At 48.7% G+C, this 60948-nt stretch overlaps 1 protein-coding gene across 7 annotated transcripts; it reads left to right on the top strand.

The window, feature by feature from the left end:
* The first annotated feature begins 14878 nt into the window (after positions 1-14878).
* On the top strand, positions 14879-51052 carry FAM107A (family with sequence similarity 107 member A). 7 transcript variants are annotated; one of them, XM_052649867.1, is made up of 5 exons: positions 28753-28867; positions 28968-29086; positions 45567-45741; positions 47854-48010; positions 48506-51052. In XM_052649867.1, the coding sequence occupies exons 3-5, from the start codon at positions 45572-45574 to the stop codon at positions 48611-48613; spliced, it is 435 nt and encodes a 144-aa protein (XP_052505827.1). In that variant the 5' UTR covers positions 28753-28867; positions 28968-29086; positions 45567-45571; the 3' UTR covers positions 48614-51052. The 7 variants fall into 7 exon arrangements, with proteins under 7 accessions (XP_052505813.1, XP_052505804.1, XP_052505730.1 ...); XM_052649853.1 differs by lacking the exons at positions 28753-28867; positions 28968-29086 and adding an exon at positions 14879-14957; XM_052649844.1 differs by lacking the exons at positions 28753-28867; positions 28968-29086 and adding an exon at positions 27953-28112.
* The last annotated feature ends 9896 nt before the right edge of the window (positions 51053-60948 follow it).

The raw sequence follows: 60948 nt of genomic DNA, 5'->3' as shown, positions 1-60948 counted from the left end.
TGTTTTTTCTTCACTGTGTAATCTTGCCTCCTTTGTCGTAGATTAGTGAAAGTCGCTCAGTCCTGTCTGACTCTTTGTGACCCCATGGACTGTAGCCTGCCAGGCTCCTCTGTCCATGGAATTCTCCAGGCAAGAATAGTGGAGTGGGTAGCCATTCCTTTCTCCACGGGATCTTCTTGACCCGAGGATCGAAACTTAGTCTCCTGCACTGCAGGCAGATTGTCATAGATTAGGTGACCACAAGTACATGGGTTTATCTCTGGGCTTCCTATCCTGTTCCATTGGTCTATATTTCTGTGCCAGTACCATACCATCTTGATGACGGTAGCTTTGTAATATAATCTGAAGTCGGGTAGTCTGATTCCTCCAGCTTCATTTTGCTTTCTCAAGATGGCTTTGGTGATTCAGGGTGTTTTGAGTTTATATACAATTCGTAAAAATTTCAGTTCCAATTCTTTGAAAAATGCCATTGGTAATTTGATAGGAATGCACTGAATCTGTAGATTGCTTTGGATAGTATAGCCATTTTCACAATACTGATTCTTCCAATCTAAGAACATATGTAATTCTCCATCTGTTTGTGTTATCTTTGATTTCTTTCTTCAGTATTTTATAGTTTTTGGCATACAGATTTTTGCCTCCTTAGGTAGGTTTATTCCTAGGTATTTTATTCTCTTTGTTGCAGTGATCAATGGGACTGTTTCCTTAATTTCTCCTTCTGATATTCCATTGTGAGTGTAAAGTATGCAAGATATTTTTGTGTGTTGATTTTGTATCCTATAACTTTACAAAATTCATTAATTGGCACTAATGATTTTCCTGGTGGCATCATTAGGATTTTCTATGTCTAGTATCCTGTTATCTGCAAACAGTGGCTGTCTTACTTCTTTTCCAAGTTGGATTCCTTTTATTTGTCTTCTCAGACTGCTGTGGCTACTAGGACTTTCAAAACTATGCTGAATAATAGTGGCAAGAGTGGACCCCCTTATCTCATTCCTGATCTTAGAGGAAATACTTTCAGGTTTTCAGCACTGAGAATAATGTCTGCTATGGGTTTGTCATATATGGCCTTTATAATGTTGAGGTAGGCTCCCTCAGTACCCACTCTGTGGAGAGGTTTTTTTTTTATCATAAATGGGTGTTGAATTTGGTCAAAATCTTATGGTTTTTATTCTTCAAGTTGTTAATATGGTGTATCACATTGACTGATTTGCATATATTGAAGATCTTTGTCTGCCTGGGATAAATCCCACTTGATCATGGTGTATGATGCTTTTAATGTGTTTTCGGATTCAGTTTGCTAGTATTTTGCTGAGGATTTTTGCATCTGTGTTCATCAGTGTGGGCTTGTAATTTTCTTTTTCTTTTTGGCTGTGCTGGGTGTTCACTGCAGTTCCTGGGCTCTTGGCAGCCTGCGGGCTTCTCCAGTTGTGGTGTGCAGGCTTCTGCAGTTGCTGCCCACAGGCTGTAGAACGCACAGCTGCAGCACACAGGCTTCTCTAGTTGGGGCATGTGGGCTGTCTAGTTGCAGCATGTGGTCTTTAGTTGCCCTGTGGCATGTGGGATCTTAGTTCCCTGACCAGGGATCAAATCTGTCCCATGAGTTGGAATGTAAATTCTTAACTACTGGACCACCAGGGAAGTCCTGTTTTTGGTGATGTCTTTGTCTGGTTTTGGTACCACGGTGATGGTGGCCTCATAGAATGAGTTCAGGAGTTGTCCTCCCTCTGCAGTTTTTTGGGAACAGTTTCAAAAGTATAGATGTTAGCTCTTCTCTGAATGTTTCCTAGCATTCGCCTGTGAAGCCATCTGGTCCTGAACTTTTGTTTGTTGGAAGTTTTTACATCATAGTTTCAATGTCATGACTTGTGATTGGTTTGTTCATGTTTTCTGTTTCTTCCTGGTTCAGTCTTTGGAAGGTTGTACTTTTCTGAGAATTTGTTCATTTCTTCCAGGTTGTCCATTTCATTGGCATATAGTTGCTTATAGAAGTCTCTCGCGATCCTTTGTATTTCTGCAGTATCAGCTGTAACTTCTCCTTTTTCATTTCTAATTTTGCCTTGCTTCACATTGTGCTACACTTTGAAGACACATCCCTGAATGTCACAGTCTCTGTTCTCACGGTGTTTACAGTTTAATGGAGGAGTGGAGAGGGGGCACAGAAATAAAGACGCACAGAGACATCCTTCCCTCTGGATTCACCACAGGCTACAAGGACTAATAGTCTGCGGTCCTACCTGCATCTCTTCTAAGGTCTGAATTCAGACGCTTGTATATTTATCCGAGTGAAAGTGAAAGTTGCTCATGCACCTCCAACTCTTTGTGACCCCATGGACTGTAGCCTGCCAGGCTCCTCTGTCCATGGGATTTCCTGAATAAGAATACTGGAGTGGGTTGCCATTTCCTTCTGCATGGGATCTTCCTGACCTGGGATCAAACCCAGGTCTCTTGCATTGCGGGCAACCTCTTTACCATCTGAGCTACCAGGGAAGTCCCATATTTACCCAAGAGGCCATTTTTCCAGTTCTCCCTTCCTCTCCAGCACCAGCCCAAGGACAGTGCACCAGAAGGGACATCAATGTGTCAAAAAACCCTGTTGTGAAGACACCAAAAGCACAACACATGCACTGATAGAATCAGTGTAGACAGTATCTGCTGAGGCTGAGCATCCACCTGCCTTAGGACCCAGAGCTTCCACCACTGGCTATTTACCCAACAGAAAGGAGCACGGTGTCTACCCAACAGCTAACAGGAAGGTATTTTTCAGTTCAGTTCAGTTCAGTCGCTCAGTCGTGTCCAACTCTTTGCAACCCCATGAATCGCAGCACGCCAGGCCTCCCTGTCCATCACCAACTCCCCGAGTTCACTCAAACTCACGTCCATGGAGTCAGTGATGCCATCCAGCCATCTCATCCTCTGCCGTCCCCTTCTCCTCCTGCCCCCAATTCCTCCCAGCATCAAGGTCTTTTCCAATGAGTCAGCTCTTCATGTGAGGTGGCCAAAGTACTGGAGTTTCAGCTTTAGCATCATTCCTTCCAAAGAAATCCAGGGCTGATCTCCTTTAGAATGGACTGGTTGGATCTCCTTGCAGTCCAAGGGACTCTCAAGAGTCTTCTCCAACACCGCAGTTCAAAAGCATCAATACTTTGGCGCTCAGCTTTCTTCAGAGTCCAACTCTCACATCCATACATGACCACAGGGAAAACCATAGCCTTGACTAGAAGGACCTTTGGTGGCAAAGTAATGTCTCTGCTTTTGAATATGCTATCTAGGTTGGTCATAACTTTTCTTCCAAGGAGTAAGCATCTTTTAATTTCATGGCTGCAGTTACCATCTGCAGTGATTTTGGAGTCCAAAAAATAAAGTCTGACACTGTTTCCCCATCTATTTCCCATGAAGTGATGGGACCAGATGCCATGATTTTCATTTTCTGAATGTTGAGCTTTAAGCCAACTTTTCCACTCTCCACTTTTACTTTCATCAAGAGGCTTTTTAGTTCCTCTTCACGTTCTGCCATGAGGGTAGTGTCATCTGCATATCTGAGGTTATTGATATTTCTCCCGGCAATCTTGATTCCAGCTTGTGTTTCTTCCAGCCCAGCATTTCTCATGATGTACTCTGCATAAAAGATAAATAAGCAGGGTGACAATATACAGCCTTGACGGACTCCTTTTCCTATTTGGAACCAGTCTGTTGTTCCATGTCCAGTTCTAACTGTTGCTTCCTGACCTGCATATAGGTTTCTCAAGAGGCAGGTCAGGTGGTCTGGTATTCCCATCTCTTTCAGAATTTTCCACAGTTTATTGTGATCCACACAGTCAAAGGGTTTGGCATAGTCAATAAAGCAGAAAGAGATGTTTTTCTGGAACTCTCTTGCTTTTTCCATGATCCAGCAGATGTGGGCAATTTGATCTCTGGTTTCTCTGTCTTTTCTAAAACCAGCTTGAACATCTGGAAGTTCTAGGTTCATGTATTGCTGAAGCCTGGCTTGGAGAATTTTGAGTATTACTTTACTAGCGTGTGAGATGAGTGCAACTATTCGGTAGTTTGAGCATTCTTTGGCATTGCCTTTCTTTGGGATTGGAATGAAAACTGACCTTTTCTAGTCCTGTGGCCACTGCTGAGTTTTCCAAATTTGCTGGCATATTGAGTGCAGTGCTTTCACAGCATCATCTTGCAGGATTTGAAATAGCTCAGCTGGAATGCCATCACCTCCACTAGCTTTGTTCGTAGTGATGCTTTCTAAGGCCCACTTGACTTCATGTTCCAGGATGTCTGGCTCTAGGTGAGTGATCACACCATCGTGATTATCTGGGTCGTGAAGATCTTTTTTGTGCAGTTCTGTGTATTCTTGCCACCTCTTTTTAATACTTCTGCTTCAGTTAGGTCCATACCATTTCTGTCCTTTATCAACCCCATCTTTGCACGAAATGTTCGCTTGGTATCTCTAATTTTCTTGAAGAGATCTCTAGTCTTTCCCATTCTGTTGTTTTCCTCTATTTCTTTGCATTGATCGCTGAGGAAGTCTTTCTTATCTCTTCTGCTATTCTTTGGAACTCTGCATTCAGATGCTTTTATCTTTCCTTTTCTCCTTTGCTTTTCACTTCTCTTCTTTTCACAGCTATTTGTAAGGCCTCCCAGACAGCCATTTTGATTTTTTGCATTTCTTCTCCACAGGGATGGTCTTGATCTCTGTCTCCTGTACAATGTCACGAACCTCATTCCATAGTTCATCAGGCACTCTATCTATCAGATCTAGGCCCTTAAATCTATTTCTCACTTCCACTGTATAATCATAAGGGATTTGATTTAGGTCATACCTGAATGGTCTAGTGATTTTCCCTACTTTCTTCAATTTAAGTCTGAATTTGGCAATAAGGACTTCATGATCGGAGCCACAGTCAGCTCCTGGTCTTGTTTTATTTTTTGACTGTATAGAGCGTCTCCATCTTTGGCTACAAAGAATATAATCAGTCTGATTTCAGTGTTGACCATCTGGTGATGTCCATGTGTAGAGTTTTCTCTTGTGTTATTGGAAGAGGGTGTTTGCTATGACCAGCGCATTCTCTTGGCAAAACTCTATTAGTCTTTGCCCTGCTTCATTCCATATTCCAAGGCCAAATTTGCCTGTTACTCCAGGTGTTTCTTGACTTCCTACTTTTGCATTCCAGTCCCCTATAATGAAAAGGACATCTTTTTTGGGTGTCAGTTCTAAAAAGTCTTGTAGGTCTTCACAGAACCGTTCAACTTCAGTTTCTTCAGTGTTACCAGTTGGGGCATAGACTTCGATTACTGTGATATTGAATGGTTTGCCTTGGAAATGAACAGAGATCATTCTGTCGTTTTTGAGACTGCATCCAAGTACTGCATTTCGGACTCTTTTGTTGACCATGATGGCTACTCCATTTCTTCTGAGGGATTCCTGCCCGCAGTAGTAGATATAACGGTCATCTGAGTTAAATTCACCCATTCTAGTCCATTTTAGTTCGCTGAATCCTAGAATGTTGACGTTCACTCTTGCCATCTCCTGTTTGACCACTTCCATTTTGCCTTGATTCATGGACCTGACATTCCAGGTTCCTATGCAATATTGCTCTTTACAGCATCAGACCTTGCTTCTATCACCAGTCAAATCCACAATTGGGTATTGTTTTTTTTTGGCTCCATCCCTTCATTCTTTCTGGAGTTATTTCTCCACTGATCTCCAGTAGCATATTGGGCACCTACTGACCTGGGGAGTTCCTCTTTCAGTATCCTATCATTTTGCCTTTTCATACTGTTCATGGGGTTCTCAAGGCAAGAATACTGAAGTGGTTTGCCATTCCCTTCTCCAGTGGACCACATTCTGTCAGACCTCTCCACCATGACCTGTCCATCTTGGGTGGCCCCATGGGCATGGCTTGATTTCACTGAGTTAGGCAAGGCTGTGGTCCTAGTGTGATTAGATTGACTAGTTTTCTGTGAGTATGGTTTCAGTGTGTCTGCCCTCTGATGTCCTCTTGCAACACCTACTGTCTTACTTGGGTTTCTCTTACCTTGGACGTGGGGTATCTCTTCACAGCTACTCCAGCAAAGCGCAGCTGCTGCTCCTTACCTTGGATGAGGGGTATCTCCTCACCGCCGCCCCTCCTGACCTTGAACATGGGATAGCTCCTCTAGGCCCTCCTGTGCCAGCGCAGCCACCACTCCTTGGACGTGGGGTAGCTCCTCCCGGCCGCTCCCCCTGACCTTGGATGTGGGGTTACTCCTCTTGGCTGCTACCCCTCGGGCATGGGGTCCTCCCAGCTTCTGCCCCTGACCTTGGATGTGGGGTAGTTCCTCTCGGCTGCGCTAAGTGCGCCAGTCACAGCCACCTGCGCTAAGTGTATTCATAGCAGCCTTATTAGTCATGTCCTGACCTGGAAGCTGAAGAAGAGCAGATGTGCACACCAGGATGCAGCAAGGGAACACAGCAGTGAAGAGTTATCCTCTGACAGAGGCGACAACCCTGCTGAAGCTCACGCAGGCTTCCCAGTGACAGAAACCAGACCCCAAACCGTGACTGTGACGATTCCATCTGTATGAAGCTCTAGAACAAGATAAACGAGCCTATGGTGATAGGGGTCAGAATAGGGTTTACTCTGGGAAAGGGTGGGCGCTGACTTGAACAGAAGGGCCACAGGGGAGCCCTCCGGGGTGCAGGGGATGTTCCATAGCTTGAACGTGGAGGTGGTTGTAAGGGTGAACACACATGCAAGCCTTCACTGGGCTGCTGAAGGTGAGTGCACTTCATGGCTGTGTGCTTGCTTGCTAAAATGCTTATAGACAAACAAAGCAAGATCCCAGAGGTGTTTGTATGGATTTACTTACTAAGTGTTTGGCTGCACTGGGTCTCCATTGTTGTGTGCAGGCTTTCTCTAGCTGTGACTAGAAAGGGCTACCCTCCGATCACAGTGTGCAGGCTTCTCCTTGCAGTGGCTTCTCTTACTGCAGAGCACGAGCTCTAGAGCACGGACTCAGGAGTTAGGGGCACAGATTTAGGTGTCCTGTGGGATCTTTCAGACCAGGGATCAAACCTGTGTCTCCTGCACTGGCATGGGGATTCTTGACCACCAGGGAAGTCCCCCAGAAGTGTTACTTGGCGCACTTGTCATCCTGTGGGGAAGGCTGGAATGGGTGAGTGATGGGGTTGAGGTCTTCTTGACACTTACCAGATAGAGGCATCAGCCTCCGGGGGAAGCACTGGAGCAAATGAAGAAAAGGAGACGGGATATAGGCTCGCCCAAGGTCCCCAAGGACCCACCCCAAGAGACTGCTCAGCAACCGAGGACATGAAAGGAAGCAGGCGGTGGCCACAGGAAGGACAGGGGACATGCAGATGTCTTTGCACTGAGTTGCGTTCAGTCCTAGTTGGGTATATTGTACAATATATAATGGTGTTTCCTCTGGAAATTGTATGTGCTAACTTTCACTAACCTTAGAACTAGGCCAGCATCTTCCAATCCCTCAGTGGTGTGAGCAAATGAGAATTGGCTGTATTTATCAGCACAGTCCTTGGAAAAGACTATCAGTTACCTGTCATACGTCAGCAAAGGTCCGGGCGACTTTTCAAATTGGCTTTGCCTTGGCAAGTGGCTACAGGCACGTGGAGTGTTTTCTTCATTAGCAAACTTCAGTGACTGCAGGGAGAGGACTCTTTCGTGGTCACTGAGCTTTTACTGGACACAGTTGGCCTGATTTCCAACAAATCTGTTGTGCAAGGGAGGTTGGCAGGCATGCAAGGGACACTTGTTTGAATTCCAAGTCCAGGGAGCTGCTCCTTAGGGAAGCCTGGCTCTGTAATGCTCACACCACCCTTGGGACTCAGCCTCCCTCTCCAGGTGTGTGTGGGGAGATGTGAGGAGAAGCTCCGATTGGCCTCCCAAGCCTCTGGAGAAGGTCATTTTTCTGTCCTGGGACTTCCTTCTAGAGGTGAAGTTGCCGGTCCTCTTGCTGTCTTTGCTTAAGCCACGCCAATCTCTGGGCCGGCAGCAGTAGGCACCCCTCATTCCAGCCCTGATTCACTCACTGTGGAGTCACACACTTCCCTCATAGAGCCCAGGGCTCACCGTGTGGGTGCGTCCATTCATTCACTCAATCACTTCACTCATATTTTTTACTGGAATATAATTGCTTTACAATATTTTGTTCAACAACATGAATCAGCTGTAGGTGTACCTATATCCCCTCCCTCTTGAGCCTCCCTCCCACCCGACTCCCACCCCACCCCTCTAGGTCACCGCAGAGCTGAGTACCCTGTGCTATACAGCAGCTTCCCACTGGCAGCTGTTTTACACATGGTAGTGTATATATATCAGAGAAGGCAATGGCACCCCACTCCAATACTCTTGCCTGGAAAATCCCATGGTTGGAGGAGCCTGGTGGGCTGCAGTCCATGGGGTCGCTAAGAGTCAGACACGACTGAGCGACTTCCCTTTCACTTTTCACTTTCATGCATTGGAGAAGGACATGGCAACCCACTCCTGTGTTCTTGCCTGGAGAATCCCAGGGACGGAGGAGCCTGGTGGGCTGCCGTCTATGGGGTCGCACAGAGTCAGACATGACTGAAGCGACTTAGCAGTAGCAGCAGTGTATATATATCAGTCCCCATCTCTCAGTTCATCCCAGCCTCCTCTTCCCCTCTATGTCAACAAGGCCACTGCCTGTGTATCCATTTCTGCCCTGAAAATAGGTTCATCTGTACCATTTTTCTAGATTCCATATATATGCATTGATATAAATATTGTTTTTCTCCTTCTGACCTACTTCACTCTGTATGACAGACTCTAGGTCCATCCACTTCTCTACACTTGACCCAACTTGGCTCCTTTTTATGGCTGAGTAGTATTCCATTGTATATAGGTACCACATCCTCTTTATTCTCTGCTGATGGACATCTAGGTTGCTTCCATGTCCTGGCTATTGTAAATAGTGCTGCAGTGAACACTCGCTGGGGTACATGTGTCTTTCTGATTTGTGATTTTCTCAGGGTATACGCCCAGTTGTGGGATTGCTGGGTAACGTGGTAGTTCTATTTTATGTTTTTAAAGGAGCTTCCATCCTGTTCTCCATGGTGGCTATATCATTTTACACCCCCACCAACAGTGCAAGAAGGTTCTCTTTTCTTCACATCCTCTCCAGCATTTATTGTTTGTAGACTTTTTGATGATGGACGTTCTGACGGATGGGAGGTGATGCCGCGTCCTTCTGACTCGCGTCTCTAACACTTAGAGATGATGAGCATCTTTCCATGCGCTTGTTGGCCATCTGAATATTTGGAGAACAGTCTATTTAGATCCTCCATGCATTTTTTTATTGGATTGTTTGTGTTTCTGACATTCATTCTTTTAATAAACCATTACTGGGCACCCTGTCCAAGCCCAGCTTTGGGCCAGGCCCTGGAGAGACAGCCGTGAACAGGTCCCAGTGCCCCTTCAACGTGAGTACAGTCTGGTGGAGGAGACGGGGCTCAGACGATCATACCTGAGTGGTGAATATTTATACAGGGGAGCTCGGGGGTGCCGTGGGGTCATGTGATCAGTGGGACCTCCTCGAGGAAGTGGCATTTCAGCTGAGACTTATAAGATAAAAAGGAACAGTCAGGCAGAGTTGAGGAGTGGCTCCCTGGGTAGTGGGCAGCTTATAATGGAGGGGGAAAATGGAAGACAGCCTGGCTTTCAGGGAACGCAGGTGGCTCCTGGTGGCTGGAGTGTGCGATGGGAGGAAGGCGGCCCTGTTCCTCGCTGGCCTCCCCTTACATGACTGTCCCTGCACAACCCTCTCCTGGGCCCCTGGGCCCCCCTGCTGTTTCCTGATGTCTGGCGCACTCCAGCCTCAGGACTCTCGCCCTCACTGCTTCCTCTGTCTGCAGCCCTCTTCCCTAAGATACCTGTGTGGCTAACTCCCCCACTCCCTACATGCCCATGCTCCCCTCTCAGCTTCTTCATGAGCAGCGCCCCCGCCCCTGCCCCCAGCAGACATTTATTATCACATGTGGCCCCACTCCCCACCCCTCCCCAGCTCTGACCTTCCATCTCTCCACAGACCTATCACCTTTTAACAGACTGTCTACGTATTCATCATGCCTATTTTCTGTCTCCCTCACTATTAATAGAATGTCAGCGCCAATAGGTCAAGGACCCGTGTCTGTTTTTTTCAAAGACGCATTCCCAAGTCCTTGAACATATGAAGGAACAAATAAATGAGGTCTAAGAGGTTGGCAAGGAGGGGGTCAGATTGCAGGGGCCTTGAAGGTCAGGGGAAGGCCTGTGAGTTTGGTTTCAAGTGCAGTGGGAAGAACCAAAGGGTTTCGAGTAGGGGCAGGGTCAGAGCCTGCATCACATTTTAAAGCCTTGCTCTAGAATCTGTGGAGAATGGTTTGAAGGAGGGAAGGCTACCGCAGGCATCAGGTGTGCAGCGGGAGTGCCTGGGCTGTGCTGGGGGCAAGAAGGGGATGGGCTGAGGAGATCGTGTAGAGTTGATCGTGCTTTTGTGATCTTAGTGGTTGGAGGAAGACAGGGCAAGGCAGCCTCAGGCTCCCACCTGAGCCACAGGGCTGGAATGGAGGCCCTTGTTAATTAAGATGGGGTGACAGGGGAGAAACGGGCTGGAGTGGTCAGGAATTCCATGTGGGCCATGGTGAGTTGGGCCTCTCAGACTTTCGAGTGGAGATGCCAAGTAGCCTATTGGATGGAGGGTAAGCTCAGGATGAAAGTCTGGACTAGAAATAAACATTTAGGAATCACTGACTTAGAGTTTTTTAAAGTCATGACAGAGTAGAGGGAGAAAAAAAGACGTCTGAGAACCAGCGTGGAGGGCTGAAGCCCGATGCCTTCTGAGACTGCCATTGAGGGATAAGGAGTTTACCAGGAAGGCGGGGAGGCAGACCAGGCAGGAGAAACCGCACACAAAAGAACACGGCGCTCAGCAACCTTCAAACCCGTCCAGTCCATCCAAAAGAGTCTGCGAAACTATCACAGCCAACAGGAGCCTAAGGAGATAGGACAACCTAATGTCACATGGTATCTTGGATGAGATTCTCAGATAGAGAAAAGACTATTAGGTAAAAACTAAGAAACTCTGAAAAGGGTCTTGCTGCTGTTCAGTTGCTAAGTCGTGTCCGACTCTGACCCCATGGACTCCAGTACGCCAGGCTTCTCTGTCCTCCACTGACTCTTGGACTTCAGTTAATAATAGTGCTGTAAGCAATATCATATGATACCACTTATATGTGGAATCTAAAAAACAAAAAAGGATACAAATGAACTTATTACAAAAACAGTTACAGATGTAGAAAACTTACGGTTACCAAGGAGTAAAGGGGGAGGGATAAATTGGAAGATTGGGGTTGACATATGTACACCACTCTACACAAAGCAGATAACTAACAAGGACCTACTGCATAGAACAGGGAACTGTACTCGATACTCTGGAATGGCCTCTATGGAAAAGCATCTAAAAAGGCGTGTGTGTGTGTGTGTGTGTGTGTGTGGGCGTGCGTGTGTCTGTGTATCACTGATTCACTAACACAACACTGCAAATCAACTATGCTCCAATAAAATTTTTTTTAAAATAAGAATATGCATCTTCACAACCCAGCCAGACTCAGTAAAGTGATTTCCATCCTGAATTGGGGGGAGGTGAGAATTTTTTTTAATAATGTTATTACTTAATAGTTAACAGTCTAATAATTAGTTTGTTAATTAGAACAGATATGCCATACTATGTACATGTATATCTACATACATGTAGGATGGTAAACAAGAGAAATAATAGAGACTCTGCATGCAGGGTACAAGGAATTATCTCTATCTTAATTTTTCTCTCAATCTAAAACTGTTCTAAAACTTTTTTTTTTTTCAAAGTGAGTCTCATAAAAAAAGAAGTGAGTCCCATAAATGATGCCCAAACACACACACTCTCCAAGAATTAGAGCACTTTGTTTCTCTGCAGAGGACTTTGATCCTGGCCAGGCCCATCTATGGTCAAAAGACTCAAGGACTCTGAATATCTCTTCACCCCCCCCGCTGCCAAGGAACAGAGGGTCCTCACTGCCATTTACCTTCTCTGTGTTCACAGAAAGAATACTCACCCCAGGCCATATTTCATAATGAAAATGAGAAGCAGAGACTAAATGGCTCAGGTAAGTCAGACTCGCCTAGAATTCCTTGGGGATGCAATTAATGTTCATCTCTTTGCAATGCTCTGTAAAAGCACATTCCTTAGTCATAATCTTCCTGAACCCGCACCTTGTCTGACACCTGGCTTGGTTTTCCTCCTTCAGTAAAAGCTTTGGCACCATCTGGGTTCAAATGCCTTCGCCACTACTTGAAATATTAGAAAGAGGTAAGTTTTGTATATGCATTTTCTATAAGTCTGGAAGGAGTGTCACCAATATAACAATGCTGATCATGTCTGGTTGGAAAGTTCATGAATCACATTTACTTCCTTCTTTACTCCTTCATGTGTCATTTGAACATATTTTACAGTATAATGAGATAAAAAGTGATCTTGGGTAAGTCACTTGAACCTTATTTTCCTCATCTCTAAAATGGTATAACCATACTTCATCAAAAAGTGGGTTACATGAGATACAGTTTCCTCTGCAGAATGGATGCGAGATATCAAATGCCCAGGGTCTGGCCTCATGCCTGGCTTTCATGACGGCTGGCTGTTGATGGGAAACGTGACCAGCCCGGCCAATGACTAGGTCTCCAAAATCAAAGTGTGTCACTTGGGTCCTTAGGATCCTGTGTGGGGACAGGGGCCCCAGAGTCACAGCAGAAGCTGGGCCTGGGCAGCGGGCAGGTTGGCTGTTGGCCTACGTGGCACCGAGGCTGGGGAGGATACGGAGGCAGAGGTAGATGGTGCTGTGTGGCCGTGGTTGCAGCAGCCGGCACAAGACTCTCTGGTCTGCAGACGCAGCCATAAACAGAGGCTGTTCAGGGGCCTGGGCAGCTCTGGGCCGGGTGGAGGTGGGTGTCAGGATTCTATAGATTTCAGGGGCATTCATTTTGTGGGTGGAGAACTGAACTGGGACCTGGCTCCTCCAGCTAGCTCTGAGCATGAGCAAGCCACCTCACCTCCCTGCGTTTCAACTGCATTATCTCGAAGGTGGTATCTTGAATGGGATTCCTACATTCACGTTACCGTACCTACCTTCCAGTGTTTGCATGAAGAGCACATAAAATAACAGAGAGGCAGGAGAGTGGCCCATTTCTGAGGTCAGGCCCCGAGTTTGTATGCCAGCCCCACACGGTGTGACCTCAGATAAATTGCTTAACTCCTCTGAGCCTGTTTCCTCATTTGTAAAATTGGAAGGAAGGCTAATAGACCCTAGTTCATAGGGTTGTAAAGATGAAACAGAACAGGACATAAAGCACCTGAAGATTAGTTTTTGTTTTAGAAGAAATATAGCACAGCAGCAGTCACAGGGTAGTTAATCAAAATGGTTGTTTTCTCACATCTTCCAAACTGCCTGGTTGACTTGCCCATCCACCTTTAGACTCGGGGAAACAATGAAAACAGTGACAGACTATTTTTTTTTGGGGGGGGGGCTCCAAAATCACTGCAGATGGTGACTGCAGCCATGAAATTAAAAGACGCTTGATCCTTGGAAGAAAAGTTATGACCAACCTAGACAGCATATTAAAAAGCAGGGACATCACTTTATCAACAAAGGTTCATCTAGTCAAAGCTTTGGTTTTTCCAGTAGTCATGTGTAAAGAAAGCTGAGCACCAAAGAATTGATGCTTTTGAACTGTGGTGTTGGAGAAGACTCTTGAGAGTCCTTTGGACTGCAAGGAGAGCCAACCAGTCTATTCTAAAGGAAATTGGTCCTGAATATTCATTGGAAGGACTGATGCTGAAGCTGAAACTCCAGTACTTTGGCTACCTGATGCAAAGAATGACTCATTTGAAAAGACCCTGATGCTGGGAATGACTGAAGGCGGGAGGAGAAGGGGATGACAGAGGATGAGATGGTTGGAGGGCATCCCCGACTCAATGGACATGAGTTTCAATCAGCTCCAGGAGTTGGTGATGGACAGGGAAGCCTAGCCTGCCGCAGGCCATGGGGTTGCCAAGAGTCGGACTCGACTGAGTGACTCAACTGAACTGGTCCTCCCATTTCTGGATGTTATAGGGATTCCACGAAGCCAGAGAAGGAAGTCTGGTGGGATCCCAGGGGCCTCTCACCACAAGTTACTTCCATCAGTGAAGCCCCCGCTTCTCAGTGTCACCCACCCCAGGATGCTTTGGAACACTGGAAAAAAAAAACAAAAAAAAATACATTGCATTTTTCTGTGCTACCCACTGTTCTAAGACAGCGAAAATGTGTTGGTTACCCTCACAACTCTGAGAGATGAATTCTATGGATAGCCCCATTTTACAGATGAGAAAACTGAGGCTCTGTGAGGTTAGATAACTGAATCGTGGGGTTACACAGCTATGAATTAGTGGCGCCGGACCTGATCCCAGAGATGGCACTCCAGAACCCCACACCTGCTTGCAGCATTCAGCAAGGCCAGCAGCCAGGGAAACAGAGAAGAGTAGGCCGGAGGCCAGGCTGGAAATCAGGGCTCGGGGTTCTCGCCTTGGCCCTGGGACCGTGACGCCAGGAGTCCTCACGCCAGAGGCTTGCCCGTGCCCAGCCTGGGCTGAGATACCGGCCTGGCCCCGGCCTCCTGCCCCGCCGCCGCGGGCGCCTCAGGGCCTGGCGCGCCTGCCCTGTGTAACCTGATCTGCGGCAGGGTTTGGATCTCGGGCAAGTCACGGTTGTGAAGGTGCTCCGGCAGAAGACTGCGCTCCGCGGTGCGCTCCCAGCCTGCGGCCCCAGCTCCGCTATCCAGCGCACGGGTGCATGGCGCAGAGGCTGGGAGAGCGGGTGCGGGGGCCCACTGAGGCCACCGGGCTCTACCGGGCGGTGCTGCTCCGGTCCGGTAAGTGGCGGCAAGTCTCCCCGGCCCCCCGCCTCCGGGAGAGCGCGAGGAGGGCACCGCGGGCGCACGGCGCTCAGCCTCTGGCTAGCAGGCAGGGCGCCTTGGTCCTTCACTGCTGTGCTTCCCTTCTTGCCTCCCGTCTTTCATTCTTTTTAATTACTTTTGTTTGTTTTCCTTTCATTCCTTTCCTCCCTACATTCGTTCTTTTGGGGATCTACTCTCAGATATATTGCTTTATCCTTTTATACGATCCTGTGGTGCGCGCACACACACACATATACACAGACACTCACCGTTAGATAACTACAAAATTCCTGCACTCGCAGAAGTGCGGGAAGGCATTGGTAGGCATGGGCGAACGGATATGGGCAAGACTGGTAGCCTAAAGCAGCACGCGCCAGCTAGGGAAGGGCTTCCACTGTTCTGTGAGGGCAAAGTGTGTGTGTGGGGGGGGGGGGGGGTGGGCTGCGGGGGGGACGGCGAGGACATGTTCCAGGAAGGCGAGGAACCAGTTTTCTAGATGTACACATTTAAAGGAGAAAACGACTTGGAAAGAAACACATGATGGTTGTTTTTGAGGATTCGAGTTTGGGTGTTTTTTTTTCTTTTTGTCATTTGCAGTAAACACATACTGCTTTTCTACTCAGGACGATAGTTTTTGTTTGTTTGTTTGTTTTTTTGTTTTTACTTTAGGAAAATAAAGTAAATGTAATATAGGGTCAGTGTGAAAATAATTTGGAAAATACAAGGATGTGGAAAGAAAAAGAACTCCCGCAGTAAGAGTCTAGGGTGTTTCATTCCTAACTTAGTGCTTGGAGACAGGGGTTCAGAGGAGGTGAATATCGGTCCCCTGTCGGCTCCCTGCCAGCCAGGCGAGAAGAAAATGTGAAGGGACTTAGGCTCCCGAGGCAGCTATCCTCTGCCTTGGGCAAGGAGCCCACCCCCACCCGGTAGTCCTGGGCGCCCAGCCCTGCAGCGGAAAGCGCGCCGAGCAGAACGGTGGACGGTGGGTGCGTGTCCGCAGCAGCGGGGCTTGCCCCCTGCCCTCACGGAGTCTGCTCGGGACTGAACGTTTCCTACTTAGATGGGCCCCGCCCCGGGGAGATGTCGCCGCGGAGTTACTGCTTGGGAACTTTGAAAACGGTTCTCTGAGTCCAGAAGCACGGTCTGGCCAAGGTCTGCGGCGCCTTCCGGAAGGGGGGTTGGGGGGCGCAGGGGTGGGTACCTTAAATCTGGCTGAACCAGAGCAGGAAGAAAGCGATCTCTGAAATTGGAAGAAGCTGATTGCAAACCTCAGCTCCAGGGATTTCCCTACAAGACACCTATTCCGAAGGGCCTCTATCCAGTTCCTGCCTGCTCACTAAGGTGAGGAGAGGGTAGCTCTGATCTGAAGATCTTGTATTCTCTAACCTGGAACCACAGCTATGAGCCTCACTCAAACAGGAACATTTTTCTCCTGGACATACATCCAGAGTGGCAGACATGGGCAGACATGCCAGAGTCGTCCTGGGGCCACAAATGCCCAGTAACTCAAAGCTGTAAGGGAGGGAGCAGAGGCGGGTCCGCGGGCCTCACGGAGGGAGCGCTTGCACCGTGTTAGGCACTGTGCTACTGACTGTTTTCACAGCCCTACGAAGTCACAGCTGTTATCCCCATTTAGTAGATGAGGAGACTGAGGCTCCAGAACTTAAGCAGCATGACCATGGTCCCGCCAGGGGAACTTTTCTATCCCACTAATGTGTAGAAAACACACTCAAACTTTGGTGCATCTACGCCAAGTCTGCACATCTTCTCAGAACAGTCATCGTGGTGAATGACTGCTGTGTGTGTATCTGCTCAGTCGTGTCTGAGCAAGCCCCTGGACTGTAGCCCACCAGGCCCCTCTGTCCATGGGATTTCCCAGGCAAGAGTCCTGCAGCCGGTTGCCATTTCCTCTTCCAAGGGATCTTCCTGACCCAAAGGACTGAACCCCCGTCTCTTGTGTCTCTTACACTGGCAGTCAGGTTGTTTACCACTAGCATCATCTGCTGCTAAGTCACGTCAGTCGTGTCCAACTGTGCGACCCCATAGACGGCAGCCCACCGGGCTCCCCCATCCCTGTGATTCTCCAGGCGAGAACACTGGAGTGGGTTGCCAGTTCCTTCTCCAATGCGTGAAAGTGAACTCACTCAGTTGTGTGCGACCCTCAGCGACCCCATGGACCTCAGCCTTCCAGGCTCCTCCATCCATGGGATTTTCCAGGCAAGAGTAGTGGAGTGGGGTGCCATTGCCTTCTCCGACTAGCATCATCTGGGAAGCCCTAAATGATTGCTGGTCACTAGCTATTGCCACTCTCTGCCAAATGCTGTAGATTGCCGTCATCAACTTCATTGATTCATTCAGCTAGTGTGTACTGACCACTGTTATACACTAGGCCCTGTGAAAGGCCCAGGCATGTGCTGATACACAGAGAAGTCCCTCCTTTCAGGGAGGTAAGTGGTATTAAGCTCTATTTTAAACATGAGGGAACTGAGGCTCAGAAGGTAACATGACTTGTCTAGGGTCACACAGCCAGTCAAGGGTGGGAGCTGAGATTCTAACCCAGGGCCATGTGCCTCCGGGGCCACTGCTCTAGCCGTATCCCACAAGGAAGATATAAGGGTTGGGGGTGAGGAGCCAACTGGGCCATTGAGTGAAAGAGGCAAGAGCCCCCTCCTGTTAGAAGCCCCCCCCCCGAGGACCGGTATGATAGGATCAAACCCATTTTCATTTACACCAGCCTCAAGTAATGTAATACTTATAGAAAATGTCTCATGTCAAATTATTTGAAAATAATTTCTCAGTATTAGAGTAAAAGAGGCTCATCACAGATATTCTGGAAAATCAAGAATGAGGACGGGGAAGGCTCACCCACAATCCCACTAGCTGTAAAGCAGCCGCTGGCAATCTAGGGGCAGTCTCCTGGTCTTTGCTGTGCGAGATTTGTGGGTGGTTGTGAGCTTCACATTGCTGAGCTTTACAGACTCTAGTTTTAATCCCATCTTTCTTCACTTGCATAAATATCTTCTATCTTCCTGTTTCTAAGTGGGCTAGTTGAGATGACAGCTACCACTCTGGAAGCCTGCCACTATGGCAGGCGCCGTGTGCAGCGGTTCCTGTGCCATGCCCCCCTTATTCCCCCAAAGAACATCTGCCCCAGTTTAGAGATGGGGAAGCAGGAAGTTGAAGGTCACCGAGCTGCCCAACAGTGGAGCCAGGATTGGTATCTGGGACAACACCAGGGCCCATGTTCTTAACCACTGAGCTGGAAAGGGTCACCTCTGGGGAACAACTTATGCTTGGCCATGCCTGGTAAGTGAGGCAGTGCTGGAGTAAGGGTCCACCTGAGGCTCTTCTCCCACCTGGAGCTCAGCCCAGGTTCCTGCGAGGCAGGGCAGCGTCTCCACGGCATGGATGGAGGGACACCTTCCCAGATGCCCGTGGATGTCAGCATCTGTGCTTCTCTGCACCCAGATGATGGTCATCGTCTTCACTGCTGCCTGCCAAGCAAGGCTGCCAGATAAAATAGTTTAAATGGTTACATTTGAATCAGATACACAATGAATAATATTTTAGTGCAAATATGTCCCAAATATTGTATGGGTTTGCTAATCTGAAATTCAAATTTAACTGGACCTGCTGTGTGGGGTTTTTTTTTTACACATATATACATTCCTTTAAAAAAAAAATTATTTTCCATTATGGTTTATCCCAGGAGATTGGATACAGTTCCCTGTGCCATAGAGTAGGACCTCATTGTTCATCCATTCCGTATGTAACGGTTTGCATCTGGTGACCCCCAGCTCCCAGCTGGTCACGCGCCCTCCAGCCCTCCCCCTTGGCAGCTGTAGGTCTGATCTCTGTGTGGGTCTTTGTCGTTCGTCTGTGTCACAGTTTTGATTCCACATGCAAGTGATACCGTGCGGTGTTTGTCTTTCTGCCTCTGACTGACTTCACCTCGTGTGCTGATCTCTAGTTGCAGCTGTGCTGCTGCAGACGGCATGCTTGCTTTCTTTTTTATGGCCGAGTAGTATTCCATTGCATATACGTACCGCATCTTCTTCATCCGTTCATCTGTTGATGGGCATTTCCATGTCTTGGCTGTCATGAACAGTGCTGCTGTGAACACAGGGGTGCATGTATCTTTCTGAATTATAGCTTTGTCTGGATATATGCCCAGGAGTGGGATTGCTGGATCACATGGTAATTCTATTTTTAGTTTTCTGAGGAATCCCCATACTGTTTTCCACAGTGGCTACATCAACTTATATTCCCACTCAGTGTAGGATTCTCTTTTCTCGACATCCTCTCCAGCATTTGTTATTTATAGACTTTTTAATGAGAGCCATTATGATCAGTTCGAGGTGATACCTCATGGTAGTTTTGATTTGCGTGTCTCTAATAATTTAGTGATGCTGAGCATTTCATGTGCCTACTGGTCATCCGTATGTCATCTTTGGAGAAATGTCTTAGCTTAGTAGTCCCCAACCTTTTTGGCATGAGGGACCGGTTTTGTGGAAGACAGTTTTTCCATGGGTAGGGGAGGAACTGTTCAGGCAGTAATGTGAGCTATAGGGAGGGGCAGATGAAGCTTCACTTGATCAGCCTGCTGCTCACCCTCCTGAGGTGCAACCCGGTCCCTACAGGTGCCAGCAGCAGTCCGAGGCCTGGGAGTTGGGGGCCCATCTTTGATTTTCTGCCCATTTTTCAGTTGGGCTGTTTATTGTTGTTGAGTTGTGTGAGCTGTTTGCATATTTTGGAGATTAAGCCCTTGTCGGTTACATCACTTGCAAATATTTTCTCCCATTCTGTAGGTTGTTTTTTTTCTGCTTTTTTTAATGGTTTCCTTTGCTTCTGAAAAGCTTTTAATTAGCTTCATCTTTTTTTCCCCCCTTAATTTCCATTGCTTTGGGAAACTGACCTAGGACAACATTGGTACTACTTCTGTCAGAGAATGTTTTTGCCTGTGCTCTCTCCAAAGAGTTTTATGGTATCATGTCTTAGGTTTAAGTCTTTAAGCCATTTTGAGTTCATTTTTGTGCGTGGTCTGAGGGTGTGTTCTAACTTCATTGATTTACATATGTTGGGATGCTGCATTTTTGTTGGCTATCATACACTTGGCAGCCCCATTGCCAGGCATCATGGAAGTTTGCTTGGCTTGATAACCCGTGGTCTGTCCTGGTTCCGCTCGACACACAGACACACACTCTCACATCCCCTCTCTGGTATCTGAGTCCACTGTCCATATTTTGTCTGGCTGCAAGTGAGTTAAAATATGCTGGAGGTCCGGGGTCCCTCCGGGTCCTTCTGCAGCTAAGAGACCAGATTCAGCACGCCTAACTGCGGCTAGGTTGAGAGCCAGCTTTCTGAAACAAGCCCCTCAGTTCTTCCCCTCCCTCCCGCTTTCCTGTTTTCATGCTTCAATCCCTCCACAGGGTACATTCTTCCTGGTTCAAATTTGTTGTAAAGGCGACTCTCATTCCTTTTATAATCTCTCCAGGGATCCCATGACAAGTTTTTCTGCCAGTACAGCTTCTGCTGCCATGTCCTTTCAGCGGAGCAGGTTGGGGGTCAGGGTGGTGGGGGTGGGTCGGGGGGAGGTTGGATCCTAAAGCTGTTCTGTGGGTGGCTTCTCAGACACCTCACTGAGGCCTTGAAAGGGGGCCTTGGCGATTTAGACTGAATACAGAGCTGAGGAAGTTTGCAGTTGCCATGGAAACTTCTTGTCTGGTATTTGTGGGCTCAGATAAGCTGTTCCAGACGTCTGTCTGCTTGGAGGTGGTGGGGGGCAGTCAAAAAATCAAAGGAAAGGGGGTTTTTGGAGTTTTTAGTGCAAGCAATGGCAACCCACTCCAGTAGTCTTGCCTGGAAAATCCGATGGAAAATACCAGAGGAGCCTGGTAGGCTGCAGTCCATGGGGTCGCAAAGAGTCGGACATGACTGAGTGACTTCACTTTCACTTTTCACTTTCATGCATTGGAGAAGGAAATGGCACCCCACTCCAGTACTCTTGCCTGGAAACTCCCATGGATGGAGGAGCCTGGTGGGCTGCAGTCCATGGGGCCGCTTGGGGTCGCTAAGAGTCGGACACAACTGAGTGACTTCACTTTCACTTTTCACTTGCATGCATCGGAGAAGGCAATGGCAACCCACTCCAGTGTTCTTGCCTGGAGAATCCCAGGGATTGGGGAGCCTGGTGGGCTGCCGTCTATGGGGACACACAGAGTCGGACACGACTGAAGCGACTTTGCAGCAGCAGCAGCAGCAGCAGTGCAAGCTGCAGCCCCAGCCCACTACAGATGTAGGAAAATTCCTTAGCTCCCACTCATGACTGCCTCTCCTGGCCTTAGACTAGTGAAAGTGTTAGTTACTCAGTTGTATCCGACTCTTTGTGACCCCATGGACTGTTCCTCACGCTTCCTTGGTGGCTCAGATAGGTCTTCACCTCCCACCTTCTTTTTAGCTCATCTATTTCCCAAGAAAACAGATTTCAGAGGGACAGGAAGGGGAGTGTGGGAGAGGTGTGCTCAGCCTCTGGAATCCCCCTCAGGTCCTCCATGGGACTGAGTAAAAACTCTAGTCCTCAGGCCCCTGTATTTTGGAGTCTGGCTGTATGGGAAAATGGGAAAGCCACACAGACCAAGGCAGGAGGTAGCGTCTTGGGTTGAATCTGGCCACTGCCTGGAGTACACTCTTAACAGGCTCATTTGACCAAAAGGCCTCTATTTTTCAGTATGTAAAATGTACATGACTGAACCAGATGTGAATTTTAACTATGGTTGGAAAAGGTTGCTCTTTTTCCATAGTTTTCATCTTGTTTTTTTTTTTCTGATAATAAAGGCAATATATGCTTTTTTTTTTTTTTTAGGCATAAACATTACAGAAATACTGGGACAAAAGAGAAAGGCCTATAATTTTATGCTGCAGAATAGTGGTTCTCAGACTCTCGAATATAAACAGACTCCCAGGGGAACTTGCTAAAATTCCAGATTCCTAGGCCCCTCCCTCTTAGGTTCTAATACAGAAATCCAGAAACCTGGCCCAGTAGTTTGACTGTAACACTCGTGCCCAGTGAAGGCTAGTAATGACATCTGAGATACGTTGGTCTAGAGCTGACCTCTGTTAACAGTTGGGTGTATATGCCTGCAGATTGGTTCTCTGTGCATACACTAACTTTATCTTGGAGGGGAAAAAGAGGAATCGGACTAGGTATGATGTTGCCCTTTGATTTTTCACCAAATATGCAGTAGACATGTTTCTTTAGGTTAATCAATAAATAAGGTATTGATGGCATCTCATTATAAGACGTAGCATAATTTCTTACTGATGAGGTATGGCTTGGGAAATGGTGGCTGTTGACTGCACACAGTTACATGCTCACACGTGTGTGCACACACACAGCAAGATGGTGCTGTCCCAAGTTCAGGGATATCCACACCTGCAAGTCAGCAGTAGGGCTGAGCAGCTGGTACGGGCACAGGATACTAAGAAGCACAGGGTGAGGCCCTGCCCTCCGCTGACGGCCGGTGAGAGAGACTGAGGGGTCTGCACACAGGCTGGACTGGAAGAAGCGCTTTAGTGGAGGAAGTACAGTGGGTCCCAACTGCCTGGGGAAAAGGCACCCAACCTGCGGGCGGGGGCGAGGGGGAGGGTGTTTTCTGCCCGACTGTCCTTGGCTCTCGATTGCTCTGGTGCTGCCATCAGAAGCCTCTGATAAAGGGAACACACAGTGGGGCTGGACGGCCGCAGCCAGCTCCCTGGGGCTGAGATGGGCTGGGGGTGTCTCTGCCCCGGGCGGTGAGCAGACACTCAGCAGGTCCTCCTGCCCAGCATCCGTGTTGCTCGTCACTTGTCAGAGGACACTGTGGGCCCTGGGAAGTGCCGCCACCAATACTAGTTGTCTGCACAGGGGACATGGGGGGGCGGGGGGGACCAGTGACAGCGAAGAGCGGTGGGACAAGAACCTGGTTAGTGTCTCCCAGCGTCAGATCTCATCAAGTTAGGCCACAGCAGGATGGGAAGCTGAGATAGGCGCCAGTCACGGGGACGTTAAGAAACAATTAGGAAGGAGAGATAAAAGGAATGCGTCTTGATTCAGAAGATTGTTTAACACGGGCAAATCTGGGACCCTGTAAGTTGACCTGGCTCCAGAATGGCGGTCTGGCCAAAGCTCCCAGGACACGCAGGCTGCCTGCCCCCACTTGCTTCTGGCTCACTCACGCCCAGCCTCCACGCCAGTGGCCGCCTTGCATTCTACCCTGGAGCCTCTGCGCTAGCTGTCCTCACTTTGGGATGCTCTCCTCCCCACCACTCCAGCCTCCTGAAAATGTCACATCCCCACTCTCCACCCTTCCTGAGGTCCCGAGCCTTCCCCTCTACCTTGCCCAGGCTTGCATTCATCAGAATGTTCACCGCAGCTTGACATTTTCTTGTTTGTCTCATTTTTTGGTCTGAACTGCACCTTGAAAGCAAGTTACCTGAGCACAAGGATATGGTCTCCTTTACACTGTACCTCCAGCACTGGGCAGTGGCAGGAACACAGTAGGTACTCAATAAATGTTGGTTACCTGAGTAACACAGGCCAAAGAGGATCAAAGTGCATTTTGTTAAGAGTTTATTTATAATATTGTGTTAGCTTTGTTGTACAACAGAAACTACCGCAATATTGTAAAGCAACTGTACTCCAATTAAAAAACAGATAATATGTTAGTTTCAGGTGTACAGTCGAGATTCAGTTTATATATATATATATATATGACTGCATATACATACACCCGTATATAAATCTATTCTTTTGCAGGTAGTTTTCCATTCTTATTACAAGATACTGAATATCGTTCCTGTATTATATAGTGAAACTTTGCTGTTTATTCATTCTATATATAGTAGTGTGTATCTGTTAATCCCGTACTCCAAATCTGTCCCTCCCCACCACCTCCTTTGGTAACCATAATTTTCTTCTGTGTCTGAGAGTCAGTAAGTCCATTTGTGTTATTTTTTCAGATTCCACATTTAAGTGATACAATATATTTGCCTTTCTCTGACTGACTCCAGTTAGTATGTAATCTCTAGGACCATCCATGTTGCCGCAAATCACAGTATTTTTTGAATTATTGGAGTGTAGTGGATTTACAATGTTGTGTTAGTTTCAGGTGTAGAGCAAAGTGATTCAGTTGCACATAAACCCAGAGCCGCCTTTTTCCTCAGATTTTTTCCCATTAGGCCATTAGAGCACTGATAGAGTGCCCTGTGCGTTACAGCAGGCTTTACTGGTCATCTGTTTTATGTATACTAGTGTGTGTGTTTCCATCCTCGTCTTTGCATTTATCCCGCCCTCACCCGCTAAATGTGTCTTACACATTTGTGACTCGGCTTCTGTTCTGTAGGTCCATCTGCACCGTGATTCTGGCTCCACCCCATAAAGTGCCATCACGTCTGCCTCTGTGTCTGGCTCGCTTCGCTCGGTGTGACAGTCCCCAGGCCCACCCCTGTGGCTGCAGATGGCGTTCCTTTATTTTCACGGCTGAGTAATAGTCCCTTGTGTTATGCACCACGTCTTCTCTCTCCATTCCTCTGGCAGTGGACCTTTCTTCTCTTTTTGTTGCCATGGGAAACCATCTCATCGTCTCAATTTCTCTTTCCGATCTTTCATTGCTAGCCTCTGACGATGGACATTCAGGGTTTCTTCCATGTTGTGGGTATTGTAAATAGTGCGGCAGCAAACACTGGACTGCACGTGTCTTGTTAAAAAATGATCAAAAGTTAGTCTATGGAAGTTACGGAGGACAGAAGTTGGAAATCATTTGTGTCCTAGAAATAAATGAGTTTTCATAAATATTCATGTGATTCTCATCAGATAAAAAGGCACAGTGTATTTATAATTGAATTCACTGCATCATGGATGTTATTCCTGCCTGAAGAGAACTTCTGGTTTGTTTAGGTATTAGTGAAAACCAAAATATTAAAATTTTTGCTTAAGTGTAACAGCCCTACAGTTAAGTGCACAAATCTTACATGGTCAGCTTGATGTATTTTTTAAAATGGAATTCACCTGCACATCACCTGTCTGACTAACACTATGCAATCAGTACCCACTATTCTGACTCCAATCACCACGTGTTCTGTGCTGAAATGTATATAAATAGAATCACTGAGTATGTATTCTCTTGTGGCATCTGACTCTCAACATCCTTTCTTCCACAAGGCATCCATTGTTGGGGCAATCTGAGTACAGGCTGGAAAAGAATTTCCAGACACAGTATTGCAGAGGGGAGCAAATTTATTAGGAACAAAGAGCAGAGACAATGTGGGCATGGCAAGTGCAGCGGGCTGACCTGACAGGCCAGGGAGAGTCGACAGTTCTCCTGAGTTAACAGCCAATTTTGTGAGTTTATAGGCTCAAGACAAAGAAAATTCCTGCTGGAAGGCTAGCAGTAGGTGATTGGTTAGGGGGCTAATAGCGTGTTTACTGGAGTGGGCATATTTGCCAATTTGAAGTCAGGAACCTTGTCAGGGATGATCAGGGGCTTTTGGCAATGGTCACAAAGGGGCTCAAACAGCTTCGGAGGTGTCCTTGGTTCCGGGCTCCGCTTCTGCAGTCTTGGTACAGGGACTCACACCTTGGCCTGGGGCAGGGCTCCACATCCATGTTTTTGTAACAATAGTTTACTCTTTCTTTATTGTTTTGTAGGGTTCCATTTGTGAAGGTATCACTCTTTATGCTCCTTCTGTGTGGGTTAAGGTTTTCTTTCCCTTTCGGAGGTCGGAGGTCTTCGGCCAGCATTCAGTGATGTTCTCTGCCAATCACTCCACTTGTATCTCTGATGTATTTGTGGAGATGGGTGCGCTCCATAGCCTACCTTCCGCCATCTGGGTTCTGCTTTTATTTATTTTGCATTGGGAGACTAAGACGATCTTGCCACAATTTATGTCAGAGAATGTTTTGCCGATGTTCTTTTCTGTGAGTTTTTTTGGTACTTTATGTTGGGTCTGTTTTGTGCTTCAGTCTTTAAGCCATTTTGAGTCTGTCTTTGTGGACGGTTCTCCTTCAAACTCCCCTCCCATCCAGGCAGCCACATAACACTGAGCAGGTCCTAGTCGATTATCCAGTTTAAACACAGCCCTGTGTACATGTCCATCCCAAACTCCCCAACTATCCCTCCCCTCCATCCTCCCTGCCCTTCTCTCCAGCAACCAAACGTTCATTCTCTTAAGTCTGTGAGTCTGTTTCTGTGTGTAAGTTCATTCATATCATTTCTTTTCGGATCCTACACCTCAGGGATGTCATACGATAGTTCTTCTCTGGCTGGTTTACTTCACTCAGTATGACGATGTCTGAGTCCGTCCACGTTGCTGCAAATGGCAAGAAATCAACAGATTTCTGCATGTCCGCCTTGCGTCCTGCTACTTTGATGGGTTCAGCTGATCAGTTCTGACCCTTTTGTGTGGAATCTGTAGGGCTGTCTATATTATGTCACCTGTATGTGATGAATTTACCTCTTCCCTTCTGATTTGGATGCTTTGTATTTCTTTTTCTTGCCTGATTGTGATGGCTAGGACTTCCAATACCATGCTGAATAGAAGTGGTGAGAGTGGGCATCCTTGTCTTGTTCCAGGTTTTAGTGGGAGGGCTTTCAGCTTTTCACTGTTGAGTATTATGCTGCGTTTGTCATCGATGGCTTTTACCATTGAGATATGTTCCCTCTGTACCCACTTCAGTGAGAATTTTCATCATGAACGCGTGTTGAATTTGATCAAATGCTTTTCTGCGTCTACTGAAGTGATCCGATGGTTTCTGTCCTTTGTTGATATGGGGTACCATACTGACCAGTTTGCATATGTTGACCCATCCTTGTGAACCTGGAATGGATCCAACTTGATCATAGTGTATGATCCTTTTATGAACTGTTGGATTCAGTTTGCTAATATTTTACTGAAGCAAAATTGCATTTTTAATGCTGGCATTCATGCTGGATGTATGCCCTGGGTCTAATCACTTCCCAACCCACCCAGACTCTTCACGAGAAAGTAGAGGTGGGAAGAGGGCCAAGTTTAAGTGGAGGTCAGCTTCCTCACTAGGGGATTAAGGAATGACAACACAGGCTATAAAACACGTCCACGTTTCAAGTGAGCTGATTGTGAAACTAGGAGAATGCCTCTGTTATCTGTAAACACCCACACTGGCCTTTGGTATCTACATATGCTCTTTACTTTCACACTCATACACTGACTCCTTGAGACGAGACCTTCGGAGCACAGACCCTACTAGGGACGGCGTTGCACGCCATTCACACCAAGTCCAGCTCTCTCCGCAGGAAAAGTCCTCCTTGCCGCGCACTGACCTCCTGCTTCCCGGTGTCAGCTCATCTGTGTTTCTTCTCAACCACTGTTGTTTTCCACACTTGACAGGCAGAAACCAAGGCTCAGGGGTTGCCGACCGGCTGCCCAAGGGGCTCATGCCAGGCTGAGCAGGGACGAACACCAGGGCTGGTCTGGCCCAGAGCTGGTCAGCGTCCACTCACCCACCTCCCCTGGGCGCCATCCTGTGGCTCCCCACTGAGGTTCAGGGCACTGAGGAAGCACCAAGGATGGCGTTGTTGGCCTGTACGTGGGTGACTGGAACTGATGCAGCCTAGTTTCCCCTCCTTTGCACCAACAGCCGCTTTCCCCTGGGGAGTCGCGCCGGGCAGCAGGAAGCCTGCCCCCCCACCCCCACCAGGTCAGGGAGGTGCCAGAAGGCATTCTGGCTGACCCTCCATCAGAAACAACGGAAATGCCTGCGCCTCAGCCGGTCAGAACAAAGCTTGGCGTGTCCTTGCCCCTCAACGATCTGACCAAATCGATACTTATTTACGCCTGCCTCCCCGGCAGTGGGGCTCGGACACAGTGTTCCGCATGGAGGAAGTGGCCGAGCACCAAGTGTAATACCCGTTACTATAGTAACAGTTCCTTTCTAATGATACCAGAATAAACAGGAACGCAGAGCCGCCTCCCTCGCTGGCTCTCCTCATCCCCAGGGCTTGATGAACCGCCCTGTGGCGGCGGCCCCTCCTGGCTCACCCGGGACTCTGGTGGAGCGAGGACCAGCAGCGCTGCGCTCGGAAGTTCTCTTCCCAAGGACGCGGGCTCCGCTGAGGAGTAAGACCGGCTCCCTTCTGTCCCCTGTGCTGCTGAGCTGGGGTGCGGTGCCAAGAAGGGGTGTGGTGGGGTAAGGAGGGCAGCCTCCCAGCGCCAGGGAGGCCGGCAGGGGGGCAGAGCTCTTTGAGCCCAGGTACCGCACTCTGCGAGATGACGCGCGTGCCTCTGGGCACCTGGGTTTGGGAAAGGGCTCGGAGAGGCCGTACAGGGAGCACTCGGATGCAGCCTCCCCCGCGCCCCGCTGTGGCTGATCTCTTTCTTCCAAATGCTCAGATGTCTCTGAGTTCATGCGTGGTATGACCTCGTAGCAGCTGTAGTTCTCTTGAGAACCGACAGGTCAGAGGCCAGCCGAGACGGCCCCAGGCAGACAGTTCAGCTCAGGCTCCGGAGCGTTCACTTGCTGGCCGTGTGATCTGGGAAAGACCCCTCAGCCTTGGTGTCTTCACTGGCACCAAAGGGGTCTCAAGAGCACCACCTCCTCAGTCCGTCCTAAGGATTTCATGAGGTGTGGCTGCTGCGCGCAGCTGGTGCCACAGGGTGAGGGCACAGCCGTGCGTTGCTCGCCTGGGTTTGGCTTCAGCACTTTGCAGTGTGAGACAAGGCTGGTACTAGGCCAGGAATCAGGGGGCTATGGGGTTGGGTGCATCACTTTTCTGAACTGCTGCTAAACCCAGTGGTTTCCCCGCTGTGGGGCAGCCCCCATACCTGCATCTCTGGCCAGCTTGGACGCTGAGTGGCTCTCCGCTCCACTGGTGGTAAGTCCTGCCAGGATCCCCCCGCCAGAGGCACTGGTCAAGTGGGGTGGCTGGCATCAGCCACTGGTGGGCCAACACTGTGCCTTAATCAACTGCACAGGACTCTCCACCCCGCTCACTAAGGACCTTCCACATCCAGCCCTGGACTCTGCTATGGAACTGATTCGAAACCCTGTGTACCCACCAGATCATCTCACAAACGAGGAGGTCACGGGAGATGTAAGCAGAATGCTGAGGAAGTTTGTCTTGAGCCAGTTTGGTTGGGGGAGGCTGCGTCCTAGTGATCGAGCCGCTCTGGAGGGGGCTTCCAGGCATCGGGGGCGGGGGGCTGGAAGTGTGGAGGAGGCCCCCAGATATGCCACGCTGTGGCTGCAGGTCAGGGAAATACAAATGGGTACTCTACCCACTGGGAGGAAAGAGGTTCGAAGGTTCGGAAATGCGATGGCCATGCTCGTCACTTTCACTGAAAGCCTCTTTCTCCTTGGTCAGTAGTTATTTTCAAAGCTTCCCTTCTCCTCTGCGTCCATCCCGTGAAACGCGGAACCGAGGAGATCACTGGCTGTGTTGTAAACGCGCCAGCTTGATCAGTAATAAGGAACAAGGGCAGGGGGAGGGAGCGCAGAAGAGTGAAGACTCAGACAACACCCCGGGAGGCACGGCCACCAGCTGGACTCTCCTAGCAGCCCAGCGGGGGACAGACAGGCCGGTGGATTCTGGCTTAAGCCCAGAGCAGTGAGGGCCCGGCCCGGGCTCCCCAGTGGGAGGGCGCAGAGTTCCCCAGTTCGCAGCACCGGTTTCTCACTATCAAAGGGCTCCCACTGCCTCTACTGGGTTCTCTCGAGTGTCCGGAGAGGCAAGGGATGTAAAGCTGCCTGGCTGACCGAGGCGATGCCTTGCACCTGGAAGACACCGCAGTGGCAGAAAGAGCACTGGCTTTGCGGCCCAAAGCTTCTGACTTTGCCATTTATTTTGCGTATCTTTGGACAAGTAGCTTGGCCTTTCTGAGATTCAGTTTTCCCATTTAGAAAATGGGAATAATAAAACAATACCACTGGCTGCCTCCTGGGGGAGACTGTGAGACCCGAATGCAGGCGAACGAGCCTTCATCAGATGTCAGGTGCTCAACACGGGTACCCTTGGCGGCGGCGGTAAAGAACCTGCCTGTCCATGCAGGAGACATGAGCGACGCGGGTTCGATCCCTGGCTCAGGAAGATGCCCTGGAGGAGGGCATGGCAACCCACTCCACTATTCTCGCCTGGAGTATCCCGTGGACAGAGGAGCCTCGAGGGCTACAGTTGCAGAGTCTGTCGTTGGCTGCCTCTGCCCCACCTCCACCACTTCAGCCTGTCCAGTCCTCACAGCATCTTGATTGTAGAGAGAAGGGTCCAGGAAGTTAAGTTCCCATCCAAGGTCACAAAGCTGCCAAGCACACCGACTGTAACCAGACCCGCCCCCAAGAGCCAGTCCAACCAGTCAGCTGAAATCACTCAGGCCAAAGCAAAAAAGGCTTGTTTTTTTTAAACTCTGTGTTACAAAGTTGTCTATTAGAATCACTTTGGACGCTTTTTATTTTTTATGTCATATTGAACTATAGTTACGTTGATTCAGTTTCAGGTGTGCAACAAAGTGATTTAGTTATACATATACACACACACACACACACACACACGTGCATTAAAAAAAATTTTTCCCAGTTAGGTTATTACAGAATATTGAACAAAGTTCACTGTGCTGTTCGATAGGTCCTTATTAATTATGTTTTGAATGTAGCAGGGTGTACACACTTATTTCAATTTATCCCTACTCCCCACCTTTACCGGCTGGCGAGCATAAGTTTTCTAAGCCTGAATCTGTTTCTGTCAAGAAGTTCATTTCTATCATTTTTTTTAAAGATTCTGCATGTAAACAATATCATATGGTATCTGTCTTTATCTGACTGTCTTCACTTAGTGTGATAATCTCCAGGCTGACCCATGTTGCTGGAAATGGCATGATTCATTTTGATGGTTGAGTGATATTCCCTTGTATTTCTGTGCTACATCTCCTGTATCCACTCCTCCGTGAAGTGGACATTTAGGTTCCTTCCATGTCTTGGCTACTGTCAATGCTGCTATGAACATTTGGCTGCATACATCTTTCTGAATTACTGTTTCCTTCCATTTCCCAGGAGTGGGATTGCTCTTTTTCGTTTTTAAAACTTTTCATTTTTTTGCAGAACTTCCATACTGTTTTCCAATTTACAGTCTGTAAATTGGTACATGCTGTAAGTTGGTACTGTACCAATTTACATTCCCACCAACAGTGTAGGAGGGTTCCTTTCTCTCCATACCCTCTGCAGTATTTATCGTTCGCAACTTTTCACGATGACCATTCTGACTAGTGTGAGGTGGGTGTCTCATTATAGTTTTGATTTGTATTTCTCTAATAATCAGTGATGTGCCTCTTCGCCACCTGGATGTCTTTGGAGAAATGTCTATTTAGGTCTCCTGCCCATTTTTCGATTGGCTTGTTTGCTTTTTTGATATTGAGCTGCACGCGCTGTTTGTATATTTTGGAGATCAATTCCTTTTCAGTTCCTTTGCAACTATTTTTTCCCACTCTGTGGGGTGTCTTTTTGTTTTCTTTACGGTCTGCTTTCCTGTGCAAAAGGGTTTAAGTTTAATTAGGTCCCATTTGTTTCTACTGTTATCGCTCTAAAAACGGGTTGAAAAAGATACTGCTGTGCTTTACGTCAAACCGTGTCCTGCCTCTGCTTTCCTCTAAGGAAACAGTGTGCTGTCTTACCTTTAGGTCTTTAAGCAATTTCGAGTTTATTTTTGTCTATGGTGTTAATTTCATTCTTTTACACATAGCTGTCCAGGTTTTCCAGCACTGTTTACGAAGAGACTTTATTTCAAGAATATTGCATATCCTTGCCTGCTTTATCGTGTTAGCTCACCGTATCTGTGTGGATTTATTTCTGGTCTTTCTAGCCTGTTCTGGGGGTGTGTATTTGTTTGGGTACCAGTACTGTACTACACTGACTGTAGCCTTGTAGTCTAGCCTGATCAGGGAGTCTGATTTCCTCCTGCTCCATTTTTCTTTCTCAGGATTTCTTAGGGTATTTGGGGTATTTTGTGTTTTCATATAAATTTTAGAACTTTTTGTTCTAGTTCTGTGAAAAATGCTATTAATAATATAATAGGAATTGCATTCAATCTGTAGATTGCTTTGGGTGGGAATGTTTCTTTTTCTGATCGTTCGCTGTTAATGTATAGATGCAGTGGATTTCTGTGTATTAATTTTGTATCCTGCAACTTTACCACATTCCTTGATGACCACTGGTGGTTTTCTGGTCCCCTATAGTGTCCTGTCATCTGCAAACAGTGAGAGTTTTACTTCTTTTCCAATTTGGATTCCTTTTGTTCTTTTTCTTCTCTGACCGCCACGGCTAGAACTTCCAAGACCATGTTCAGTAAAAGTGGCAGAAGTGGACAGCCTCGTCCCATTCCTTGTCTTAGAGGAGCCGCCTTCAGCTTTTCACTATTGAGTGTGATGTTAGCAGCAGGTTTGTTTCATGTTATTTACTATGTTGCAGTAAGTTCCTTCTATATTCACTTTCTAGAGAGTTTCTATCCTGGATGAATGTTGAATTTGGTCAAAAGTATTCTTCAGTTTCTTACTGTGATGTATCACCCTGACTGTTCTGTGGATATTAAAAAATCCTTGCAACCCTAGGATAAATCCCGCTTATCATGATCCTTTTTAATGTATTGGTGGAATCGGTTTGCCAGTGTTTTGTTGAGGATTTCCGTGTCTACGTTCATCAGTGATGTTGGCCTGTGATTTTCTCTTGTGATATGTCTGCTTTTGCTATTAATATCAGGGTGATGGTGGCCTCACAGAATGACTGGGAGTGTTCGTTGCGCTGCAGTCTTCTGGGGAATTTCAAAAGCATAGGCGTGAGCTCTTCTCTAAATGTTTGACAGAATGCCTGTGACGCCGTCTGGCCCTGCACTTTTGTGTGTTCAGAGCTGTTTAATCAGTTTCAGTTTTGGTACCTGTGCCTGGTCTGTTCATATTTTCCACTTCCTCTGGTTCAGTCCTGGAAGATTGTGCTTTTCTAAGAGGTTGTCCCTTTCTTCCAGGTTCTCCATTCTGTCGGCACACACTTGCCTGTAGTCGTCTCCTGGGATCTTTTTCCTATTTCTGTGGAGTCCAGTGTAACTTAATTTTCATTTCTAATGTTATTGATTTGAGCCTTCTCCTTTTTGTTTCTAGATGATTCTGGCTGAAGATTTATAGATTTTGTTTATCTTCTCAAAGAACCAGTTTTTTTAAAAAATTATTTTTACTATAGTTGCTTTACAATGTTGTGTTTCCGCTGCCCAGCAAAGTGAATCAGCTATATGCATCCGTATATCCCCTCAGTTTTAGATTTCCTTCTCAGTTTAGGTCAGCACAACACTGACTTCCCTGAGCAGTACAGCAGGTTCTTTGCCTCTTTGCCTGTTTTAAATACAGTAGGAAGAGTGAAAGATGCCAAACCCAGCCTCCCAGTTCATCCCACCACACCTCTTCCCTCCTTGGTGTCCATTTCTTCGTTCTCTACTTCTGTGTCTCTATTTCTGTTTTGCAAATAAGACTGTCTATCCCATTTTTCTATATTCCACGTATATATGTGTTTATAAACAATATTTGTTTTTCCTCTTTCTTCCTTCACTCTGTGACAGTCTCTAAGTCCAGCCGGCCTCTATAAATGACCCCCTTTCATTCTTTTTATGACTGATGTTCTACTGTGTATGTACCACGTCTCCCCCCGACCCCCGCCCCCGCATTGGAGTGTAATTGCTTTACAGTGTTGTGTCAGTTTCTGCTGTACAAGAAAGTGAACCAGGAACTTCCCTGCTGGCCCAGTGGTTAAGAATCTGCCTTCAAATGCAAGGGTTCAAGCCCTGGCCAGGAAACTAGGATCCCACGTGTGCCACAGAGTACGGAAGCCCACGAGCTACAATGAACCACAGCGAAGACGCAACAGATAATAATACAAAAAGTGAAGCAGCTGTATCTATCCATACATCCCCTCCGTCCTGAGCCTCCCTCCCAGGCCCCCACCCACCTCTGGGGGTCATCACGGAACACTGAGCTGAGCTCCCTGTTCTATATGGCAGCCTTTCACTGGCTGTTTTATCCATAGTGGTGTATGTGTCAAAGCCACTCTCTCAGTCGTTCAGCCCTGCCCTTCCCTGTGTCCGTAAGTCCATTCTCTGTGTCTGCATCTCTATTCCTGCCCTACAAGTAGGCTCATCGGTACCACTGTCTAGATTCCATATGTGTGCATTAATATAAATACTGTTTCTTTCTGAATTACTTCACTCTATGACAGACTCTAGGTTCATCTGCATCACTACTAATGACTCAATTTTGTTCCTTTTTATAGGTAATATTTCATTGTATAGAGCACCACATCTTTATCCAGTCATCTGTCAGTGGATGTTTAGACTGTTTCCATGTCCTGGCTATTGTAAATAGTGCTGCAGTGTACACTGGGGTACGTGTATCTTTTTGAATTATGGTTTGCTCTGGTTATATGGCCAGCAGTGGGATTGCTGGGTCATGCTGCTGCTAAGTCACTTCAGTCGTGTCCGACTCTGTGTGACCTCATGGACGGCAGCCCACCAGGCTCCCCCGTCCCTGGGATTCTCCAGGCAAGAACACTGGAGAGGGTTGCCATTTCCTTCTCCAACGCATGAAAGTGAAAAGTGAAAGGTGAAAGTGAAGTCGCTCAGTCATATCTGACTCTTAGCGACCCCATGGACTACAGCCTACCAGGTTCCTCCGTCCATAGGATTTTCCAGCCAAGAGTACTGGAGTGGGGTGCCATTGCTGGGTCATGGCCTAGTTCTATTTTTTTTTTTTAATGAACCTTCATAAAAATATACTTTTTTTTTAAGAACCTACTAATGTTTTTAATGACCTTTATACTGTTCTTCATAGTGGCTATATCAGTTTTACGTTCCCACCAAGAGTGCAAGAAGGTTCACTTCTCTCCACACCTTACCCAGCATTTGTTTGTAGATTTTTTAATGATGGCCATTCTGACACATGTGTAGGCACTACCTCATTGTAGCTTTGAACTGCATTTCTCTAATGATTAGTGATGTTATCTTTTCATTGGTGTGTTGACCATCTGAATATCTTCTTTGCAGAAATGTCCATTTAGGTCTCCCACCCATTTTTTGATTGGGTTGTTTCTCTGATATAGAGCTACGTGAGCTGTTTGTATATTTTAGAGACTAATCCTTTGTCAATTGCTTTGTTTGCAAATATTTTCTCCCGTTCTGAGGGGTATCTTTTCATCTTATTTGTGGTTTCTTTTGCTCTGCAAAAAGCTTTTAAGCTTAATTTTGCCCCACTTGTTTATTTTTGTTTTTATTTTCATTACTCTAGGAGATGGGTCAAAAAAGATCTTGGTGCAGTTTGAGTGTTCTGCCTGTGTTTTCCTCTTTAGAGTTTTACAGTGTCTGGCCTTACATTCAGGTCTGTAACCCACTGTGAGTTTGTGAGTGGTGTTACGGAGTGTTCTAAGTTCATTCTTTTACATGGAGCTGCCCAGTTTTCACAGCACCACTTACTGAAGAGACTGTCTTTTCTCCATCGTATACTCCGTGCCTCCTATGTCACGTATGAGGTGCCCAAAGGCCCATGGGTTCATCTCTGGGCATTCTATCCTGTCCCACCGATCTGTATTTCTGTTTTTTGTGCCCGCACTATATTGTCTTGACTGCTGTAGCCTTGTAGTAAACTCTGAAGTCAGGGAGCCTGATCCCTCTAGTTCTGTTTTTCTTTCTCCAGATTGCTTTGGCTGCTTGGGTGTTCTCAATTTCCATACAAATTATTATTTTTTTAAGTGTTGTGAAAAATGCCATGATAATTTGATCAGATTGCAATGACTCTGAAGACTGCGTTGGGTAGTACAGTCATTTTCACAATACTGACTCTTCCAGTCCTAGAACACAGTGTATCTCCCCATCTGTTTGCGTCATCATTTATTTCTTTCATCAGTATCTTACAAAGTTATCTGCGTACCAGTCTTTGCCTCCTTAGGTAGGTTTATTCCTAGGTATTGTATTCTTTTTGTTACAGTGCTAAACTGGGATTTTTTTCCTTAATATCTCTTTCTGATCTTTCATTGTTAGTTACAGGAATGCAAGAGATTTATTAATTTTGTACACTGTGACTTTGTACAAATCATTGATTAGGTCAAGTATTTTTCTGGTGGCATCTTTAGGATTTTCTATGTATAGTATCATGTCATCTGTAAATAGTGACAGTTTTACTACTCCTTTCCCAATGTGGATTCCTTTCCTTTCTTCTCTGATTGCTGTGGCTAGGACTTATTGAATAATGATGGACATATTTGTCTTATTCCTCATCTTAGAGGAAATGCTTTCAGTTTTTCACCTTTGAGAATGATGTTAGCTGTGGGTTTTTCATATATGATCTTTATTATGTTGAGATAGGCTCTCTCTCTATGCCACTTTCTAGAGAGTTTTCTATCATAAATGGCTGTTGAATTTTCTCAAAAGCTTTTTCTGTATCTAATGAGATGATCAGTCCTGAAGTACTGGAGCTTCAGGACTAAAGCTGAAGCCCCAATACTCTGGCCACCTGACATTAAGAGCTGACTCACTGGAAAAGACCCTAATGCTGGGAAAGACTGAAGGCAGGAGAAGGGGAAGACAGAGGATGAGATGGTTGGATGGCATCACCGACTCGATGGGCATGAGTTTGAGCAAACTCCGGGAGATAGTGAAGGACAGGGAAGCCTGGCGTGTTGCAGTTCATGAGGTTGCAGAGTGTCAGACATACCATGTCTGAACAACAACGAGGTGATCATATGGTTTTTATTCTTCAATTTGCTAATATGGTGTATCACACTGGTTGATTTGCACATATTGAAAACTTCTTGCACCTCTGGGATAAATCCCACTTGATCATGATGTACGATACTTTCAATATGTTGTTGGAAATGATTGCTAGTATTGAGGATTTTTGCACACGTGTTTATCAGTGAGATTGTAAATTTGCGTGTGACGTCTTTGTCTGGTTTTGGTATCAGGGTGATAGTGGTGGACTCACAGAATGAGTTTGGGAATGTTCCTCCCTCTGCAGCTCTTTGGAACAGTTTGAGAATGAGAGGTGTTACCTCTGCTCTAAATGTTTGATAGAATTCTCCTGTGAAGCCATCTGGTCCTGGACTTTTGTTTGTGGGAAGCTTTTTCATCACAGTTTCAGTGCTTGCGACTGGTCTGTTCATATTTTCTATTACTTCCTGTCAAAGAACCAGCTTTTAGTTTCACTGACCATCGGTATTGTTTTCTGTGACTCTCTTTATTTCTGCTCTGATCTTTATTTCTTACCTTCAGCTATCTTTGGGTTCGCTTTATTGTTCTTTCTCTGGCTGCTTTAGGTGTAAAGTTCAGTTTTGAGAGTTTTCTTGTTTCCTGAGGTAGGATGGCATTGCTCTAAGCGTCTGTCTTAGAACTGCTTTTGCTGCCTCCCACAGGTTTTGGATGTTTTCACTGTCATTTGTCTGTGGACATTTTTGTATTTATTCTTTGATTTCTTCAAGATACGTTGATTGCTTAGTAACATACTTTTTAGCCTCGATGTACTTGTATATTTTAACATGTTCCTGTAATTGATTTGTAATACTGTAATTAGATTTGTAATATTAGAATGACTTCTACACTAGCATTGTGGTTGGAAAACATGCTTGATGTGATTTCAGTCCCAAGATGTGATCTATCACGGAGAATGTTCTATGTGCCCTTGAGAAGAAAGTGTATTGTTTTGGGATGGAACGTTCTATAAGTAACAATTAGGTCTGTCTGATCTAATGTGTCATTTGAAGCCTGCGTGTCCTTCATAATTTTCTGTCCGTATGATCTGTTTGTGTAAGTGGGGTGTGTTACCGTCAATTCCCCCTTCTGTGGCTGTTAGCATTTGCCTTATATACTGAGGTGTTCTTATGTTAGTAGTTTAGTCGCTAAGTTGTGTCCGACTCTTGCGACCCCATAGACTGTAGCCTGCCAGGATCCTCTGTCCATGGGATTCTCCAGGCAAGAATACTGGAGTGGGTTGCCATTTCCTTCTCCAAGGGATCTTCCCAACCCAGGAACCGAACCTGGGTCTCCTGCATTGCAGGCAGATTCTTTACTGACTGAGCTATGTATATTTCAACTGTTATATCTTTTTCTTGAATTGATCTCCTGATCATTATGCATATCCTTCCTTGTGTAACAATCTTCATTTTAAAGTCTATCTTGTCTGATATAAATATTGCTATTCCAACTTTCTGTTGATTTCCATTTGCATGGAAAACCTTTTTCCATCCCTTCACTTTCAGTCTGTATGTGCCCCTAGGTCTGAAGTGGGCCTCTCACAGATAGCCTATGTACAGGTCTTGTTTTTGTATCCATTCAGCCAGGCTATGTCTTTGGTTGAGGCACTGAACATATAAATATATATGTTCCTAATGCCATTTTCTTAATTGCTTGGGGTTTGTAGGGTTTTTTTCTTCCCTTTATTGTTCTCTTCTCGTGGTTTGATGACCATCTTTAGTGTTGTGTTTGGGTTGCTTTTTTTCCTATGTGTACTCATTCATTGTGGTTTTGCTTGCATTTCCCATGAGCTTTTGATAAAGCAGTCTGCACACATGCATGCACATGCGCGCGCGCACGCACGCGCGCACACACACACACCCACCCCTTTCCTGGTGGCTCAGTCAAGAATCCACCTGTGATGCAAAGACCTGGGTTCGGAAGATCCCCTGGAGAAGAGAATGGCAACCCACTCCACTGTTCTTGCCTAGAGAATTCCACGGACAGAGGAGCCTGGAGGGCTGCAGTTGCAAAGAGTTGGACGTGACTGAGTAACTCACACACTATACATACACACACACAAAGACACACACAGAGACAAGATTGTTTTAAGCTCCTCGTCTCTTAATTTTCAAAAGCAGATCTCATTTCCTACAGTTACTGGTTTGCTGTTAGATTTCCTCTTCGCAGGACTGCACTTCTTGCTTCTGTGTATCCCCTGGTGGGGGAGGTTGGTCCAGAGGCTTGTGCCGTTGTCCCTTGATAGGGGGTTTGGGGGTGGTGCAGTGACCAGAGCCTGCCCTCTGATTGTCGCTGCCCTGGCAGGGGTGGGGTCTGCTCCCCAGCTGTGGGAGTGGAGCCCCGTCACGGGGAGAGAAGCCACTGAGTGTCCCTCCTCAGGAGCTGGTCGCCTGAGAGTGAGCTCTGCTGTGCGAACTCAGCAAGCACTCTGTTGCTGGCACTGCTTTTGGCCCCACCATGACTGTGGGGGTGATTCATATTGTTGGTCACTAGCAACCAGCCCTGGTGACCCCCTGGTGTCCTTTTCACCAGGCCCCGGCGCAGGTGCCCTGACTGAGGTCGCGTCCTGGGACTGCAGTGGTCGTGTACCTGGGCTCGGCCTGGCCCGACCCCTGTGTGTGTGACCAGAGACCGAAGCTGCAGAAGCCAGACCTGTTCCAGCTGCAGGAGTACAATTCCTTGAGGTGTTTCACAGGCGCTCAATTTAGGAAACCAGCAGCAGAGGTGGCTCCGGAGGCTCACCTGTGGTTTCAGTACCCCCTGCAGCTGTTGCTCCCACCGGACCCTGTGCCAGAGCACATGAGCCCACCAGGCAGGAAGGAGCTGGGGCCCAGGGGATCAGGGCGAGCGGGCCCCCCAGGGGGCAGGCAGCTCTGAAACTCCATGTCCCAGCCCCCGTGGGCACCCGTGTCACACTGGGACCACCTGCGTGGCTCTCAGCCCGTTTGCTGGGCTCTTCTCCAAGGCCGCCTTCTGTCCCAGCCCTCCTCTCCTCTTCCTCCTTCGACCTCCTGGCTTTTCAGGGGATCTTTCTTGTCCTCTTAGGTGTCTGAGGCCCTCTGCTAGCTGCCTCCCAGGTCAGTAAATCAGAATCCAGGGGTAGGACTCAGGCACTGATATTTATTAAAGTCCCTCGGATGATACAACAGGGTTAATATCAACCGATTTAACCAGTACAGTCCCCCGACCCCACCCCCAGTCTGGAAATACTTTAAAATGTACAAGCCAGTACTTATCCGGACAAGGTAATTGCCTCTGTATTGGAGCATATATATGAAGGCTTTACAAGATTCAAAAGTTTTTAAATATCAGGTCCATGGGAATACTGACAGTTTCTCATAAGGCTTCATTACAGCACAGAAAACGAATAGTTTAAGCATGTTTCTGGCAGCTCACTTTCTCTTCTTTCCTTTTCACTGTCAAATCATTTTCCAGTGTAATGAAATCTTAGTCTAATAGGGCTGTTGCCTGCTCTTTACCTTTCATGGTCAGACTAGTGCAGAAATATTAGCCCTACGTGAACACACTGCTTCACTGGAAATCAATGGCACCGGGGAAGAATGTGCACCTACTTTATTAAGACTCCGTTCTCCCTCGTGGCTGCGGTATGTGGCCTGGGAAAATTCTACCACAAATGACCAGTACAGTTTTTAAGAAGACTACGAAAGCTAAATCTGAGACAAGTGGGATATTTTATTACTGTGAAATTTTTTTAATTGCAGTATAATTGCTTTACAGTGTTGTTAGTTTCTGCTGTGCAACAATGAATCAACATTTGTATACACACATCGCCCTCCTTGCGCGCCTCCCTCCCACCCCACCATCTCACCGTCTGGGTCGGCATAGAGCACCGAGCTGAGCTCCCTGCGCTAGGCAGTGGCTTCCCGAAGGCCGTTTGACGCATGGTAGTGTCTATGGAGGAGTGGGATCTTTTAATGGCGATGATTAATAACACCTAATGAGGTGGCCCCACTCAGAGTGAGGCCCCGGCAGCCGGCACACACTGAGTCCTCACCTCAGGGCCAGGCACTTGCGAGCCAAGCACCACCTCCTTTATTTTGCAGCAACCTCCTGAAGAAGGGTGCTGATCAACAGCAGCTGTCACACCTACTCAGCACTGCTGTTCTCTCGGAAGCAGTCACGCAGTTAGGTAATGAGTGGGCGTGGCTGTGTTCCGGAGGGGTTGGGTTTCAGCCAAAGGCTGGAGTTTTGGACTCCTGCTGCAGACACTTGCCCAAGGCTAGGAAGGGGCTGAGCCAACGTTCAGTCCAGGTGCTAATGGCTCCAACATCATTCTCTGGTACTTTGACAACCTCTGAAGGACATGCATTAGCCACTCAATTTTCTCCTCAATAGGTTCTCTTTTCTGCTTGCCAGCTCCTCAGAGCATTCACCTTTCTCTTTTCAGAGATGACCTTATGCTCACCTCACATTATTGCCCCCATCACGGCCACCTCCCTGCTCAGGACACCCCAGCAAGCTGAGAGACCAGGCCAGAGCAGCCCTGGAAATGAACAGCCCCTCTGCTCAGGAGGCCGAGCTGACCCTCAGGAAAGCTGGATTTTCCTGGCCGACCTCCTGTGCTTTGTTGAGCAGCCTGTTTTACTCCAGCACTTAGCTGAGGCTCTTCTATATGGAGGCCGTTTTAAAAAAAAAAATTTTTTTTTAATTGGAGGATAATTGGTTTACAATGTTATAGTTTCTGCCATCCATCAACAAGAATCACCCAGCGGTATACCTGTGTCCCCTCCCACCCCTCCGGGTTGTCACAGGGCACCGATTTGCCCTCCTGTGTAACACAGCAGATTCCCACGGGCTATCTGTTTTACATATGGTAATATGTATGTTTCAGTGTTACTCTTTCAATTTGTCCCTCCCTCTCCTTCCCCCACTGTGTCTGAGGCCTCTTTTAGTTCAACTAAAGGCAGGACGGTTGGCTCTGCAGCTCTAAATCCTGGACAGGGACACACACACACATCACCCATGGCTCTCACACGTGTTTCCTGAAGTTCAGAACATTAACTGGCAAAGGCAGCAGTTTTCCCAGCTTGCAGGTCTGGGCTGAAGAACCAGTCACGTCCTTCAGACTCCTGCCTCAATCACCACACCATCCTGGTCTCAGCAAAACAGCATCTGCTACCCTCACCACCGATGCTATTTTTCAAAAGCCTAGAGCTGGTCATTGATTGGACCTGGGGTGCAGGGCTGGCTACATCGTTTGCAGGAGGTAGCCCTAGTGCTAAAGAACCTGCCTGCCAGTGCAGGAGAGGTCAGAGACTGAGGTCCATCCCCGCGTTGGGAATATCCCCTGGAGGAGGGACTGGCACCCTCCAGTATTCCGGTCTGGAGAATCCCATGGACAGAGGAGCCTGGCGGGCTACGGCCCGTGGGGTCGCCAAGAGTCAGACACGACTGAAGAGACTTGGCTGGCAGTGCAAACTGAGAACGCAGGACCCGCGGGTAAGCGCGATCCTCTGTGGGCCGCCCTGGGGTGGGGGACTGGCCCCGGGCAGCCGACTCATTGGCTCGCTGCTGACCTATGGGGTGAAAGGTCCTCAGCCCGGCCAATCGGATGTTTTTCCTCTGGAATTTAAGGGGAAAGACAGAGGCTGCCCGTTGCAAGGAAAAGAAACCAAAGTCATATAAAAGACTTCCCAAGCCTGCTGACAGTTTCTCCCCACACAGCGGCAAGAATGACCTTAAAGTCAAACCCGACGCCATCTTTCCGCCACTTGAAACCACCCGTCCACCCTCGCTCCAAACACGGCCCCGCTCCATCACTCCCTCACGCCACTCCGTACACACTGTGCCTTTTTGTTTCCTGAACAGACCGAGCTTGTTCAAGGTACATGAGTCACACAGGCGGTTTCCTCTGCTCCCCCCCAGCCTCCCTCTTCCTTCTCAGCTCTTAAAGGTCAGCGGCCGAGAGGCCCTCCCGCTGCACCTGGCTGAAGGAGGTCCTCCGGTCAGCCCCCTGCGTTTGAGCCCCTCCGTGTGCAATTGTTTATTTTTGTTGGTCTGTGTACACGTTTGCTCTCTGCCTCCCTCGCAGAATTTCAGCTCTTGGGGAGGCGGAGCCTTGCTTGCGCACTTCATCTCTACCACCCTACCTGGTAAATTACAGGAACTCCAACATACTGTAGGATAAATGAATAATTGTGTGATTGTGTACTTTCTCAACGGTCGCTCCTGTTACCCAGGAACCTTTTGGTTTTGTGTGTTTGTTTTGAATCTGGGCACACTATTGAATTTCCTCATTAGCTTCAAATGCTTTTCTGTTAATCCATTTGGGAATTCTGGGTATAGATAGTGATATCTTACAAAGATATTAATTCTGCCCTCTCCCAAAGTTATATAATTTGTTTCTATTTCCTGTCTCGTTGCTTTGGTGCCATAGTTAGTTGATTTCAAGGCAGTGTGATGAAAATTACCAAGCTCTGGGGGCATACAGGAACTAACAGCAGGACGACCAGCTGAGGAGTGGAAGCACTTATTTTATGCATGGTGTGATAATGGCCTGTGCTGAAGACATAGGAAGGAAAGAGTGGCTGGCAATTACTCAGATAAAGGAGTGGTGAGACTTGATAATGGGAAAAGGCAGAAGAAAGGGGGGAAATTCTCCGAACTCCAATCTGAGTCAAGATACTCTTAATGCATTGGCTCCCAGACAACTTAATCTCAGACTAAGAGAATATCCACATTTTTTAAAGGAGGAAGGAGTTGATACAGCCAACTGTTTGTCTAGTGCCCATTTTTAACTACCACAGTCATTTTTTAAGGCCCCTCAAATTAAGGATATACCTGAAAATCAATAGCCTCATGAAAAAGGAAGCGGGAAAATTAGAATACTCATTGTAGAAAACGGTTTTGGGAATTGAAGAAAATTGGCAACCACGGCTCCAGGCTCTGACACAGTCTGTCTACATCCAAAATATAACAGTTTTCCCAGCATCTTACAAAGGGGGTCTCACTTAGTCATCCTAACAGCACCATGTAGTAGGTAACACGCCAAACGTGAGTCTGGAGCGCCACCATGGGCAGAGCTTTGAGGCCCACATTCCCTGACACATCACCTTGCAACTGACAGCCCATCAAACCCTCTGCTCCTGTTTTCTCCACCCCACCCCCTGAACCTATTGCCCACCTCTAGGTTCTTGCACAGACCTCCATCCCAGTCTAGTTTACTTGGAGAACTGCTGTTCATCAAGCAGAGAATGGCGTTCATCCTCTTCCTAGAGGTAGGGAAGAAGTAAAGGCCTGTCCACAGGCAACACGGTGCTTGGTGTGGTGAAAGTCACATAATATAAATGTACTATTTTAACCATACTTACCTGTACAGTTCAGACGCACTAAGTACATCCCCACTGTGTGCAACGGCCACCATCATCCATCGCCTGAATTTCTCACCTTCATAATCTGAAACTCTGTCCCCAGTCCCCACCCACCCAGCCCCTGGAATCAACCAGTGCACTTGCTATGAATTTGACTATTCTAGCTCTCTCACAGGGAAAATCAAACAGTCTATGTCTGTACCTCATGTATACTGGAATGCATTAAGGTTGAGATTTTCCCTATAAACGGATTGTACTTCTCTTTCCCCCTGTGCTGCATACACAGTAGTACAGTAGTGTAAATATGTCTGGGGGGGATGAATCGGGAGAGTGGGGTAGACACATACACACACTATGGCTGGTGGTGTCTGAAGAGGGGAGCCAGAGCCTGGTGTGCGCAGCGCAGACACGCCCCCTCAGCTCCAACGTGGAGCCCACAGGCCCTAAGGCACCGGTTCCCCGAGACCAACCTCCCTGAGCCTCAGTTTCCTCATCTGTACAACCTCAAGGGTTTCACGATCAATTACCACGCCAGACACTGCCATGCCTAGTGTGTAGCAGAGGCTCTGCCTCAGAAAAACAGGACTCATGAAGAGGTCAGAACCAGGGCCTAAAGTTTCACTCAAAATAGCCAGCCTGGGTCATTCTCTAGAGGAATTTTAAGTCTCTCTCTCACACACACATGCACGCGCACACACCCCACACACTCTTCTCTCTCACCTTCACCCTCACAGTTGCTTAGTTGAGGGCATTTCAAGGATATGGAGCCCACCTGGAGAGAAGTGAGCCCTTCTGCCAAATTTCAAATGCACTGACATTTCAAGCTACTGTGGTGGAACTGAGGCCATGAAGAAGGCAGACATCTGCATTCAAGATGACAACCATCCCTCTGTAATTAGACATGGCAGTCCTGGGATTTCATACCCTTCTCTTTGATCTGCAGAAACTGAAAAGCTGGACACGTCTGTGAGGAAACTACAGACAGGAAAATAAGGGGTGATGTTTTCTTTATCACTGCATTTATCCAAATTACCGTTAACAAGTACACATTGCTCTTTTTATATATCTTGTCTTTCTCTGATACAAGCTCCCTGAGAAACAGAAACTCAAACAGAATTCCTCTTATAGGAGGAAAAAATTTTTCCTTAAAGGTCAAAAACATTTGCACATGTCAACCCATGTACTTTGTAACCCAGGACCACTTTTCAGCCATGATCCCCAATCCCTACACCCTGGGCACAGGCTATCTATTTTATTGTCACAAATGAGGAAACCTAGGCTCGGAAAGTCAGGTAGCTTCCCCAGGGTTGCATGGTGGTTAAGATCCATCAAACACCAAAAGCCTTGCCCTTCAACTGTGCTGCGAGAATGGCTGAGGCTGTGGGCCCATCTGACCAGCTCCCCCGTCCCTGCCACGAGAATGGCTGAGGCTGTGGGCCCATCTGACCAGCTCCCCCGTCCCTGCTGTGTTGTTTCTACAGCCTCCATGTACTCTGAGATCCAGAGGGAGCGGGCCGACATCGGAGGCCTGATGGCCCGGCCAGAACACAGAGAATGGAACCCAGAGCTCATCAAGCCCAAGAAGCTGCTGAACCCCGTGAAGGCCTCCCGGAACCACCAGGAGATGCACCGCGAGCTGCTCATGAACCACAGGAGGTGGGAGAGGAGCCCCCTGTGAAAGGCCGGCCTGGTAGTCACCCTGGGGCTCTGACAGACAGGGCAGGTCTGAGGGTGCCCCATGTGGTCAGCGGAGAAGGCAGTGGCACCCCACTCCAGTACTCTTGCCTGGAAAATCCCATGGACGGAGGAGCCTGGTAGGCTGCAGTCCATGGGGTCGCGAAGAGTCGGACACGACTGAGCGACTTGACTTTCACTTTTCACTTTCATGCATTGGAGAAGGAAATGGCAACCCACTCCAGTGTTCTTGCCTAGAGAATCCCAGGGATGGGGGAGCCTGGTGGGCTGCCGTCTATGGGGTCACACAGAGTCAGACACAACTGACGCGACTTAGCAGCAGCATGTGGTCAGCAGCACACACTGTGGAGGTCCAGCAGCCCCGTGACCCCGCCTAGTCAGCCACGGGTGCCTGCTCTCCATGTGCGTCGGCTACATGGATGCCCTGTGCCCAGACCGGGGGGCACACAGAGGAATGGGACCCAGTTCCTGCCCTCACAGAGGAGACCAACGTTTGACCAGATGGTGGGACGGGTGCTTTGAGGGAGGCACGAATGGCCTGCGACCCCAGTGGAGCCACCAGCCTGGGCTCCAAGGACGAAGTGATGCCTCAGCTAGGGCTGGAAGAGTGGGTGGGAGTCAGCCAGGCTCGGAGGTGGGTACTGGCCGTGATCAGCCGATGGATGAGAATGAGAGTGCAGAGGAACCTGGAGGAGCTCAGAGAGAGTGAAGAATGGGGGGCTGTGAAGGGTCCCAGTGCTGGCTGTCACCGTGGTAGAGGAGGGACGAGTGGAGCAGGCAGGCCAGGAGCATGCAGTGGGCAAGGCTGGCTGGAGGTGTCGGGCCTGGGACTACTGGGTTACTGAGGGACTGTGGTGAAGGGCAGGCTTCCCAGCTGGCACAGGGGTAAACAACCTGCCTGACAATGCAGGAGACACAAGAGAGGCAGGTTTGATCCCTGGGTCAGGAAGATCCCCTGCAGGAAGAAAGGGTAACCCACTCCAGTATTCTTATCTGGAAAAATCCCATGGACGGAGAAGCCTAGCAGGCTACAGTCCATGGGGTTGCAAAAATAGTCACACACGACTGAGGCAACTGAGCATGCATGGGGAAGGGAGAGGGAGGCTGAGCGTCCCTCCCTTCCCAAGAAGGCCTCTATTCAGCAGCACCAGGACGCAGGTTGCAAAGCCTCCGCAGCTCCTTCTAGTGGTGGCTTTTGGTATTGACGACGGCTGTGATTGTCCTTATTTTCAACTAACATACTGTCCCAGCAGATCTCATTTTTCATCCATGTTGTCCTCCTGCCCGTTGGTTACACTAGTCTCTCTGTATCCACCGAGACTGGTTAGGGCCCCTCAACAGAACCCAAAAACTCAAGGCCCTTGTATAAAGTGGCATTGCACAAGCCCGCCCTCGGTATCCACGAATTCAATCTGTGGAAACGGAGGGTTGACTGTGTATTGGAAGTACTTCGTCAAGATCCCCAGTTTAAAAAACAGAAGCCTAAAGACAAATCAGGGTGAATGTTTGCAGTATAAATGACAAAAATATGTATATTATCTCTTACAAATCCATAAAGTAAAAATGAACAGAAGGTACAGTTAATTCACAGAATAAATGAAAGTAGCTGGCACCCATCTCCAAGCTGCTCCACCAGACCCTGCAATACAAGAAGACTGGACAGTAAGGAGAAATAGATGCTCTTAAATACTGTTGACAAAAGTTATAAATTGGATAACCTTTTCTAAGGAGCAGATGGGAACATATAACCAAAAATCTTTGAAGATTTTGCCTGACCCAGCAATTCTACCTCTAGAAACTTACCCTGAGAAAATAACCAGTAATATCCTACAGCCTGGTCTCTGCGCTCAGACAGGCCCGGGTACAGATCCCCCTTCAGTCTGTTCACACCTGTGACGTGGACTGGAGTCTTAAGTCTAGGGGTCCCCCTTCCCTGTACCCTGGAACAGAAATGCTTGCCCATCCCCGGGCTACCAGACTGCACGAGGTACTGGCTGATGTCAGTGCAGGCTGCAGCCCTGGGTGCAGGGCGGTGGGAGTCTCCTAACGCGGCCCCCCCCCCCCCCCCACCAGGGGCCTGGGCGTGGACAGCAAGCCGGAGCTGCAGCGCGTCCTGGAACACCGCCGGCGGAACCAGCTCATCAAGAAGAAGAAGGAGGAGCTGGAGGCCAAGCGGCTGCAGTGCCCCTTTGAGCAGGAGCTGCTGAGACGGCAGCAGAGGCTGAACCAGGTGGGTGGGGCCCCAGCCCCAGCTTCCTCCAAGACTACCCGCTGGCCCAGGGAGGCGCTACGCCCGCAGTCACAGCTGACGAGGAGGCGGAGCCAGACGAGGACTGGACCCAGGGTCCACCCCTGGCCTGCATCCTCACTCGGCCACTCCCTTCGCTGTGTGACTTGGGTTCAGAGAGGGAACACACTGGTCCAGTTTTCTCATTGGCCCCATCTATTGCACGCTGATTCTGATTATCTTCTCACAGCTGCCCTGTGAGCCCAGTGGAGTTACCATTTGAGAAACGAGGAACCTAGGGCTCAGCTGAGGTCCGCAATTTGAAGCGGGCTTCCTGGGGAGAACAGTCCCGTGCTGTGTCCCCTCAGCTTCCAAGCTGGTGGCAGAACTGATCCTGGTTGTTTTCCCCAGAGAGGACCCTGGGTCCAAACCCAGTGGCTTTTGAGTGGGAATCTCCCTAGCCCACCCACCTCACATCTCTGCTTCTCTTTCCTTCAGCTGGAGAAACCACCAGAAAAGGAAGAGGACCATGCCCCTGAGTTTATTAAAGTCAGGGAAAACCTGCGGAGAGTCACCACTTTTACCAGTGGGGAGAGGGCGCTGTAGAGCTGGCTCCGGAGCCCCAGCGCCCCCACCAGCCCGCCCCGGCCCCCACCGTGCCCCTCCAGCCATCCTGTACCTGGCAGCCCTGGCCCCTAGACTCGGCTCTGCAGTGTTCCTGCTCGCTCCTGGAAAAACGCGTCGCCCCAGAGGGCCGCCCCGCACCTGACCCCCAGGAGATGGGGATCGTGAATGCAGGCTTCTCCTTCTAGCACTCATCGCTCCTGCTCCCAGAAGCAGCCGCTGCTGAAGGAACTTCCCCAGGCTCCCTCCTTGAGGAGCTGCTGAGCCCTGCCAAGATGCTTCAGGCAGAGCTGAGAAGGGACAGGTGCCTTTCTGGCCCCATGGGGCCCTGCTTCTCTGGACAGCCCTGGTCTCAGAGAGCTGCCCTATGTGGCCTCTGCAGCCAGGTGTGGGGCAGCTAAGCAGAGCATCGTGGGGGCACCTACCCTGAAAGCCTGAGGGGACAATGGTCTGTCCAAGGTAGACGCACACTAACAAAGACAGCTTTGGATGGTCTGCCAGCCTCTCCCCACCCCTTCACCTTTATTCCCTCCACACCACCCGCCTACACCCTGTAACCACAGCAGCCCAGGGCTGCAGCGGCTCCGCTTCTGGAAGTTAGAACAGTGCTGCTTGAACTTTACTGTGCCTATAAATTACTAGGGCCCTTTGCTGGAAGACGGCTTCTGATCCCGCAGGTTGGGGTGAGAGCTGAGAATCTTGTTTCTAACAAGCTCCTGGACTGCCGCTCTGAGGCCCACACTGTCCCTGGCAAGGCTGTAGCATCCAGGGGTGGCGAATAAAAGCCCTCCCAGCTCCCGTGACCCCTGTCCTGGAGATTCCCATCCGCCTCCACAGCCCCAAGGCGCTCTTTATTTTCCTCCCACCCCAGGAGCCCGGGAACACCCCGAGCTAGGAAACGGTGTTGGTTATGGGACCAGAGATGCATATGATTGCCAATATGCCTTTTTCACCACACGGATGCAATTCTAGCCAAAAAAACTCACAAAACTTTTTTAAAAGAATCTTTCCCCAAAGCCTACAAAAAGCAAATAATATAGTGATTTTCAACAAGCTTTGGAAAACATAAGAAACCAGTTTGAAGACCCCAGCCCCACCCTGCGACACTGGCTCCACTGAGTGCGCCTGAGGCCCACGCCCGACTCGGATTCTGTCCCTGGGGCCAACTCCGTGGACTCACTCACCCATTCTTTCTGAGAACTCGCCTCCCAACACGGACCAAATGTTTGAACTTTCGCTCCTGTCCCATATTTAAAGATCTGGAGACCCACCAGGCCTTTTCCTTTTCCCCTGAAGAATAAAACCCCTGCCCCATACCTCAGTCAGTAAAGAATCCACCTGCAATGTGGGAGACCTAGGTTCAATTCCTGGGGAGACCTGGGTTCAATCCTGGGTCGGGAAGCTCCCCTGGAGAAGGAAATGGCAACTCACTCCAGTATTCTTGCCTGGAGAATCCCATGGTCACAGGAGCCTGGCGGGCTATAGTTCATGGGATCGCAAGAGTCAGACACAACTTAGTGTTTTCTTTCCCTGCCTTTGTAAACCCATCATTCAAGGTAACAGGGCTCCAGTAGAAAAGCATTTCCTTTTACCCCCAACCCTGCCCACCAAGACTGTTGGGCAGAGCTGCCGCTGGGATGCAGTCTGGTAACTGGACCAAAGGTGGGAGAGAAGGGACCGCCCTGGTGTTACTCCTACCACCAGAGACATCGTCCTTCTCCTGCGTGTGCTGAGGGGCGTGAATAGACATGCTGCGTGTGGGGAGGGACAAAGAGGCTCTGAAAGGTTCTTGAATGTGACCATTTTGGTGAGAAGGAGGGAATGCTATTTTACATGTCTGTCTGGCAAGGGTCATGCTAAAAATGCACAACCCCTGAGTAAAGACCACCACTTCCCCAAAGAAGTCGCCCCCTGTCGTTCAGACATGTGAGGAGAACGAGACTGAGCGTCTAGGGTGGAGGAGCCCCCAAGGGAATGCCTGGGGGTTCACTGTGGGCCCCAGGGTGCTGCACGGGGGCAGCAGGGCATGGAGACAAAGCCCTGGAGAATCAGAACAGACCGCGAGTGCCACGGCATCCCCGGAGCCTGGCAGACACCCCTGTTCCCGCCCAGGGCTCCGTCCCCACTCCTCCTCTCTGGCCCTCTCCAGGGGTGACCACATGACCAGGTACGGCCCGCGACATTTACAATGAAGGGGCTCCTGAAAAGCTTGTTTTTCTGATGAGAGAGACAGATTGGGTAACACGCCCTTGCCCCTCCCTTCGTTGAGGGTGGGACACCTGGAGCCGCAGCAGCCATGTTGCTACCATGAGAAAATGGCCAAGAGAATCTCCGAGAAGGGCCTGACTGTCATGTGACCAAGCCGATGCCGGCAGCCATCCTCCTCCGGGGTTCTTGTAAATACAAATAAATCCCCTTGTTTACGCTACTGTTGGTCGGCCTCTATTCTGTGGAAAAACATTCCTAACAGAAGCCCAGCTCGGTGGCCCAAAGTTACCTGCAGCCTGTCCTGAAAGTCAGATTCCTCTCTGTCACCAGAAACCTACTGGATCAGGAGCCCCAGCGACAGTGCCGCGGACCTGTTTCTGCACCTCTGCCGGGCAGCCTACACGGCACGGGTCTGCGAACAGCTGCCTGGGCATCACCGACTCACACATCCTAAGTATGTGTCAAGACTATGCCCCGTGGCAGGCGACGTGCCACATGTGGGGGACTCCACCTGCTCCTGTTCTCCCTGCTTGGGGTCCCGCCCCCCACAGCCTGTAACAGAGCAGCTGAAATGTTAAAAGTCCTGGTAAAATCTAAGGCAGGTCGTGTCGCTCGTCTGGCTCCCAGTCGAGTCCTTCCTGTGACCTAGAAGGCCCTGTGCGTCCTGCTCGCTCCCTCCCCTCTGCCCCACTTCCCACCGCCCTCCCCTTCCTCCCCCAGCTTCAGCCAGGCCTTCCCTCCCAGAGCCACACAGCGCACTCCCTCGCATTCGGGTCTTTGTCATGCTCTTCCTAAACTGGGTCCCCTTCGTCACCCTTGCTAGAATCTCAACATCTCTGACACTCTTCCTGTCCCTTCTTTCCCTCCTTGCCACTTATCCACATCTACCATGTATTTCACTTCCCTTGTTTGTCTCTCCTAAAGATAACGCTGGCTCCACGAGGGCAGAGATTTATGTCTGTCTTGTTTACGGCTGAATCTCAAATGGCCATCCTCCTTCCCTGCCAGCAGGTGGCCTCCCTGGTGCCACTCTGGCAGCTGGCCCCAGGGAAAAGAGCCCCAGCCCTCCCGCTCTCGGCTCAGAGAATAGGTACTGGCCACTGAGGGCACAGGGCACACAACAGGTGCTCAGTACATGGCTGCTGAGTGAAAGAGGAGAACCCCCTTCCTCCTCCCCCCTGCTTTTGCCGCAACACCTCCAGCCTCCTCCCAGGTGCAGGGTGCAGCCCCTCTCCTCACCAGCACCTGCCTCCGCCATGCTGACCCTCGCCGAGCTGTCAGTTTGGTCCAGAAGCTCTCCTCTGGCTTCCTGGGCTTCTGTCGGCACACGTGGGTCCTACCAGCACTTGTACCTTCAGGATGCACGTTGGAGCTGCGTGGCTCCCAACACTCCACTTGCTGGGCCCTCACAGAGTTAGGTCATCCCTGAAGGCAAAGGTCAGGCATCACCCTGTCCTAGAGATCTTGGAGAAGGAGAGGCCAGAGGCTGTAGCTGAGACGGCAAACCGTGCCCTCAACGGGGAGCCAAGAGCAGCGAGCCCTGTTTGCGCTGAGGCCACTCACACCCACCAGACCACAAGTCCTGGACTGGGTCTGAGGCACCCTCTTCGATGGCAGACCGGCTGTGGCGCTGGTGGTAAAGAATCTGTCTGCCAATGCAAGAGACACAAGAGCTAAGGGCTTGATCCCTGGGTCGGGAAGATCTGGAGGAGGGAATGGCAACTCCAGTATTCTCACCTGGAAAATCCCATGGACAGAGGAGCCTGGCGGCTACAGTTGCAAAGAGTTGATTCAACTGAGCGCGCGCACACACACACACACACACACGCACACACACACACACACACCCACCCACTAAACACAAAACCTGGGGGGCTGACCTGGTGCTTCAGTGGCTAAGACTCCACACTCCCAATGCAGACTGCCCAGGTTCAACCCCTTGTAAGGGAACTGCACAATTAAGACCCGGAGCAAGCAAAGAAATATTGAAAAAGAGAAGAAAGAAAAAAAAAAAACTCGGGAGAGAGATGGGAGACCTCAGGAGGTGAAGGGACGCATCCCGCCTGGTTTACAAGCCGAACTCACCACACTTGACATTACACAGATTCCAGGCCTCATGAGAGCAAGGACCACCTGACTGCTCTCCCTTACCAGTCCCAAACAGGGCTCTGCACACAGTACGTGTTCACAAAAGCTGTGACTAGCCATCATTTATGATTATCCACACACAGTATCCGTACTGTGACTGCATTTATGGACAGCCAGCAAGGTCACCACCCGTAACAATCTGGTGTCATCCTCCCTGTTGTGCAGATGAAGAAACCAAGGTGCAGGTAAGCTCAAAGACCTGACTGTTGTTGTTGTTCAGTCGTGTCTGACTCTTTGTGGCCCCATGGACTGTAGCACACCAGGCTTCCCTGTCCTTCACCATCTCCCAGAGCTTGCTCAAACTCACATTCATTGAGTTGGACCTGATAGAAGTCACAAAACACTCCCTGGTGGGGCAGACGAGACTCACAGCCATCTTTCTGAGACGCCTACAGCTTTCCCACTACAGCCAGGCCGTGATCCTAGAAAGGGCTCACAGGGGGCCCCGTGCCATCCTTCCTGGCACAGGATTCAGGAACCAAGCTCACCTTCCATTGGCCCCTCTGACCTACAGACGCAGGCCAGCGTACAGCGACCTGAGTCCTGCGGTGAGGAATGTGTGCAGAGTGTAGACATGGTCCCACCCCCAGTACACACCCTTGCTCTGCAGCCAGCCAGTCTCTGGGTCCGACCAGCGGGCTAACATCTGCCATCACGGCGGGATTCCCGTCCCCTTGCAGAACCAGACCTGTGACTGAGCAGTGGCCTAAGCCGTTTGATGTTCTCATCAACCAACCCCAAACCCCCTATGACAGCGGGCCTTGTTGTATAGCGCCCCCTTTTGCTGGGTCTCTTGAGAACAGAGCCCTCTCATCCCTGTGGTTGCTGTCCTCACCTCAGCCCGCGCTGATGATCAGCTGGCATTCCCCCGGAGAGGACGAGGGGCTGGGCTGTTCTCCAGTACTGGCCCCCTCCCTAACTCTGCCCATCCATTTCCCAGAAAGTACTTGCCTGGGGAGAGGCCCTGGCAACCCCTGGCTGCTGGGCAACGGCTAAGCTAGCCGGCTTCCCCCTCCAAGGGAGGGCTTCCCCCGGGCCCAGGGCACCCAGCTCTCCCTGTGTGTGCCTGAACTGAACTGCTCACTTCCCCCTGCAAGGTCAGCACCAGGCTTGCGCTGTAAACAGGGTTAGTTCTGGGCCCACCTCTGGACTCAAGCTCTGCCAATCACTACTTGCCACAAGTCTGGGCAACCCAACGGAACCATATTTTCCACAGCTGTGACACAGGCAATGAGACCTGTACGCACTGAACATTTAGTGTCTGTGCCAGGGACTAGGCTAAATGCTCTGTGTGAGGACTGTCCTTACCTCCACTCTACAGGAGAATCCAAGGTTTAGAGGCAAAGCTACCGCACAAAAGCACACCGCCAGCAGGTGGCGGGAGCGAGCCGTGAACCCTCTACCCCGCCCTCCCCGGCCCGCGCTGCCTGCGCGTCTTTCTGGCATTAACAGCATCTGCGGAGAGAGGCTACAGGACAACGCTCTGCAAAGCACCCACAATCCAGCCTTCCCATCTGTTGCCAGAAACATCCGGCAAGCCTACAGAGGCCAAATGGCCTTCCTCCTTCCTTCTCTCGCAGCAGGTGGCCCAGCCCAAACCAATCTGAGAAGGAAGAGCAGGCTGGGGACCAGAATCCCAGCCCCATCCCATTCACAGCTTTGAGATCAGATCATCCAAACGGGCACAGGAGTCCCCATGCCTGCTCCTGGCCCAGGGAGCTCAGCGAAGGAGCAGGAAAGAGGAAAACATGCCTTAAGCACCTACTATACGCCTGGCAGCTCTTAGAACACAAGAGAATAGACACAGGGTAGTGTGCCCAGGGCCTGGCACATTTCACGGGGTGGAAGGTCCTCCTGCCCCCATTTCTGTCGCCCCTTCTTGGGAAACCGTGACGGGCGCTGTTAAGAGTCCAGGCCGCAGACAGACTTTGGACTTGGAGGTGGCACAGGCGACCTGGTTCTGCCGTTTGTCAGACGGGCGGTGACCCTGACACCTCACTTAGCATCTCTGAGTTTCTCATCAGTTAAATGAGGGCTCCAGGAGTGCCAGTCTCACAGGCTGCTAAGAGGAATGAATTGACTAACAAAGTGTTCATCAGGTGCAGGCGCGTGGCCGGCACTCAAGGAAAGGTAATTATCGTCCTCCTTGTCAACAGTCGCACTCCGTCACATCTGGCCCTGACCAGACCCCTCCAAGCTCTACCTCCGCTGGTTCACTCCTCTCAGTCCCTTAGCTAGTCTGGCACCTACCCCTCCCTCATGGTTGGCCACCACCCCAAGACCCTCCACGCTGCTCCCAGACCCCTCTTTCGGGGAAGGCATCATCCACACCTTCTCACACCTCAATGTAAATAAGGGACGTTCTGAAAGAAACACCTCACCAGTACTCTCCGAAGTCTCAAGGTCATAAAAGATAAAGAGAGACTGAGGAACTGTACCAACTGGAGGAGACAGGACAAACAAACGCGGTGTGGGATCCTGAAACAGGAAAAGGGTATGAGCGGGAAACCTGGCAAAATTCAGTGCGCAGGAAGAATGAAGTCGGCAGGATTTCAAACCTTGCACGTTCCAGAGAGCACTGACCCCTGACGGCTCCTGAGAGATCCCCTCTAAGCTCTCAGAACCTCTGTCACCTGGGCTGGGCCGTGCCAGGCAGTCCCCACTAACAGTGTGATTTCTGTGTGGCCGTGGGTTATGCTGGATCACGGTTTCTGGACGGGATGGAGACAGAGGAACTGACATGAGCCACACCAACCTGCCACGGTTCTGGGACGCGTGCACTGTAACCCTGGACACAAAGGCTGCGCTGAGCTCACCTGGGCGTAGGTTGTGTGTGCGTGCTGCCGCACAGGGAGAATAAATGCTGTCCACACGACTCAGCCAGGCTGGACCACTGGAAGGCTGCACCTGCTCTCTCCTGGACTCCGCCCTGCATGCCTTTTCCTTGGCTGATTTTAATCTCTATCCTTTTGCAGTAAAAAACCATGATCACGAATAAAATAGCTATCCTGAGTTCTGAGTCCTGCAAGCAAATCACTGAACCAGCAGGTGAACTTGGGGACCTTCCAACACCCTCAAGTAAGTTCTTTTGTTGTTTTTGCAGTTTGTTTGTTTTTAATTATGAAAGTATGATACCACATTTGCAGGAGATGCGGAAGATACAGAACAAAGTTACATGTAGTTCCACTCAACTAAGTTCTGAACATTAATCAACAGTAGCTCCTTGTGGTATTTTCTTGTTTTCCATAATTACACTACAGTTATGTAAAATGTTAACATTAGAGGGAGCTGGGTGAAAGGCATATAGAACCTCTACTAGATTTTTGTAACCTTCTGAAAGTCTAAAGTCATTTTGAAACAGAAAGTTAAAAACAAAGAATAGGGAAACATGAAATGATACCTGTTGAAGCTGACTGTCAGGTACATCTGGAATCATTATATTGCTCTCTCCACTTGTGCACAGGTTTTTAATTTTTTGTAATAAAAAAAATTTTCTTTTAACTAGAGGAGTCAATAGTTTGGTGCAACAAACTGAAAGAATCCCATCTAAAACATACAAAGCAGAGTCAACAGCAAAGTCGATAAGGAAACCATTGAAACACAGAATTCACTCAACAGTAGAGGAACGCGCATTCTGCCCGCCCCCATCTCCCACCCCGCCCCAGCAGCAGCTGCACGACAGCGGGCCCAGGTGAGCGTCCCCAGCCCAGCGCACGCTGCACCGGGCAGGTGTACACTGCCCTGCACACCCCCACCCCCACCCCGCGCTGCAGTCCTGCCACGGCCAGCAGGCTGTGCAGCCCACAGGAGGGACACCCCCTGAGTGTCCACTGTGCATCTGAGACCCACGAATCATCTACACAAGAGTACTCCTTCAAGACTGGGAGAGGCAGCTGTTCTGAAAAATACATCCAGACAAACACAGACAGATAAAATGAAACAGAGGAACATGTTCCCAACCAAAGAACAAGATAAATCCCTCAAAAAAGACCTTAATAAGATGGAGGTAAACAATCTACCTGATAAACAGTTCAAAGTAATAATCATTAAGGTGCTCACCAATCTCAGGAGGAGAAAGGAGGAACACAGCAAGAAGTTCAACACAGACAAAGTATAACAAAGTACCAAAGAGAAGTTACAAATGAACTGAAAAGTACACTGGAGGGCTGGCAGCAGACGGGATGAAGTAGGAAATGGACCAGGGAGCTGGGAGACAATGCAAAGGAAATGATCTGGAAAGAGCAGCAAAACGGAAAATAAATTTTAAAAGTGAAGAGGCCTTAAAGGACTTCAAGGAAAACATCAAGTAGAATAACATTTCCATTAAAGAGGCCCCAGAAGAAGAGAAAGGACCAGAAAAAATATATGAAGAAGTAATGGTTCTTCAAATGGTTAGGTTCAACTTCCCTAACCTGAGGAAGGAAACAGACATCCAGGTTCGGGAAGCTCAGAGATTTCCAAGGAAGAGAAACCCCATGAGAACCCAGACCAAGACACTATACAACTGAAATGGTGAAAGTTAAGGAGAAAGGAAGAATAAAAGCAGCAAGAGAAAAACAACTTATTATAAAGCTTTAGCAGATTTTCCAGCAGAAAATTTATACACCAGAATGGACTGGCTGAAAGAGGGGGAAAAAAAAAATCCAACCAAGAATTCTCTGCCTGGAAAGGTTATCATTCAGAATTGAAGGAGAGAGTAAAAGTTCTCCAGATAAGCAAAAGCTAAAGGAGTTTATGACCACTAAACCAGCCTTACAAGAAATCTTAAAATAACTTCTTCAGGCTGAAAAGAAAAGGTACTGATTAATAAGAAAACATATGAAAGTAAAATTCTCATTGGAAAAGGTAAGCGTATACTAACGGTAGTGGGTAAATCATTTACAAAGCAGCAAATTATCAGAAAGAGAAATAAGAAAATAATCCCATTTACAATTCCATCAAAAAGAATAAAACATCTAGGAATAAATTTAACCAAGGAGGTAAAAGACCTGTACATTGGAAACTAAAGTACTGATGACACTGAAAAAAACAGAAATGGAAAAAGTATTCCCTGCTCATGAACTGGAATAATTACTGTTTACATGTCCGTAAACTATTTACGTATGGACACTGTTTACATGTCCGTACTGCCCAAAGCAATCTGCAGATTCAATGCAATCTCTATGAAAATTCCAATGGAGCTACAGTAGTCAAAACAGCACGGTTCTGGTGCAAAAACATACACACAGATTAATGAAACAGAACTGAGAGCCCAGAAATAAATCCACGCATATATGGATAATTCATTTACAACAAAGGAGCCTAGAACACACAGTGAGGTAGAGACAATGGATTAAAGAATTGAATGTGAGACCTGAGACCATAAAAGTCCTACAAGAAAATATTTTGGTAAGCTTCTTAACATTGGTCTTAGTGATGTTTTTGCACAACTGACTCCAAAGGCAAGGGAAACAAAAGCAAAAATAAACAAATGGGACTACATCAAACTAAAAAGCTGCTGCACAGTGAAGGAAACTGTCAACAAACTGAAAAGGCCACCTAACTGAATGGGAGAAGATATCTGCAAATCATATTCATCAGAGTTGTATTCAAAATAGTAATTAAAAAACCCATAAAGCTCAACAACAACAAAACAACCTGGGCACAGGACTTGAATAGACAGCTTTTCACAGAAGATGCACAGATAGCCAACAGGCACATGAAAAGGTGGTCAAAATTCACTAATTATTAGGGAAAGCGAAAGTGTTAGTCACTCAGGCACAACCAACTCTTGCAGTGCCACGGACTGCCAGCCCCCCAGGCTCCTCTGTCCATGGGATTTCCAAGGCAAGACTACTGGAGTGGGTTGCCATGTCCTTCTTGGGGAATCTTCCCAACCCAGGGATCAAACCCAGGTCTCTGGCATTAGAGGCAGATTCTTTACCATCTAAGCCATCAGGGAAGCCCAAACCTGGCTGGTCAGGAGTGGGATTATTACAGGGAAATGCAAATAAAAACCACAATGAGATTTTACCTCCCACCTGTTAGAATGACTATTATCAAAAAGACAAAAAGATAACAAGCAACAGAGAGGATGTGGGGAAAAGGGAACCTTCGCACACTGTCGGTCGGATTGTAAACTGGTGCAGCCACTGTGGGAAACAGCAGGGAGGTTCCTCAAAAAATTAAGGCTGGAACTTTCCTACGACCCAGCTCTCACCCTTTCGGATCTTTACCTGAGGAACACAAAACCACGAACTTGAAGAGACACACGCACCACTATGTCCACTGCAGCGTTATCCACATCTGACACTTAGCTAAACGTCCATCGGTGGATGAATGAGTACTGCGTGTGCAGAGTCCCTACGTACACTAAGATACTCCTCAGTCATAAAAGGGAAATCCTGCCATTCGCGGCAACATGGCTAGACACTGAGGGCATCACATTAAGTGAAGTAAGTCACAAGGAAAAGAGACAAATACCACAGGATTTTACCCCCATGTGGACTCTAAAACAAAAACAAACCTATAGATTCAGAGAACCGATTAGCAGTTACCAGAAGGACAGGGGGCTGTAGGGGTGAACCACGGGGTAAAGCGGTTCAATCGTATGGTGACTAACGGTAACTGGACCTGGAGCTGGTCATTTTGTAGTATACATAGATGTCAAATTATAATGCCATATACCTGAAACTTACATAATAAAATATATACATTTAAAAAAAACCAGAGCTTAATCTTAAGACAACCAACATGTGGCAACTATGGCAGAGAGAAATTAGGTATTAATTTCCCCTAGTTAGTAGTATAAATCCCTGGTAGAGCCCAGGCTGGACCCCAGAACTGTCCTGCAAACAGCAGGGTCAAGGCCGCCTTCCCTGAAGCCGCCACCTTGTGTGCAGCCCCTGCCAGCGGCAACAGGAGACCCAGGGGGCCAGGGCCCCAGTCCCAGCAGCAGCTTGGGAGTGATGCCTCAGAGTTTGGATCCTGCTCCCCTCAGGACACAAGCTGGGCACTACCTCGGGGGCATGTGGAGAGCAGCGAGGCCCCTTCCTGAGCAAACACTGCACATCACAGATGGGAAAGCAGAGACCCATAAGGGGAGGGCGCCCTCTCAGAGCCCCCATATATTAGAAGCCCTGCCCTGACAGGAGCCCCGGGTCTCCGGACTTCTTTTCCAACCATGCACAAACGGGTTAAGACAAAGTCTTTACCATCAAAAGACCTGGGTCAACATCCAGCTCTGTAATCTACTTGCTGTGCAAACCTGGGCAAGTGACAATACCTCTCCGAGCTCGTTTCCTCCCCTGCAAAATGGGGAGCTGCTTCCTACTTTGCAGGGGTGCTGTGCAATGCAAGTGAGGGAACCTATAAACAGCCCGCCGCACTCCCTGAGGCCCGGCTCCCCTCTGGGTCCTACTCAAAGCTGTGCCCGACGCACTGCAGATGCTCCGCGAACATCCGTGCAGGGAACAAAGGACAGAAGTGTGCAAACACTAATGCTAGGCATAAACAAGACAAGCCAAGCTTCAGAGCAGAACCATGGCTGCTCCCGTGATACAGCAACTCTCTAACTGAAGAAACAGGGAGGGGAGCCTTCTAAGGTCCCGGGATACCAACGCCTTGAGCTCCTGAGGGGACCGAAGCCTTCTGGAGAGGCAGCAGAAAGGCCAAGATCCCTTTGGAAACAGAGCTCGGTACACAGCCGTTTTAGTCCCAGAGGTATCGGCTCTGAGATTGAAGGACTGGGTCTCCGGTCGGGGCATGCAGGTAAGTATAAACAGGGTAGACACGTGTGCGCGCGCACAGACACGCTATAAGAAAACTGCGGTCTTTTCTATCAAAGCAGAAGTCACAAAGGAAGAAGCCATTCGTTCTTAGAAGAGTTGAACAGAAAGGTACAAGATGCCTAAAATGTTTGAATAAGATGCCTAAAATGGTGGCTAGTTTCCAGGCCTTTGTTCTTTTCACTTCCTGATTCT

This window comes from Budorcas taxicolor, chromosome 1 (assembly GCF_023091745.1).
Source record: "Budorcas taxicolor isolate Tak-1 chromosome 1, Takin1.1, whole genome shotgun sequence".
Taxonomy (NCBI): Eukaryota; Metazoa; Chordata; class Mammalia; order Artiodactyla; family Bovidae; genus Budorcas; species Budorcas taxicolor.
This window is presented reverse-complemented; position numbering and strand designations above follow the sequence as displayed.

Excerpts from the sequence above, each read along its gene's own strand:
- FAM107A (XM_052649770.1), top strand. The coding sequence starts at position 27,998 with ATGAACCGCCCTGTGGCGGCGGCCCCTCCTGGCTCACCCGGGACTCTG. Across the intron at positions 45,742-47,853 it reads CTGCTCATGAACCACAGGAG|GGGCCTGGGCGTGGACAGCA; the intron begins GTGGGAGAGGAG and ends CCCCCCCACCAG. Across the intron at positions 48,011-48,505 it reads GGCAGCAGAGGCTGAACCAG|CTGGAGAAACCACCAGAAAA; the intron begins GTGGGTGGGGCC and ends TCTTTCCTTCAG.